The sequence below is a fragment of the Sturnira hondurensis genome, unplaced genomic scaffold, assembly GCF_014824575.4.
Source record: "Sturnira hondurensis isolate 20B ecotype Veracruz unplaced genomic scaffold, ASM1482457v3 Scaffold0002840, whole genome shotgun sequence".
NCBI classification, from domain to species: domain Eukaryota; kingdom Metazoa; phylum Chordata; class Mammalia; order Chiroptera; family Phyllostomidae; genus Sturnira; species Sturnira hondurensis.
Window position 1 is genome coordinate 18672673 of NW_028075471.1, and position 72089 is coordinate 18744761.

The following is a 72089-nucleotide window of genomic DNA, read 5'->3' on the forward strand; positions in this document are numbered from 1 at the left end:
ATTTCATGAGAAAATAAACTGATGTACATTTTTAGCTACTATTATCCAAGTGCTATCCTAACCAAAATGCCCTCCAAATGGATTTCTCTTTTCTGTCAATAAATATTTACAGACCTGCCTGATCAGCCACTGCCCCTAGTCGCTTAGGGGTGCTAAGTCGGATTGCTATTGGCTGTCACCTACGTTTCTGCAAAATGTCCACTCTGTTCTTGAGGTTCTTGCTATTCAAAGCATGGCCTATGGACTAGCAACATTAGTGTCACTGAGGAATTAGTTAGAAACGAAGAAATCTCTGTCCCCATTCCACACCTACAGAACCAGAATCTGCATTTCCAGGTAGTGATTTCTGTGCACTTTGAAGCTGGCAACTCTAGACTACACTTTCGGGCTCTGCTGTCATTCCTCTTGAAGAGTACTGCCAAGATGATCTTACTGTAGCACAGCCCTAATCACGTCACTCTCCTCAAAAATCCTTCAGGACTCCTATCTACAGACTAAAGTTTAGACTTCTTAAGCCTGGTGACCCAGGCCTTCTATGATCTTGTGTTGTCCTGGAAATGCCCATCAAAGTGCTGGCCCTGCAAATAGTAGGTAGACAATAAATACTGTTCTAGCCCTTAATTCTGGCTTTACTATGCTAGGAATTTGGGATACAATGGTACCAAAAAAAAAAAAAAAAAAAAAAAAGACATGGTCCCTTGCCTTCATGGAGCTTGGAGACTAGTTGAAAGAATATGTTTAAAAACAATCAAAATGTGTGATGGTAAATTGTAAGTGCTATGAAGAAAATGAATGGGCAGTGCTACATTCTGGTCAGAATGGCTCATAGGACAGGAGCTGTGGGGCTGGACCAGGCAGAGGGAGCCACACCTGCAGAGATTTAAGGGAACTTGGTTTGTCTAAGGCCCAGAATAAGGGCTGCCCTTTGAGGCTTACCCAGAAAACAGATACCTCGGGAGGAAGCTGTCATGGGGTTCACTTTCCAAGTCACTTAGGAGAAAAGGCTGAATTTTTTCCCCCCTGACTCAAGTCTTCACTGGGACCACAGGTGAGGAAGAGATCTTGGCCTGCTGCACAGTCATTGTGAGTCCAGCCCTGGAAATGAGACCTAGTGAATTAATCCTAGCTCCAGCGCTCACTGGTTCTCAACTCCCTTGACCTCCAAGCTTCTGCTTCCTCAGTACAAAGTGGGGTTAAGATTAGAACCAACTTTGTAGTTACGTGAACACTGAGCAAGTCGACGCCGATAAAGCTCCCAGAACACTGCCACATACATCAAGGCTCACCTGAACATTAGCGGTTATATGACTATGATTAGTACTACTGTTAATTATTTCGGGCAGAAAGCTCATCCCAGGTATTCCTGCCTCGCTGCGGCCTCCCGACCCCGCCATTCCAAGCAGCAGCCCCTTGCCCCGCGTGACCCCACAGCGCGGGCGCCGAACGCTGCCGCAGGACCCCCGTTACCTAGGGCCAAACACGGCTTATCATCACCTCGCGTCCCGAGCCCTGCCTCCCTACCGGATGCGCAGGTTCCGCGGCGGCATCCGCAGCCTAGCCTGGCCAGGGTGGCGGCCACGCGGCGCGCTCCGGCGGAGGGGAGGGGGCTCCACGGCGGCGGCGGCGGCGGCGGCGGCGGCGGCGGGGGGCAGAGCCAAGAGGCGCGCTGCAGCAGCGGAGGAGGAGGAAAAGGATGCTGGGGACTGCGGGCAGCCGGGCGGCGGGGAGGCCCTGCTCATAGAGAAGCCCACGGCGCCCTAGGTACAGGGAGTGGCCCTCGCCTCCTGTTCGCATTATTCCCGAGATGGCGGCGGCGGCGGCGGCTGCGGGGCTTTGGCACGGGGAGCCCCAGAGGCACCAACCCGGCGCAGGCTGAGCCGCGCCGGCCCGGGAGCTCGCGCACGTCCCACGCCGCGGTGGAGCCTAGGCCAGGCGGCCTGCGGAGCGGCGAGGCCGGGAGCGGCCCCTGAACGGAGCGTCGGGCTGGGGAGGCCACGATGGCTAACGCCAGCGAGCCGGGCGGTGGTGGCGGAGAGGCGGCCGCCCTGGGCATTAAGCTGGCTACGCTAAGCCTGCTGCTGTGCGTGAGCCTGGCGGGCAACGTGCTGTTCGCGCTGCTCATAGTGCGGGAGCGCAGCCTGCACCGCGCCCCGTACTACCTGCTGCTCGACCTGTGCCTGGCCGACGGGTTGCGCGCGCTCGCCTGCCTCCCGGCCGTAATGCTAGCGGCGCGGCGCGCGGCGGCCGCGGCCGGAACCCCGCCGGGCGCGCTGGGCTGCAAGCTGCTAGCCTTTCTGGCCGCGCTCTTCTGCTTCCACGCCGCCTTCCTGCTGCTCGGCGTGGGCGTCACCCGCTACCTGGCCATCGCGCACCACCGCTTCTATGCCGAGCGCCTGGCCGGCTGGCCGTGCGCCGCCATGCTGGTGTGTGCCGCCTGGGCGCTGGCGCTAGCTGCGGCCTTCCCGCCGGTGCTGGACGGCGGCGGCGGCGAGGAGGAAGACGCGCCTTGCGCCCTAGAGCAACGGCCCGACGGCGCCCCCGGCGCGCTCGGCTTTCTTCTGCTCCTGGCCGCGGTCGTTGGCGCCACGCACCTGGTCTACCTCCGCCTGCTCTTTTTCATCCACGACCGCCGCAAGATGAGGCCCGCGCGCCTCGTCCCGGCAGTCAGCCACGACTGGACTTTCCACGGCCCCGGCGCCACTGGCCAGGCGGCCGCCAACTGGACGGCTGGCTTTGGCCGCGGCCCCACGCCTCCTGCACTCGTGGGCATCCGGCCCGCGGGGCCCGGCCGCGGCGCGCGCCGTCTACTCGTGCTCGAGGAGTTCAAGACAGAGAAGAGGCTGTGCAAGATGTTCTACGCCATCACGCTTCTCTTCCTGCTGCTCTGGGGGCCCTACGTCGTCGCCAGTTACCTGCGGGTCTTAGTGCGGCCCGGCGCCGTACCCCAGGCCTACCTGACGGCTTCCGTGTGGCTGACCTTCGCACAGGCCGGCATCAACCCTGTAGTGTGCTTCCTCTTCAACAGGGAGCTGAGAGACTGCTTCAGGGCCCAGTTCCCCTGCTGCCAGAGCCCCCAGGCCACCCAGGCCACTCTCCCTTGCGACTTGAAAGGCATTGGTTTGTAAGGGCTCTCCCGCCGTGTACACCCCAATCCAGCCTTTCCCTTTGGCTTGGACACTGACGTTGTTTCTTCCCCTCTGCCCCTCTTTTAATGGTCTAAGCTGCCTTCAAAATGACTCATAATGGATTAGCACTTGAATTGTACAGACTCCCTTTAGGGAGGGGAGAGGGGTTTCCAGTTCCATCCCCACCCGAACTCCAGGCATTGTCTTCTTAAATATATTTTCATCCCGAAAATAGGTCCTGGAGTCTTTGTATTGGTACTGCTGTCTTTTATTCCATGTTATTACTTTTGAAAATAAAGACTGAACTACTTTTCTTCATGCAACGTTTCCTAAAGACTATGGCCAATTTTCTACAGAAGCTATTTTTGACAACCTCAAGTGGCATTACATTTTGCAGTGAAATAGAGGAACCCCGGGAGACCTCACAAGTTTGATTTCTTGACAGTGGTCTTCGGTTGGAAGCAGGAGAAAGGGGAAGGGAGGATTTTCTCAACTTCCCTCTGAATTGCCAGCCGTGGGGTCGGTTGTGCTGCTCCCCTTCTTCGAAAGTGTTGAACACTTCGCTCAGTTTTGAGATTGAATTTAAAGAGCAACTAGTGAGGCAGTCGATTTTTTTAAGCAGCAACAGGATTTGTTTCCTATGTTACTTTAACACTGCTACGTAATACAGGTCAGTGACAACTGCTGTCTGCATTATACCAATCTTGACTGGAAACATTTCTATAAAACTGTAACTTAAAAGCTAAAAGGTGTTTTGGTTGTTAATGGTGTGGAGGAAATACAGTATTGCATGTTTTTGTATGTACTGATTGCTGTTCACTGATTGGGAGGTCTCTGGAAATCAGAGTACTAAATCAAAATTGTTTAGCTGTTTTTTTGCCAACAAAAATTAAAATAACTTTATGGAGACAGCTTGTCCTTTGAGGAGCCCAGTTATATTCTGGCTCATGAAACTAACTTCCACTTTGAAATTGTTCTTTTGTTTATGGTATTAGTGAATGGCAAATAATGATACTCTACTTCTAGGAGACAAAGCGTTTCCTTAAAATGTTTGCTAGTTTAAGCTGTGCTGTTCTATGATGGTTATTTTAAATTAATGAGAACTGTAATTTTAAATAATGTTTCTTTGTTAGACACATTGTAATCTTACATTGAAAGACTAAATTCTGCAAGTACTGTGTAATTTTTGCTTATAATGCTACATTTTTATTAATGTACCTTCTGTTTTGAGGATTTATATCTGTATTTCTCTTTGCATTATACAAATATACCAGTATTTTCGCTCTGGAGTATTTTATTATTGTTGTTGTGTGAGGCAGTCAGTGATTGGTTCCAGTAGGCACCTAACTATGGTCCTCATGTCCTGTTAGCCTTTAAATGTGTGTTCTTTAGTTGACCATCAGCACATCTAAGGCATTCACAGGCTTGACAACTTAAAATCCAGGATAAAACTCTTCAAATCACTTTAAGGGGAAGGCTGCATTAAAACTGGTTTTTGTGAACATATAAACACAAAGTAATCATTTTCTTTAAGACAATTAAAAGTAGGTATAGTAAATATGTTGAAATTTATTTTAGTTGAGCATCATATAAACTATTAATAATGTGCAGTCCAAGAGGAATGTTAGAAGAGGGTATAGCCAATTTATATTTTTTAATTTTTAATTAAATTTTATTTTTTTATTGTTGTTCAAGTACAATTGCCTTCATTTTTCCCCTATCATTCCCACCCACTCCAGCCATCCCCACCTCCCAACCTTGATCCTGCCCCTCTTTGACTTTGTCCGTGTTCCCTTTGTCCATGTTCCTTGACGACCCTTCCCCATTCTCCCCGTTATCCCCCCCCCCCAACTACTCTCTGGTCACTGTCAGTTCCCTCTTTATTCATTGTCTCTGGTTGTATTTTGTTTGCTTGTTTTGGGGGGGTTTTTTTTCATTAGGATCCACTTATAGGTGAGATCATATGGTATTTATCTTTTGCCAACTGGCTTATTTCACTTAGCATAATGCTCTCCAGATTCACCCACGCTGTTGGGAATTCACCCTTCTTTCTTTCTGCTGCATAGAATTCCATTGTGTAAATGTACCATAGCTTTTTGATCCACTCATTATTGATGGGCACTTAGGTTGCTTCCAACACTTGGCTATTGTGAATTGTGCTGCTATGAACATTGGGATGCATAGGTTCTTTTGAAGTTCTGTTTAATGACTCTTAGGGTATAATCTCAGCAGTGAAATAGCCGGGTCAAAAGGCAGTGCCATTTTTAGTTTTGTGAGGAAATTCTATACTGTTTTCCACAGTGGCTGCACCAGTCTGCATTCCCACCAAGAGTGTACTAGGGTCCCCTTTTCTCCACAACCTTGCCAGCACTTGTTGATTTGTATATGATGGCCATACTCCATGGTGTGAAGTGGTATCTCATTGTGGTTTTAATTTGCATCTCTCTGATGGCTAGTGATGCTGAAAGAGTTCTGTATGCCGTCCTTGGAGAAGTGTCCAGGTCCTTAGCCCATTTTTTGACTGGATTAGTTGTCTTCCTGGAGTGGAGTTGTGTGAGTTCTTTATATATTTTAGAGCTCAAACCTTTGTCCAAGGTATCATTGGCAAATATATTTTCCCATATGGTTTGTTCTCTTTTCATTTTACTGCTGTTTTCTTTAGCCGTTCAGAAGCTTTTTATTTTGATGAGGTCCCATTTGTTTACTCTTTCCTTTATGTCTCTTGCTCTAGGGGACATATTTTGGTGAAAATGTTGCTGCATGGAATATCTGAGGTTTTCCTGCCTATGTTATCCTCTAGATATTTAAGTCTTTTACCCACTTTGAATTTATTTTTGTGTATGGTGTAAGTAGGTAATGGAGTTTCATTTCTTGGCATGTAGCTGTCCAGATCTCCCAACAGCATTTGTTGAAGAGGCTATTTTTACCCCATTTTATGTTTCTGCCCCCTTCATTGAATAATAATTGACCCTAAAGACTTGTATTTATTTCTGGGTGCTTTACTCTGTTCCATTGATCCATGTGTCTGTTCCTATGCCAGTACCACACTGTTCTGATTACTGTGGTCTTGAAAGATTGTTCCATATCAGGTATTGTGATCCCTCCTACTTTGTTCTTCTTTCTCAAAATTGCTGCAGGTATTCCAGGTCATATATGGTTCCATATAAATTTCTGAAATGTTTGTTCTATATCTGTGAAATATGTCATGGGTACTTTAACAGAGATTGCGTTGAATCTATACATTACTTGGGGTATTATGGACATTTTGATGATGTTAATTCTTCCAGTGCATGAACACAGTATATTCTTCTATTTGTGTCTTTCTTAATTCCTTTCTTCAGTGTTGTATAGTTTTCTAAGTATAGGTCTTTTACCTCCTTGGTTAGGTTTATCTCTAGGTACTTTATTTTTCATGTTGCTATAGCAAATGGAATTTTTTTCCTGATTTTTGTTTCTGATATTTCATTGTTGGTGTACAAAAATGCCTTTGGTTTCTGAATATTGTATTGTATCCACTGTTGTGCCAAAATCATTTGTTAGGTCGAGTAGGTTTTTGGTGGAGTCTATAGGATTTTCTGTATACACTATCGTGTTATCTGCAAACAGTGACAGTTTTGCTTCCTTCAGTTTGTATCCCTTTTATTCCTTTTTGTCTGCAGCTGTTTCTAGGACTTACAATACTGTGTTGAATAGAAGTGGTGAAAGAGGACACACTTGTCTTGATCCTAATCTTAGTGGGAAAGTTTTAGTTTTTGTCTGAGTATATGCTGGCTGTAGGTTTCTCATATATGCCCTTTATTATGTTGAGGAATGCACCCTCTATTCCCACTTTACTGAGCGTTTTTGTCGTAAATTGGTGCTGTACATTATCAAAAGATTTCTCTGAATCTATTGATATGATCATGTGATTTTTTGTGTTTTGTTTATGTGATGTATTAGGTTTATTGATTTGCAAATATTGTACCATCCTTGCATCTTTGGAGTGAATCCCACTTGATCATGGTGTATGATCTTTTTAATCTATTGCTAGATGCGGTTTGCCAATATTTTGTTGAGAATTTTAGCGTCTATGTTTATTAGTGATATTCGCCTCTAGTTTTCTTTCTTTGTTGTGTCTTTATCTGGTTTTTGGATTAGGATGATGCTGGCTTCATAACAGGTGTTTAGGGGTCTTCCATCTTCTTGCATTTTTTGCAATAGCCTGTGAAGGGTAGAGGTTAGCTCTTTCTTAAATGCTGTGTGAAATTCTCCTGTGAAACTGTCCAGTCCAGAGCTTTTATGTGCTGGGAGTTTTTTAATTACTCCTTCATTTTTGTCAGCTGTTATTGGTGTGTTCAGCGTTTCTGCTTCTTCATTCCATTTTAGGAGATTGTATTTTTCTAGAAATTTGTCAATTTCACCCAGATTTTCAAATTTCTTAGCATATCATTCTTATAGTAATTTCTTAGAATCCTTTGTATTTCAGTGGTATCGGTTGTAATCTGTCCCCTTTCATTTCTGATTTTGTTTATCTTTTCAGAGAGCCAGCTTCTGGATTTATTGATAATTAGAATTGTTCTTTTACTCTCTCCATAGTTTAATTCTGCTCTGATCTTGGTTATCTCCTTCCATCTACTCACTCTGGGCTTTGTTTTGTTGTTCCTCTAGTTCTTCTAGATGTAGGATTAGGTTGTTTATTTGAAATATTTCTCTTTTTAGGTAGGCCTATATTGATATAACTTCTACCCCAGGAGTGCCTTCACTGTGTCCCCTAAGTTTTGGACTTTTGTAAGTTCATCTTTATTTGTTTCCAGAAACTTTATTTCTTCCTTGATCTCATTCTTAACTCATTCATTATTTAATAGCATGCTATTCAATCTCCATGAATTTGAGCATTTTTGAGTTTTTTCCTTGATGTTGAGATTGGTTTCTAGCTTCAGGCCCTTGGGATCCAAGAAAATGCTTAATTATATATCACTTTTCTTGATTTTGTGGAGGCTTGTTTTGTATCTTGTCATGTGGTCTATCTTTGAAGATGTTCCATGTGCATTTGAAAAGAATGTGTATTTTACTTCTTTGGGATGAAAGGCTCTCTATATATATTAGTTAAGTCCATTTGAACTAGGACATTGTTCAATGCTGCAATATCCTTGTTGACATTTTGTTTGGAAGATCTATCCATTTCTGACAGTGGGGTGTTAAAATCCTCCAGTTTAAGTATGTTGATGTCTATATCTTCCTTGAAGTCCTCCAAGATTTTACTTATATATTTGGGTGCTCATATATTTAGTTATATATGTTGTGTGCATATGTGTGTTTATAATGTTTATGTTTTCATAATGAATTCTTCCCTTGAGCATTATGAAGTGTCCTTCTGGGTCTCTTTTTATGGCCTTTGTCTTGAAATCTGTTTTGTCTGTTTTAAGTATTGCTTCCCTGGCTTTTTCCCCCCTTTCCCTTAGCTTGGAATATTTGTTTCTAGCCCTTCATTTTCAGTCCATGTAGGTCTTTTGTTCTGAGGTGGATCTCTCATAGGCAGCAACACGTATGGGTCATGATTCCTTATCCATTCAACAATCCTATCTCTTTTGATTAGAGCAATTAATCCACTTACATTTAAGGTTATTCTTGATAAGCACTTATTCATTGCCACATTACTTCCTTCATACCTGTGTTTTTCTCTCTTACTCTTTTTCTTCCTTAAAGCAGACACTTTAGCATCTCTTGTACCGCTGGTTTGGAGGAGATATATTCTTCGAGGCTTCTTTTTTCTAGGAAGCTCCTTACTTTGCCTTCCATTTTAGTTGAGAGCTTTGTTGGTAAAGTAGTCTTGTTTGCAGGCCTTTGATTTTCATTATTTGCAATATCCCTTGCCATTCCCTTCTGGCTTGTAGCATTTCCATTGAGAAGTCAGCTGCTAGTCTTATTGGGGTCCCTTTGTATGTTACTTTCAGTTTTTCCCTTGCTGCCTTTAAGATTCTTTGTCTTGAAATTTTGCCATTTTCATTATGATGTGTCTTGAAGTGGGCCTCTTTGGGCTCCTCTTGATTGGGACTCTGTGTTTTGTGGCTTTGTGTGACTTTTTCTCTCATCAAATTAGGGAAGTTTTCTATCATTACTTTTTCAAACAGGTTTTCTATCCCTTGCTCTTCTTCTGCTTCTGGTACCCCTATTATATGGATACTGTTATGTTTCACGTTGTCCTGCCATTCCCTTAACACCTCTTTGTTCTTCCTGAGTCTCTTTTCCATTTTGTGCTCTTTCTGGGTGTTTTTTTCTACCTTGTCCTTTAGCTAGCTGATCCGATCCTCTGCTTCATCTAGCCTGCTTTTTATTCCTTCTACTGTGTTCTTCAATTCAGAAACTGTATTCTTCATTTCCTGTTGTCTCTTGTTAATTGTTTCTGTCATTTTTCATGCTGGTGTAATTTGCAGTAAGTTCTTGTAGCTTCCCTGTATTTTTTGGTAATTCTCAGTGAGCTCCTTGAGCTTCCTTATAACCATTGCTTTGAACTCAGTATCCGATAGTTAACTTGCTTCTGTTTCATTTACCATTGTTTCTGAGGATTCCTCCTCTGATTCTTAAACTGATCTGTTCTGACTCTCTGTTTTTTAGGGTGTGAACTACTGTGGTAGGAGACCTGTGAGATTCAGTGGTGCAATCTCCTTGATCTCCTGAATTTGTTGCTCTTGGGCTGTCGTTTATATTGGCTCTCTGGATGTTTTTGGGTTTTGATTGTCGTTGGGTCTTTCTTTGGTGGGTCCTTCCATCCAACTGGTTGACTGAAGGTCACTCCACCCACCATGTCTTGTGTGCTGTTGTGCAGGTGCTGCAAGAACAAAACCACGAAGTCCAAAAGACAAGCCCACATCCACAAAATATCTCTCCCGCCACAATCCCACTATCAACATGAAATTAACCAGTATTAGTAAGGGTGTAAAGAGATTAAGACTATTTTTTAAAAGGAGGGAAATAGACTATAGTGTAAATTCTAGTAACTTAATATGCACAAACTTGATGGACAAGAAATGAATGTTAAAAAACTATGCCAGAAAGAAAATATCACTAATCATGGAGAAAACCACAGTGGATTTTGTCTCAGTAGCTTCTAGTATTTACTGCTGTTTTTCCTTTCTGGATCCACCTCTGGCAATGTCAGATGTTGACCCAGTCTGACCTTAGGCTACCTGCTGCCAGATTGCTGGGGATCTACTCTCTGTGGCTGTCACCTTCAGTTATTAAGTTAGGCACTCTGCTCTCAGCAGTCAGGCTTCATAGGCTTAGCAGATAGGGTGGGGCAGAATCACTCCTGGCATTGCGGCTATTGTTTCTCTTCAGGCTGATGCCTCTTGTAGGGGAGTGGTCTGCCTGAGCAGGATAGCTGCTGCGGTATGGGGGAAGACTCGGCACCTGGATCCCAGCTGCTACCTATTCTCTCAGCTCTTTCCCTAAAGCTTCCTTCTCCAGCCTACTCTGCCCCTGTCTTTGCCGGTGCCCTGAGCAAATGGCTGCAAATGAAAATGTGTGTTGGCCCTTTAAATGTCTCTTTGTGACTCCAGCCATCTTTGGCAGAACTAGACCCTGCCACTTTTTGCTGCCTGTTTTCAGTGTGCTGTTTGGAGTCTGGTACTCTAGGCTGGGGATAGGGTTTAGACCCCATACTTCTCAGGGGGATCCAACCAGTTGCTTAATTATCCCTCTGGCACTGCCACCTAATGGGCACTCAGCCAGCCCTCTTGAGTCTCCACCGCACTCATCAGTCAGTTAGTGCTGGAGATGATTGTTCTGTCTGTCCGAGGTTATAAGGCTTCTCTTTTGCTGTTGTTCAGTTGTTTGTTCTGGGTGATTCCTCTGCAATTTAGTTGTCATTCCAGACTGGTCCTGGGAGGAGGTTAGTGTGGCTTCCATTTACTCCTCTGCTATCTTGCCTCTCTTAGCCAATTTAATTTACCTCTGGTAAAGGGTCAGTATTATTTTACTTTTTAAAAGTCAATCAGTCTGTTCAGACAGTCTCATATTTGGAAAATAGGAATAACAATTACCCTATTTCTCCCAGGGTCATAGGACAGGTAGATGTTAATTATTCAAGAGCCATTCATCAGAAGTCTCAGCTAATCTAGAAAAAGAGGTACAGGATGTAAATCATCATCTAACACCCACACCTCCCCCCCACACACACCTCCCCCCAAGTGAGCCAACTTCAGAAACTAGAAGTCAGTCAGCCCATGTGGTATGCAGGATATTTAGTACCTGGCCTGGTATAGGAAACAAGCCACCAGGGCCTAGTTCTGACAACTCCAGCCTTAAGCAACAGCTTGGTGGCCCAGAGACAGCCTGTTGGCTGTATGTGGCCTTAAGTTCATGGGTATATTTTCAGAGGAGACTCCATAAGCCAGTGAGTCTCAAATTTTAACAGTATTACCTTATGTGCTCATGAGGTTGAGAGATTCTTATTAGGAAGTATTAGGGTGGAACCTAGGAAAGAGCATTTTTAACAGGCTCCCCAGATGGTTGGAGGTATACCTCCAGGTCTTTGTTCAGACATAATTTACTTCAGACAGCATGTGAACACACTTGGTTATCTGGTTTTGTTTTGTTTTGTTTTATTGTGATTAGATGGGCAATTTCTAATGAGGGTTGAGTTGAAGAGTAATGAGAAATGAGTCAACTGTGAAGGAAAAGGAGAGAAGAACCATGAGAGGCAAAGGAAATGAGCTATCGAGGGGTAAAAAAACCCTCACATCTTAACAGCTTCTTGAATCAATGAATCTATTAACATACTTTGATTGTTAATTATATTTTTTCTTTTTTCTGTCTTTTTTTATGGTGCCAATTTAAATAGTTTATTTAAGACATTGCATTTTCTACTTTACAATACAGACAGACAATACAGTGCTTATAAAGTGCATTATTTGCCTGTGCACATAGTCCATGTTCAAGTATCAAGAATGCTGTTTTATTATACAGCTTCTCAACTTTTAAAACTGTCATGGAATTCGCTACAAATTTGGGTCCTTCAATATTTTATGTGGAACAATGCTAAATCTATGCAAGAGGTTGGCTTAATCAACCTCTTCAATGGTGGGCCAGGAGGAGGCACCCCCAGGTGGAGGGGCTCCGCACCCAGGGAAGCCCCCAGGCATTCCTCCTGGCATGCCACCTGCACTCTGGTACAGCTTGGTGGTGATTAGGTTGCAGGCTTTTTCCAGCTCTTTCTGTTGATATTCAAATTCTTCCTTTTCTGCAGTTTGATTCTTATCAAGCCAGTTGATGATTTCATTGCACTTGTCAAGGATCTTCTGTTTGTCTTCATCATTGATCTCGCCTTGAAGTTCTTCATCTTCAACAGTTGCTTTCATGTTGAATGCATAGGATTCAAGTGAGTTCTTGGAAGACACCTTGTCCCGTTGTTTCTTGTCTTCCGCTTTGTACTTCTCAGCCTCCTGGACCACGCGCGCAATGTCTTCCTTGCTCAGATGACCTTTGTCATTGGTGATGGTGATTTTGTTCTCTTTTCCCATGCTCTTATCCATAGCAGACACGTTCAGGATGCCACTGGCATCGTTGTCAAAAGTGATTGTTAATTATATTGATAAAAACCATCAGGAAAAGATTAGTTGTGTTTCGGAATACTCTATCCATTGGACCAGGATAAATATAATTTTCATGTGGAAGATTTCCATTAAAAGAGTTTTTTGTTTATTAAAGGAGTTAATTAGCATTCCTCCACATCTAACCAGGGTGAAAAAAGTCACTCTCCTTGAGGCAATTAAAGTAGATTTTTTGCATATCAATTCATGCATGTCCTGCAATGAAACTATTGGATCTAAAATGAGCATTTTGGGATCTTTTGATATTTTACATTAAATATTTTTTCAAAAACATCATATCTGTATACATTTCCACCTGACCATGTTTATTTTTTTAGAAAACAAATAGCTCAAGCTAAGTGGGGAAGCACATAACAAATCAGTAACCATATGATAAGTAAGATCTTTGTACCCACTATTCAGGCCTGCCAAATCTTGTCATTTTGTCATACTGGTTTATACTTTTCCCCTTTCTCATTTTTTCTTTTCTTTTTTTCTTAGCTCTCTCTTCTATTCTCTCCCTTCTTTACTGTCCTTTCTTCGTTCCTTCCCCACCCCCTTTTTTTCCCTTAAAAAAAAGAAATAAAAGTTATGAATCTTGGTGCATGCCATGGGCTCCTGGCTCCCTCTCTAATCTTACTTTCTCCCACTCCCTTCTAAACCCTGTGCTCTAGCCACTCCCAGTCAATGGAGGTTCCCTGAACAGGTTATACCGTGGCGCCCAAACATACCTTTGCATTTATTGTTTCATGTGCTCCAAGTTTTCACTCCCTTTTTCCCAGCTCAACTGCAGTTAAGATTTCAGGGAGCGAACTCCTAGACAAAAAAGGTGAACTAGCCCCTACAGATAAGGGAAGATTTTTCCAGGGCAGTCCCTGTAAAATTTTTAAGGCTTGAAATTTAGTCATTAAGTTCGAGCGCCATGGTGGACGGAGTAGCAGGTGGACTGTTTTTGTGGTTTTTTTAAGTTGTCTGTGCACTGAAGTGGCTAGGGTTATCATGCAGTGGATCCAAAATAGTGTTCTTTATTCACCATGAATGAAACTCTGTGTCACTCTGTGTTACCTGCCTCAAGATGAGTGGCCTTCAGGACCCCCTCTGTGAGGGGCACAGCAGGTAACCTACCCACCTTTTACGCCCATATCAATCTCCTGTGCATAGTAATATTAGCTGCTTCTGGAGTAAATAGAAGTAAAAGCAAACTTGTTCTGAGTCCAATGGGTTCTTTATGCTTTTTTCCCCAACCTGGTCAAGATGTTTGCGGTCTAACCCAGTCCATGAAGAAAGCCCTTTTGCCTTGCCTCTTCCTTCCTTTGGGGATGTTTTTGGTGAGGATGTGGTTCTTGGAATCACATTAGCTGTCTTGCAACTATGAGAAGAGATACTGTCAATACAGTAAAGATAGCAGGCAAGAAAGATGAGAGAACAGACATCTATTTTCATTAACATTATTGAACTGTTTAATCAAGCAGGCAAGCCCATATCTTTAGGCTTCTGGTTTTAAAATAAAAACGACTATTGCTTCAGGAACTAATATTCAGGGAACCTGTCATTGGAAGCAACAATTAACCACACACTACTTAAAACTATCCCATCCCCTCCATTCCTTCGCTAGGTATGCTTGATATTCCAGAACTGTATTCACAGATTTTTAAAAATTAGACTTCATTTGCTTTTTCCACCTATCAGATCGTTCAGCCTGCCATTACCCATTAAATTAACCTGACTCTAGAAACATAGGATAGATATGACTTGATTTCTTAGATTGAACTAAATTTAGAAGATTAAAAAGATTACCATTACTAGGCCAGTACTATTTAAGTAATCATACTGAATAAAACTTCTTACATCATAAATCTAGTTATAGTATTCAGGAAATCTGTTACCAAGCAGAGGTCCAAGGGGGAGGCAATATTTGGCCCACTGAGGGATGCCAAAAACTGTTACAGAAAACAGGGGCCCCTCCCAAGGACGGTACACTAATACCTACTGGGCTCATCTGTCCACTGCCAGAGGAAAGACATCTCTCAATGTCAGAGATTTGTGAAAAGGAAAGCAAAGATTTAAAGCTGTACAGACTTAAAGTAGTGACCCGATGTCCCCATAAAAATATCAAAGTACTTTAGGATAACCACAGATGCCCACAGCGCTTCCTCCCCCGCCCGCCCCCCTCCCCCCGGCCCCGAATTCAGAGTACCATATCTTAGGAAAAGAATCACACATCTGTTGTTTCGGGCTGCTGGCACCGTCAGCTGTGTCGCTGTCCAGGCAGGATCTCCTGTTAATCCAAAGTCATGTGGCAACTTCTCATGGTCCACTGGCAAGAGTTCTCCTGCTTTAAGTACCCATTTTTCCAGGCAAAGTCTCTCCTGCTTCCCAGACCATGCAGCCAAGGGGAGCACCCCAAACCCTCGTGGGCCTCTTCTACCAAAGCTGGAGGGGTCAGCACTCTGACCAAAAGTGTGTGGCTTTCTTCTTCACCTGGCTGCAGGGATCTCCATTCTGGCAAAGCCGCGTGCCTCTCTCTTTCATGGCTGCCAAGTCTCCATTTAAATCCCTGCACCAGTCCTCCTTTGCAGCCCCATTTCCAACTCCTCCTACAATCAGTTACACCTGCCAGGACTCCCACATTATTACAAGTTTACTGGGCTGCCATAGTGAGTCTGGGCAAGTGTGGCCCCGTGGTGTGGAGCCAATCGACTCCAATCTCTCATGCAGGTGCTGTAACTCAGGGGATCTGCCCCCCAGTTACATCCTGGGTAGAAGCCACTCCCTTCTCCCTGGCTCTAAGCATGGCCACAGCTATTTAACATGTCTATGAAACCAGTTAAATGTTAGAGATATGTTAAATGACCATGTCAGAGGTTAGCTGCAAAACTGTTGCTATGCAAAACAGCTCTCAATGGCCCTGCTTCATTTGTCCCTTCCCCCAACTGACACCTGGGGGTGGGGTGGGTGAGGACATCTTAATATTTCCTGGGAACCTCGAGTTCTGGACCCCATTCCAAATCCTTTTCTGGGTACCCCCCTCTTGGCTGTGCCCTTTTATAATCCCTTCTTTCAGATTTACAACCCCTTTATGATCATATAAGGGACAATGGACAAAGGTCTCATCTTCTTGTAACTACTTATGGCTAGACAAGGACATCATCCTACCTACCCCTGGGTCAGGGGTACCCTGAAAGGGGGGATGTCTGCAGCATGGAGGAAGTCCTTCCTGTGAAGGGAAGGACATTATGGGATCCTGGTCAGTTGGCTGTCACCAAGAAGTTGCAGGCTTGGTGTCCAAAGGCTGGCATTACTGGACCATTGGCATTCTGGTCAAGTCATCTTCTGGAGGTGACAGATTGGGCAAGAAATTGGAAGCACAATTAAATTGTAACTATTAAATGACAATGGCAGGGACTTCAGTAAAGAATGGCTTATCTGGAGGAAGGTGTACAAGGCATGCTACACCTATCCAAGACTCTTGTGACCTGCTATACTTCACTCGGGCTTAGGGGAATACATTAGATTTCCCTCCTTTCATATTTCTGAGCCCTTTCTGTCCAAGCCATCAAGACAGAAAAGGGAAAATCAGTTATAAAGTAAAGCCCACAGACTGCCCAAGCCCTTCACCTAACCCAACTACTTAGTTCAGTCAAACCGTTGAATCTCAGGGGGGTGGTGATGAAGATGGGCTCCTTAAGTGAGGCCTGTATTGCAACCAATCACCCATAGGCATAGGTAGGTCATAGTCATATGCCCTATGAAAACAGAAGAACACACAGGTTAATTCACACAACAATTCCCAAACCAGTCTCTGCGCCTGTGAGACTGTCTTTTGGGAAGACATTCCTTTGCAAGGTCCTTCCTGCAATGACATTTAACAGTGGCAATTTGATAGGTCCTTTGCATTTGTAAATCATACATTTTTTGGTGACATCGCAAACCTGGTTTCAACTCTTTAATGAAAACACACTTTTAAGACAGTTAGCTGTGCCATTCTGATGTCCAATACTGAGCATTGTGATTTTCTTTGAACCACAATTTTTCTCCTTAGATCACCCTCACTGTTAATACAGGGACTACTTTGGGTCCCACTTTTGATTTTGACTGTTTATTTGCATAAACACGCCAAGAGCAGCCTGGATCACTTATGATCTTTAAGTCCGCTTTGCTGGAACTCACACAGGGAACCCTCTGATTGACTTCTCAGTCTGCCCCTTAGGGCACAGAAGCAGAGCCACACATCCGCCATCTGGCTTCACCTGTACCAGTCGTTTCACTCAAATCCTTGATCCTCCATTGTGCCTACAGGTTCCTTTTTAGCCATCTTTCAGGAAAGTAACTTTTGTTCTTTCCCTGGGAAGGCTGGCATGAACCACACAACTGACCAAAGTACTAGGCTTTTCTTGTGGGCTTTCACTAGCTTCATGAGTCAATCCTAGTTCCTCAGGGCTTTTTGGTAACAACCAGAACCCATACATGCCTCCTTCAGGCATGACTTCCAGTCAAAGTCTCGGTTAACAAAACCACTATTAAAGACTGGTTTTATTGGTTTTATGCAAGGAAACCTTATGTCATCACTCATTTCTTCAGAATGCCAAATTCTGGAGGGATCAGATAGGGAGAAAAATATAAAGTGGAATGGAAAATCATTTTTCTTGTTTACTTTCTTGCAGAGTATGAAGTTTCAACCTTTTATGGAATCCTCAATTTCCTTTTCAGAGCAGATACAGAGCAAAATCCAAAACACAGAGTTCCAAAACAATACACAGGTAGAGGCATTCTCTTGCACCAGTGCATCCACTGGTGCCTCGCAGAGACATGCTCCTTCAGGCCCGGTCTCATGCAGAGACCTGCTGCATTGCCTCAGGCTGAAACACTTATCAGCCCCAAATGACCCTTCCTGGGTCCCGGGTGACAAAAGCATTCTCCCCAACAGGCTAAGGTGACCTTTCCTAGGTTTTCAGACATGTACGGCTTCTTTCTTTTTCTTATATATTTTTAATTTAATTATTTTTCAAGTATAGATGGTTTCTGATCAGAAGCAGAACCAATGGCCGGGACTTGCTCTCTTCCAATCCGGTCTCATGGCAAAGACATGCTCTTTGCCTCAGGCTGAAACACTCGTCAGCCCAAAATGACCCTTCCTGAGTCCCGGGTGGTAAAGGTATCCTCCCCAACCAGCTACAGTGACCTTCACCAGGTCTTACAATACAGGTTTCTGATTAGAAAAACAACCACATGTGAGAAATTTGCTCTTTTCTCACGAAACCAGAAAACAAATAGTTGAAGTTTCCTTTACTCTAGTTTTAAAACTTTCACATCCTTTATACATATTTCTACTCATCTAGATTTACCCATCATTCTCTTTTACTCTTGATTCCTTTTTCACACTGGGAAGGACTATACTTAAACTCAGTATGTGGCAGCCAAAAGTCCCTAGCACTACAGGTACCTTCCACTAAAAGTCCCTAGATTCACAGGGACATTTTGCACCTTTCTGAAGCTTAGACCTTGCAAACACCCTATAAATCAGATGGTCACCCTTGGACCTCAGTTTATTACCTTCAAAACCAGAGCCATTACTGCCAGAACCAGTTATACAGAGAACCTGACTGCTGCAGTGCCCACACAGCAGCAGCATGCAGCCCATAATCTGAACAGAAGCCTTGTCCAGTTCCAAGATTGTGGTGCCCATGCACATAGGATCATCCAACATGGCGGCACCCATTCATGTGGGGTCATCCAAGATGGCAATGCCCATGCAGGCTCTGTCCTCCATGGTGGAGCACTCATGTGGCTCATCCATTTATCCAAAATGGCAGCACCTCCACTCCAGTTCCGCCCACCTGCGAAGGTCCCAGGACTCTGGTTTCAGGAGCCCCGGGAGCCCCCAAGGCATCTTCCACCCATGGGCATGGGGGCACCACAGAGCTGCCCTCCACCCATTGAGGGTGGTGTGCTGAAGCTGCAGTCACCAATGCAGGTGGAGAGCAGGTTCTTCCCTCCTGTGAAGGTGGGGACCCTGTGGCTCTGTTTTCGGGAGTCAAAGAGGCCCCTGGCAACCCCCGGTGGGATGGATGGGCAGAGCCCACTTGCAGAGGCTGTGAATCCATGGTGAAGACTTCTCCCACTTGCAGGGCAGGAGAAGCTGTAGTGGGCCTCACCTCCCCAGAAGGCAATGTCACCATCGAAGTTCCCATTCTCTGGGGTCCCCCATTCTGTGGGTTCAGAGCATTAATGAAGTTTCTTTCCTCATCATCTTTCTCCTCCTGTGATCTACTGTCAGGGAGGGGTTCTAAGACCCCTTTCTCCTTCTGGATCATTACACGTTTCTCTGTCTCTGGCACAAGGCTGTCATGCAATATTATAAATATTGTAACTCTTCAGAGAGTTCACACTGCTGGCAATACTGTTTCAATCTAGTAATGATGCAGTAACTCAAAGAACAATTCACAGGCCATCTCAGCTCATCACTCAAAATGTAAGTAGGCCACACCTTGTTACAATAGTAAATCATTAACTGCTTAGTCAAGGGGTTCCTGTATGTTGACTTAGCACGGTAGCCCTCCCAATCTCTTAGGATTCTACCCAGTGGACTCCACTTAGGCACCAGCTCAGAACTACTCACACAGTTCCAACAAAACAAACAAAGGTTCAGAGCAAAAAGAATACAGATGGCGTATTTCCCCTGCTATCGCCCACAATTCTAGCTTCATTATTGCAAAAGAGCAATCAGAAACCAAGTTTTCAACTCAAAACACTTTCACATCTCTGCTCCCTCTCTGTGTCATTTCCTTAACACCTTTCTGGGTGTGACCAGGCGGCCTATGCCCTCAAGAGTGCAGAGAAATCCTCAATGACTGGGAAAATTCTGAAGCCTCACTCTCTCACACCTAAGCGGGTTGGTCTGCCACAGACAATTATTGTCCCATCTGGGTCACCAAAAATTGTTACCAAGCAGAGGTCCAAGGGGGAGGCAATATTTGGCCCACTGAGGGATGCCAAAAACTGTTACAGAAAACAGGGGCCCCTCCCAAGGACGGTACACTAATACCTACTGGGCTCATCTGTCCACTGCCAGAGGAAAGACATCTCTCAATGTCAGAGATTTGTGAAAAGGAAAGCAAAGATTTAAAGCTGTACAGACTTAAAGTAGTGACCCGATGTCCCCATAAAAATATCAAAGTACTTTAGGATAACCACAGATGCCCACAGCGCTTCCTCCCCCGCCCGCCCCCCTCCCCCCGGCCCCGAATTCAGAGTACCATATCTTAGGAAAAGAATCACACATCTGTTGTTTCAGGCTGCTGGCACCGTCAGCTGTGTCGCTGTCCAGGCAGGATCTCCTGTTAATCCAAAGTCATGTGGCAACTTCTCATGGTCCACTGGCAAGAGTTCTCCTGCTTTAAGTACCCATTTTTCCAGGCAAAGTCTCTCCTGCTTCCCAGACCATGCAGCCAAGGGGAGCACCCCAAACCCTCGTGGGCCTCTTCTACCAAAGCTGGAGGGGTCAGCACTCTGACCAAAAGTGTGTGGCTTTCTTCTTCACCTGGCTGCAGGGATCTCCATTCTGGCAAAGCCGCGTGCCTCTCTCTTTCATGGCTTCCAAGTTTCCGTTTAAATCCCTGCACCAGTCCTCCTTTGCAGCCCCATTTCCAACTCCTCCTACAATCAGTTACACCTGCCAGGACTCCCACATTATTACAAGTTTACTGGGCTGCCATAGTGAGTCTGGGCAAGTGTGGCCCCGTGGTGTGGAGCCAATCGACTCCAATCTCTCATGCAGGTGCTGTAACTCAGGGGATCTGCCCCCCAGTTACATCCTGGGTAGAAGCCACTCCCTTCTCCCTGGCTCTAAGCATGGCCACAGCTATTTAACATGTCTATGAAACCAGTTAAATGTTAGAGATATGTTAAATGACCATGTCAGAGGTTAGCTGCAAAACTGTTGCTATGCAAAACAGCTCTCAATGGCCCTGCTTCATTTGTCCCTTCCCCCAACTGACACCTGGGGGTGGGGTGGGTGAGGACATCTTAATATTTCCTGGGAACCTCGAGTTCTGGACCCCATTCCAAATTATTTTTTGAGCACCCCCCCCCTCCTGGCTGTACCCTGTTACAAAACTACTTGAAGGAATCCATCCATTTAATAGGTATTATAAGCTAAGAAGCAGTCAGTGTCTCTATTGAGCAGTGCAGGGAGACACAGCAATAAGGAAGATTCAGTTATCTTGCTAATAAGTTAGCAAGCTACTTGGAGAAACTTGGCAAATGTGCCCCAAACTGTAAAGCGATGCAGACGTGGCAAATGATAGGAAAAGGAGCTGCATAAACAGCTGGGAACAGTGAGATCAGACATCACAACGGATAGTCTGAAAAGTGTCTCACCTTTGCTCCGATGACCCACCTGACTTGAGAGAAGCAGGAGAAACCAAAAGACCAAAACTGGTCTCCCTCCTGCTTCTCATGTCTCTTTCTGACTCCCCTGATCTCCCCATTCTAGAGTCTGTTTTTTAAATGAACTCCTCTAAGTGCAATAAAAAGCTCACATTTTTCTATACAAAGTTTTCCGTTCCATTTCTATCTGAGTGTTCAAGTGTCAGCAACGAATGTGTTCATGTGTTTAATGGAGGAAATTTGTTACACAAAGTCTTGTTCAAAAAGAGCCAGCAAAGATGCTGTTGATTAGAAATGTCAGAACATCATAGAAATCAAACAGGTAGCCTTCAAGAAAAGCACTCCTCTCTTTTACCCTCCCCCAAAAAGGCAGTGTCATTTTCTGATGCTGCAGAAAATGGTATTTTGTGCTTTAGGTGAAGGGAAAAGAGGGGGGACAGTCTTAGTAGGTACTCAACCCACCCTGTACCCTTGATTGTAGGCATTTAAGATAAATAAACAGCTTGAAATTTATATCCAAAAGCCTGAAGTCATGAAGTTACTTCTAATGACACAGGGACAACATGAAAAAATGTTTTAAATTGCAATGTCAAGGCATAAGAGCAATCCCCTTATTTTCCAGTAGCATTAAAGAAACAGGTAAAGTTATTACTACAATACTTGGATTCTAGGAGGAATAATTTACTCATTTCTGAATTAAGTTCTAAGTGGTCAGCCTTCTCTACATGGAACACATGTAAATTGTTGGATATATTTAAAAGCGTCCCCAGTGCATTTATGTTATCTGAAGTATGCCAACATGAGTAGGTTTCTAGGATGAAAATCTTTTCTCCCAGGATGTGATATCTGAGAAGCATACATTATTTTTGGTTAGAACTTATATTGGAACCAGGAGAGTACAATAAATAGTTTTATTATCATTTTCTTGATAATATAGAGGTGCTGTAAATTCAAAAGGCCTTGAAAATGTATTAACATTCAAATGCTGACTTAATACCTGCCTTATTAAAATATTCTCTAGAGATCACAAAATTTAAAATGCACAAGATGAAAATTTTCCTTGTCTTTTTCCTTTAACATATTTTCCTTTTATTTCTTCATATATTTTCTCGATATATTTCTAGAGAATTGACCAATTTGTGTGGCAATGTGCTTGACAGAATGAGATGGAGAAGAGAGAGGGGAGAACCTCTGTCAAAAGTATTCATTCTGCAGTGTGACGTAAAGAGTATAACTGTACAGTGTGTAATTCTTTTAACCTATACTCATGATCAATTTACTTTGCATATTTGTCTTAAGGAATTATGGGATATACTGAGCTATTTCTAGAATTTGATTTGCATAACTATTTTAATCCTTTATGAATATGGTGGCAGGTGGTCTAACAAAAGATTTTTTTAAATTTGTAAGTTACCTTGTAAGTTTTATGAGAATGTTAGAATTAAACGCCTTTAGAAATATATTTAAAACATGTCTCTATTGAAAGGAACACAATTATACAAAGGCATGATTTGTCTTTTGGTAATGGCACAGTACTTTACTTTTTGCTAGTCTGAAAAGCACCTTTGTTCACTGAAAGTTTGTCATTGAAAGTTTTTTTTTCTCTTTTTTTAGTTTCTCTTGGTGAGATTAAAATTCATTTAATCAGGTTCTGGCCAAGATTGAGGCGTAGGTAGAAACACTTACTTCCTTGAACAACCAGAAGGATACAACTAATCTAAAAACAATAAACAACCAGAAGTGCCAGAAAACCAAACTGCATGGAACTCCCACAACCCAGGCATTAAAGAAACATTCATCCAGGCTGGTAGGAGGGTAAGAGGGGGGCGGAGGTGAGCAGCCAAGCGCAAAGGACACACGGAAATGCAGCGGACTTTGGGGGTTGGGGGAGGCGGGGGCTGGCTGAACAGGAAACTAAAGACTCAAGCTAGCTATAACTACTGTGGGGGTTGCCACAGTGGGAGAAACTCCCAGTCTCACACAAGAGAAGTTCATTGGAAAGTGAGGCTAGAGAGGAGCAAGCAAGCCCTATTGTTCTCTCTCTGACCCCTCCTCCACAGACAGTGCCACAGCACATCAAAGGGGGTTGCCTGCTCTGGGTTAATACCTAAGGCCTCGCACCCCCACAACATGACAGGTGTGCTGAGACAAAGAAATGTGACTCAAGTAAAAGAACGAGTCAAAACTCCAGAAAAAGAGCTAAGTGACAAGGAGATAGCTAACCTATTTGATGCAGAGTTCAAACTCTGGTAATCATGATGCTCACAGAACTGATTGAGCTTGGTCCCAAAATGAAGGAACAAATGAAGTCTACCCAAAGTTAAATAAAGCAAAATATACAGGCAAGCAACAGTGAAGGGAAGGAAACTGAGACTCAAATCAATGATTTGGAGTAAAAGGAAGAAATAAATATCTAACCAGAACAGAATGAAGAAACAAGAATTTTAAAACATGAGGAGAGGCTTAGGAAACTCTGGGACAATTTTAATTGCTCTAACATAAGAATTAATAGGGGTGCCAGAAGGAGAAGAAGAAGCACAAGAAGGCAAAAACTTATTTGAACAAATAATGAAGGAAAAATTCCCTAATCTGGCCAAGGAAATAGATTTCTAGGAAGTCCAGGAGGCCCAGAGATTCCCAAAGAAGTTGGACCCAAAGAGGAACACACCAAGGCATATCATCATTAAGTTACCCAAGATTAAAGATAAAGAGAGAATCTTAAAAGCAGTAAGAGGAAAGGAGAAATTTACCTACAGAGGAGTGCCCATAAGACAGTCATCTGATTTTTCAAAAGAAACCTTGCAGGCAAGAAAGGGCTGGAAAGATGTATTTGAAGTCATGAAAGGCAAGGACCTACATCCAAGATGACTCTATCCAGCAAAGCTATCATTTAGAATGGAAGGGCAGATAAAGTGCTTCCCAGATAAGGTCAAGTTAAAGGAGTTCATCATCACTAAGCCTTTATTATATGAAATGTTGAAGGGACTTATCTAAGGAATAGAAGAAGATAAACTATTAACAGTAAAATGACAACAAACTCACAGCTACTGACAATTGAACCTAAAAAAACCCCAGAAACTAAGCAAACAACTAGAACAGGAACAGAATTAGAAAAATGTACATCACATGGGGGATTTTCAGTGGGAAGGGGGAGGGGAAGAATGGGAAGGGAAAGTTACAGGATAAGAAGCATAATTGGTAGGCATAAAATAGATGGGGAGAGGTTGAGAATGGTATAGGAAACAGAATTTGTAGAACTTATATGTACAACCATGGACATGAACTAAGGGAGGAGGATGCTGGAGGGTTAGGGGTGCAGGGCAGAGGGATGATAAGGGAGGGAACTGTGAAAACTGTAATAGCATAATCAATAAAATATACTTAAAAATAAATAAAAATTTCATTGAATCATTATAAATGTCATAAGAGAAATTTACCATTGTAATGGGTCTCAGTGACCTTTCTGTCTCCAAAACTTCTTAATCTGTGGGTGGGTGACGTTTTTCAGATTTTGAAACACTGGCAGCAAGACGTGGATTTAAACATTTTCTTAGTATTTGGAACACTAATGCTCTCGTGATGAAAGTTGAACCATTCTTTTTTCCAGATTATATTTTCCTCCATTTTGTTATCAGTTTCTCATGAAGACCTTACTTCAGGACTGTGACAAAAAGGAAAACTCCACTTTGGATGTTGGAACACTGATAGCTCTCAAGCCTCACCTCGCCTTTCCTTTTTGCCCCACACCTGGGCTAGCCAGCCCCAGCAACTAGGAATTCTCAACCAAGGCCCTGCTTCCTGGCCACAAAAACGCTAAAACCAATCAAAATGCCTTATTATTGGCACTTACACTTACTTGTATCTGCTCTGTTCTTGTCAGAAAATCTGATGATGTGACTAATCATTTTTGTCATATCCTCTTGGTGTGTGTGGTATTGTCAGCCCCAATATCCAAACAAATTTCAGGTGGGGGTATGATCTCACCCTTTGCAAAACCAATGACTAAACAAGAACACAAAAACAATGTTTTAAAGATGTAAGAATGAAGTACAAAGTATAACAAAATGATGTACATTTGAAAATAAGCATTTTGTTTTCATTGGTTAGGGTAGAGCTGGAAGTCCTTTAACAGAGACCCAAAATGAGAGTGGCTTGTTTCTCTAGGGTTTTAGGTGACTGCTTCAGGGGACCATCAAGAGCAACTCAGCTGGTAAATCAGCTCCATAGTCTTTCCCAAGTGCCTTTATGCTATGGGTGTAAAGTAGCCAGATTCGTTGTTGCATCTCCCCATTGGAGAGGAAGTGGAGTGCAATTTTCTTTTTTTTAAATTATTTTATTGTTTTTCAGTTACAGTTGTCTGTGTTTACCCCTACCAACCCCAGCCAAGCCCACCTCCCTCCCTTGCTTCCACCCTCCTTGGTTTTGTCCATGTGTTCTTTATAGCTGTTCCTTGGACTGCAATTTTCTTTTTAGCAAGTGGGGCAGATCACTTCTGATCACACTCCATTGCTAAAAAGTTACTTGCTTGGCCATACACAGACAAGAGCTTCTGGCAAATGCAGTGTCCAGATATCTAGATGGGTGGCCATGTGCCCCGCTAAACTACTGAGAGAGATGGAGGAGGAGGAGGGGTGGGGGAAGAATATGAGAATGTGAGTGAATGAATTGTGAAAAATGATTGAAGTCCACTAGCCATTTCTTCCCCTCAATGACTTTCTCTCTCCTAACTGAATCCAGCAAAATCAATAGAGAATATTAATAGTTGTTGCCCAAAGGTCTGATGGTTGCAGGCAACATGCAGCTCCCCAGAAACCAGTCACAATATCATAGTTTAACAACATTCTTCTGTATTTTATTTTGAGTAGCAAATATTTTCTTTTAAAAATTTATACAGGAGCAAACATTCAGTCATACGAACATTCAGGGCCTGCAATGCTTTGCTTCTCCATTCAAACCCATCTTGAGATTTCAAAAATATATCTTAAGAATAAATGTTTAAGAATTCAGGTTGATCAGTGAAAAGACCAGGGTAACATCTAAGCAGGGAGCCATCATTGAAAGGAAAAGGGGGTTGACGTCATTGCTCACAAAAAAGAATGCGGCTGTCTTTCTCAGAGTGGATAGTGATTAGTGGACGCTATCTGGAAGAGACCAAACTGATTTGCTTCAAGATGATAACACAATATACCAGTGATGTATCATAGAATTGTACACCTGAAACCTATAAAATTTTATTAACCAATGCCATCCCAATAAATTCAATAAAATTAAAAAAGACAATAAGGAGAGGGAAGGTTGGGGTGGAACTGTAATTTGGTAGAGGTGCAGTGAGACTGGCACTGAGTCAATAACTGTTGATAAGATACTGGATGATGAGTATATGAGGTTTCTTGTACTACTTCACTTTTATGTTTAAAATTTTTCATTATAAAAGATTTATTGTTTTGCTTTATAAAAGAATGAACCAAATAGGCTCATGCTAGCATCAAGCTTGTCTATAGGGAATAGGTCTGTTCTCAGACACACCGACAAAACTCAATTTGTGAAACTTCTCAACAGTTATTAAAATTTAACTTAATGAAACACATTATCTCTAACTTTTCCTGTAAAGCATTTCAGTTACTGCAATAAAAATATTTTTATTTATCATATTTTAATTAACATGATGAAAATTTGGATTTAAATAATGTGAAAATTTTTCCAGAAATACACTCTAAAAATGTGGAATCTTTCATTCATGATTGAAGTTATTTTATATGAGCCTTTTTTCCCCCAAGTTTTAAAGAGTGACTTAATATATTTTTTTTCCTTGAAAGACAGTAAACTACAGAGCTGATGTATAACTCATATTTCTTTGATTGACCATAGAAGGTTTACCATCAAATGTTTACCTGGCAACTACTTCAGATGCAAAATGATAGTTTAAATTTTTTTTTTCATTTTTAGGATACTAATTTTCTAAAATCTCAGTTGGATTCTTTTTTAAATCCTGTCACTTCAAATTTTGTTTGATACTGAAAAAATGTATCATTAAATAATGTAAGCAGGCACAAAATGTCTTTAGGCTAAACCAATGGTTCTCACAGGGGTATAATTTACCTTCATTTGTACCCCCAAGGGACATTTGGCAGTTTCTAGAGACATTTCTGGTGTCACAACTTGGGGGAAATTCTTGAATCTACTGGATAGGGTCAGCAGGTATTTTGCTAAACATCCTCTAATGCATAATGCAGTGCCCCACGCCCAACACAATTATCCAGAAAATCAGCAGTGTTGAGATTAAGAAAGTCTGGACCACAGGGAGAGATTGCCTGGAGATAGTCACCACGCCACAGTTACCATTCCATGGAGCAGGCCATCCATTTCCTTGCTCAGCCAGCACAGCCACACTTGTGAGGAAAGCCCACATGGACACCAGGATGTCCACTCAGGATGTACATAGCAGAAGTTAGCCTGTGCATTTTACTGACAGAAATCATGCTCCATCATGATATTCTTCTTTCTTGCTTTCCATCTTTTGTGACATACACATATTTTATTGAAATGCTTGCCACTCTGAGTTATTCAATTTTAATCTGCTGTAGTATTGGGTTTTCTGAAGTATTCTGATGATTTGTGAGCCCAGTATAGCAGAATGCAATTCTGAGGTGTAGGGAAAAGAGGAATTGGGAAAGGGGAGCATTTACCTGGATGTTTGGAAGAGGAGTCACCTGGCAGGAGGCACTTAGAGGACGTGAGAGGTCGTGGAACAAGAACCCACTCATCCTTGAATAGGCTCCTCGCCTGAGCACGTAACTGCCACTAAAATTCTCAGGTGGGACTCTTCTGTGGGCTTCCACCTAGGAATAGTGGTGAGACAAAGAGAAAGCATTCATTTATGCTTGAGGGTCATAGGAACTTTTGAGAGTGGCAAGAAAAGAAAGGCATTTAGCTGCTCTCTTGACTTCTCATTTAATCAGAAAGGTGTTTTATAATTTCACAAGAAGAAGGTAGCCTGTCAGTGGCTCTCAGCTGTGTGCACCTTGTGACTTTAAAAAGCCCCAACACCCAGGCTTCACCCCGGGCAAGTCATGTCAGAACCTCTGAGGGCAGGAGATGGTGGAGAAATGGAGACAAGATTTAAGAACAGCATATTAATGGCATCTTTAAATGTGGGAAATGTGTACACTGAAAGTACCCTAACTTTCTTTGGGGGTGGGCAGTACAGGATACTAAACTTTATTTAAGGATTATGTTGTTAAGGACTGTCATCTCTGGGTTATGTTAAAAATACTAGAATACAGTTCTCTTTAATGTAGGGAGTACTGAGGATTAACAAATTAGGGGGAAGATATCAGAATGTAAAAGAAATATTTATTCTGAGGATATTACCTGAAATACACGGTATCATGTTGAAACAGAAAAATCATAAAATGTTGCCAGGGAATTTTAGACAGTGACCCCCATTGTAACAGTGAAAAATTGTAACCATGGGAAATTATAACCCACCCCACCATTCTTTTGACACTGTATGTTTGTTTGTTTTGACTTCAGATAAGTGCTGACTCTGATATGTAGCTTGTAGGTGAACAACACGTTTGTATAAGAATCCTAGGAACTAACTTCAAAAGGCCCAAAGTCTGACCATCAGGCACCCCAGCTCCAGGAGATCTGCCGACCTTCAGTGGTGGAGTCAGGATGACATAAAACAAGGACGACGTGAATCCGAGACGACGAAACCAGGGTGATGCACACTGGATGATGATACACATCATTTGCCTTCTCTTGATGTGCTCACCTGCACATCGAGAACTTTTCAACCCCGTTCCTTGAGCTCTCTCTTCCTTGTTCTGTTTCCCTCTTCCTCCTTATAAAAACCCCTGCCTCCACTGAGAGGTAGAGATAGACTTTGTGACAAGAGTACCCCCTCTTCCCAGAAGATGGGGCTTTGAGATGTGAGTCCCTCCCATCTTCATAGGACATGGGCTTTGAGACGTGTACCCCCCACCATCTTCCAGATGGCTGGCATCTGAATAAACCACTTTCCTTTGGTCCAACACTTGCCTCTTGAGTATTCGCTTTTGTAGCAGCAGGCAGACAGACCCGCTTTCGGGTATGTCACTGAATACCAAAAATGTCCTTTTTAAAATCAAAATTGTCCCAAATTTCAATCTTCTAAGAAATAAAGTTAGAAACAAGTGGATGAGATTTCTGATATTAAGACCAATAAAGAAAACTGGTTTATGTGTTTGATCTATCCCTGGACTTTGTCATCTTCCAACAAGACAATTATATTGAAATGTTAGGAAGGATGAAGGTCTTCAGTTACATAGAGAGGCACAAACTTTCCTATGGCTTAAATATATTTTTTTTAATTTTTAAAGAAGGTTGGAGTCAGAAATGACAGCTTTCATGAGTCAATGTTTGCAATGAAATCTAAAAGTGGACTTGAGTTTGGTCAGTAGCTTCTGGCATAAGATTCATTTCTATATTAAAATGGATTCTACCCTTTCTCAATACTATATCAAAGTACATTGTTGCTTTAGTTTTTCTTGTGTAAATTCTTGTTTTGTCTTATCTTGTAGAAATTCTGGCCTATGAAGTCCCAACCTCAGTGAGAGACCATCCTAGGGTTTAGGGGAAAGAGCCTGGCATAGAATTATTTTAAAGAATCTCCATGAAGTAAAATTACAATTTTTAAAAAAGATTTTATTTTTAGAGAGAAGAACAGGGAGGGAGGAAAGACAGCGAGAGAAACATCAATGTGAGAGAGAAACATGGATCAGTTGCCTCTTATATGTGCCCAGACTGGGAACAGGACCCACAACCTAGGCATGTGCCCAGACCAGAAATTAAATGAATGACATTTCTTTTATTGGGTGACACCCAACCTACTGAGACACACTGGTAAGGGCTGGATACAAGTTTTTTTTTGGAAACATTTGAAAGGTGCTAACTTTGGTAAGAGGTTAAAATAATAGCCACAGAACTATACAATAAAAAGGGAATATTGTTCTTTAATAAAAATAATAACCAAGGGGAGAGGTAACAAATGACAAAGTTCTGTTTTTCTTTGCATGGTAGTGAATCAGTAGGTACCAGTGCTAAGTTTTCTACACAAACTTCACCTCATTCTTTTAACTATGTACATTCAGTCTACCACTTTAAAAAATTGAGATGGTATTTGTAAAAGCAAAGTTTTTAAAAAAGGTGATTACATGTTTTTAAGTTAGATGAAAAAGGATGATTGATCCAATTAAGTTTTGAACACTTATTAAAAAGGATGTATTGAACATTATGTGAAAACAACATTTAGCAAAATTGCTGAAATACCTGATCCTTTGCAGATAATTCCACTTGCTAAAGTCTAATATTTTTTCCAACAACCTAGCAGGGGTGTCCAAACTTTAAGTGCCTCTGGGCCATGCTGGAAGAAGAAGGGTTGTCTTGGGCCACATTTTAAATACACAAACATTAATGAAAACTGATGAGCAAAAAAAATTAAAAGGTTTTAAGTAAATTTACGATTTTGCATTGGGCCACATTCATAGCCACCCTGTGCCACGTGCAGCCCGTTGTGGGCTGCGGGTTGAATGCTAAGGAATGCTTCTTGAACACAGACTAAGCTGAACCAAAAATACTTCTGTGACCAGGTATGGTAATCAGTAGAGCAAAATTCCATACATTATGAGCATGTTAGCCTCAGGGGTGAAGTTGTATATTGTACACACAATATACAACTGTAAGTCCTGGCTAAGTAAATAAATACAAAACGAACACCTTTTAAAAAACAGTTCATAGATTAGCATGGTCATAGTTAGTCAGTGAAACAAAGTTCATAAATTGTTTATTTGTGATGCTGACTCCATTTACAATACTTGGGGGGTTATTCAAGGTCAGGCTACATTAGCATCACTGTATGGCTAGCACCCAGCACCTTGCCTATGCACCCATGATGAACACTCCATCACTGTTGGCTGAATCAAACAGTGAAATCTCATGAGTCCATTTCTGACTGTAATCAGTTTTGCATGTCATAATTTCCCTTCGTGTTCCAAAACTTTACTGATTTACACAGTTTTTTTGTACTACCTCAAAATTCATGCAAACAGAACTTTCCTATATGTAAAATAAAAGTGCACCACACTACTAGTGCTATTTTACTAACTCAAGAGTCTTTGCCAGTTGTGGGCTATATAAAAATATGTTTGTAATAAAAACTGAAGACAACAGTGACAAAAATAAGGGTATAATGTTAAAATCAAATGATATACAATACTGTCATTATTCTGATATGGAATTTTTACACAGCAATATTGATACAGGTACAAATGGCAGGATGTTAGGCAATCCATTACAACAGAACTTTGGTTACAAATGAAGTTTAAATTCAACTTAATACCAATTTAAAAGTGATAACTAGTGTTATGCCAGGTTAAAATCAATATTTCCTCTCCAGGTGACATTTTAGGGAACATCTCTAGCTCTGAGACTTTTCTAACAAAATTAACTTCATGAAAAGAAGTAAATGTAATACTGTATTGTGGAGATTTCTAACCTTTTTAATCTCATGGCACACATAAAGTACTAAAATTCTGCAGCATGCCAAAAATATATATATTTTTTGCTGATCTGACAAAAATAGATATAATTTTGATTCGTTCACACAAGATAGCTATTGTTGTGTTGGCTGTTGTCATTTTTTTATTTGACAATCTAAGGGAAAAGAAGTCAGTGTCCTTGACTCAATTGCTAGGTATTGCATATTTTTAAAATTCTTACAGCACACTGGTTGAACATCGCTACTGTACTGGAAACTCTTTAAAAAAACTCAAGTCTACAAATCTGGACTAAATTAATTTGACTTTCCATTACTTCTGTCCTCATATAGTCGGACAGCAGACCTGAGGCCCCCTTTGCATAGACTGGTTCAGTGGAAGTTTAGCAGCACACCAGCCTCCACTCCATGTAAATTCGGAGTGTCTAGTTCAACTATACACTCTTCACTGTTTAAGTATCAGTAAAAAAAAAACAACCTGATTCTCATCAGTGATTCTGCCAGCAAGCTAAAGGATATGGACAACACCCCCACCCCTTCTCACGTATATATATTTTAAATGCCGGAAGGTCAGGGAGAGAAATGGCAAAGAATAAACTCAGGTCCTTAAAATTCTTTGATGAGTGAGAGACAAGGGACTAAAGGGTGAACAAGGATGTGTGTATGTGTGGTGGGGCAGGGATGGGAAAAGGAGAGCTTTTAAAAAAATGTTTCTGTAACAAGATACCAAATTCTTATTCTCCTCATTTTTGTGAAAATAGATTATTGGCATTTTAAAAAGCAAAACCAAATCAAAACAAACAGGGGAATGAAAACCAATTCTATAACACCTTGCATGTTACATTTCTATCCAAAATTAAAATTTTTTCAATAAAACGAGGTCCTTTAAAAATCAAAGCTAGAGGGGGGTGGGCTGGGCTGGGAGTAAAGACAGAAAACTGTACTTGAACAACAATTAAAATAAGCTAAAAATAAAAAAAATAAAAGCAAAAAATAAAGGAGAATAATCTTCTGCAAAAAAAAAGTCAAAGCTAGAAAGGTTACTTGAAAAGTTGAGGAAGTAATAGCATTTCTTTCTGGCATATTTTTTGATACAATCACAAAAAAATAGACTTTACATAAATCATGTGGCTGTTTACATTTAAACTTTCTACTCTAAATTGATTACTTTTGGGCTAAACAGACAAATCGGTTGAATGAAGCCCGTAAACAGGTTAAGCCAGGCATACATGGACACATGTGATGCATTCTCCGCCCCAAATATGGAACCTAAAATAGAAAAGAAAACTGAGTCAGAGCAGAAAACATTAAAAAAAATGCCAAACTATTCTTGAGAAATCTCTTTTACTAACATTTATTGAGTGCTAATGATTCACCAGGTAATATGCTTAGCACTTTTATGTATTATCCTTTTCCATCCTTACAAACTCTTTGAAGATGGCAACTAATTATTCCCATTTATAGATGAGAGACTGAGACACGGAGACATTAGTAACTTGCCTAAGGTCATATATCCAGAACTCGAAGCTTTGCTGGCAGCTGGACCAGAGGCTAAGCTTTTAACCATCAAGCTATACTGTCTTTGACTTTTTCTCATTTAATTCTTTTTATAATGTCCTGCTACTGAAGCTCCTTAGGAAGAGCATTACACTATGGCATGACTACATCTGTATAATTTGCTTATTATAAAGCAAACATAAATTCACTGACAATGAGCAATATATAACTTCACATGTTTGCACATGCTGTCAGATGAATCAAAATTCTGGGGGTGGGGGGAAGGAGGAGGAACAAGAGGGAAGTTAGAGAAGGAGGAAAGCTCCATTTGCTGAAATGGAACCAACTAAAGCCTGCCTAGGGACAGCCTGCACTAAAAGCCTGGCTTCAACCCAAGACTCATTTAACTAATGTTCTAAGAGCCCTGTCCATGTCACCAATGAAGCTGGTTGAGAAGGGTCAACCAGCAACTGGTGTGATGGTTTTCTGTGCTAGGAGCAAGTGGAGCACACTCCAAATACGGATGCTTTCTAGAGACAGAGTGCAAAAGTTATCCTTCCTCCTCTAGGAATGGTGCCTCATGGGAATCTGCCTGCTTTGCAAGTTATACGAAGAAAATTTAACATCAGGCTTAGAACAGGTGAATCAATGAATTGGGATGGCAAATTAATCAGATTCAGGCTAAAGTGAGAGAGGCAAGCTAGTAGAGACTCATGCCTCAGTTCTATAGTTTACACATGGCAGGAAAATGCATCCTTCCTGTTTTCCAACTCAAATGCTTTATTTGGTGCAATGCTAGTGTATTTTTTATTGTGTTTCACCAAAAGGCCATCTTGCACCAATTATATGTCCTTATGAGAAATCTGAGATGCATTTTCCTGATGCCTCCTAAATGATTTTATATATAAAAAGAAAAGAAAAGAAAGAACAACTGTCTGTAGACAGTGGCAGAACCATTCTAACTTTATTTTGGGGTTGAACTGATAGAACAGATCCAACAAGGGTCAAGGCTAATTATTCTGAGTGTTAACTTTGAGTTGTACCATGCTCCTGGTCTTCTTACCTCTGTTTTCCTTTTTCTTCTCTTCTTGTTTCTTCTTTCCTGCCTCCCATTTCCAAAATGGTTCTGGAAGGGCCAGGGAGATGACTGAGATCAATATATACAAAGGAAATCAGGAAGCGGGCAGAGTATGAATGTGATGGACAGGCAGAGACATTTACGTGCCTCTGTCTTTTTGAAAGGGCATTGCTTTCAAGGCTCTAAATGCATTGTATACACATGGGTACCATGGCCATCAGCACCATGCAGGCTTATGCTCAGAATGGTTCTGTCACTGTGTGTAAAAAGATACACAGATGGTTAGCTCATTTGTTGCCACTGAGATTATGTCAGAGAAGGTGGGCGGAGATAGATTAGCGTGGACAATTATAGGATAGTATGAGAAGTTATACTCCATGAACTTTATGATCCCTTCTGAGACTTTGAGAGCTTCTTTTTGTCAAGACTAAAGCTACTGCTTGGGCTAGTGGTTCTCTGTTGAGGGTGATACTTCCCCCACCGCCTTCACCAGAGGATGTAGGTATCCACAGAACATTTTTGTTTGCCACAATTGAGAGAGTAGTACTATTGACATTTAGTGGGTAGAGGCCAAGGATGTTGACAAACATTGTAAACATTGTAAACATAGTTCACTGGACAGTCCACTGGACAGTCCTCATAGCAAAGAAATATCTAGTCCAAAATGTCAATAGTGCTGAGGTTGAGAAAAATTAACATAGGCAGCAATCTGCAAGGAAAAGCAGCCTGAAATAAGTGAACTAAAGTTATAATGAGCAAATCAAACTCCTGTACCTAGAAAATGCTAAGCATATTTCTTTTATTCATTCATTCATTCATCCAACAGACATTTACTTGGTGTGACCAATATGTTAGGCTCTACTTCAGGTGCTGCAGATACAGCAATGAACAAAACCAGAAAAGCCCTTGTTCATCACAGAGATCACATTTTAATGATGAAAGATAAGTAAGATAGTTTCAGCTACTAATAGGTTCCCTCACAATGCTTACAGTCCTGTGCATTACAACACTATGATCACTCTTTGGCTTGTAACATGGGCTGTCAGTGCCAATAGCAAACAGAAAAGGAAAATAACAGTGTCAGCCTGACATGGGCCAGGCCTTGTAAGGCATTGTGTATAAATGTCAAATAAGGCCCGTGTGCCAGTCCTCATTTTGACAGGAGCTAAGTGGCTTCCTCTTGAGGTGAAGTAATGTCCCTGACAGAGGTCACACCCAGCTAGAAAAGGAAAGTGTCATAGTCAAATCCAGTCCCACTTTCTTCTACATTGTTCTCTGTCCTCAAATACCACCATGCCTGGACTTAGGCTCTTTGAAGAAGGGACAAGTCTATGTTATTTATGAGTACATAGCACTTAGAAGACACTTAAGACAGTATTTGTTAAATGTCTATCTCCCTCCTCCACCCCGGCCACCATCATAATCCATGACTTCCCTGAAAGCAAAGGGATAACTATCGCTGGTCCTATGACCTATCCTCACCCCACACACCAACTCCCACATGGAACAGGCCAATGTAACAAAGACCACAATTTCCAACTTGACATACTCAGCGATCCTTGCCAATTTCTTGACTGGCCCCCTCACTTCTAGATCTATATATGTGTACATTGTGTGACAAACCAATAGGTGTCTGATGGTCAACAATGTATAAGCAAGTGCTTACGAAAGATGCATATTCAGATGCACAAATATAGTTCAGGGCTAATCATTCAGCCCACACTTGATGATATACTTTATAAACAACTATGTACTCAATCCATTGTTTCTAGTGGAACTCTAAACAGCAAATTTTAGAAGACACCAAGGGAGAACACGCAGCTTGTTGGTGAAGGCATGATCCATTTGCAGCACCTTTTAAAAAAGGAAATAGCACTGAGACATAACAAAGGGTTTTTTTTTTCTGTGATTCCTCTCAAAACAGAGACAATTTTGTTACAGAAGAAAGTATAACGAAACACAGGAAGAAAAGTCTAGTCATGTGACATAAAAAAACTGGTCCTATTGTAATTTTATTTAAAATAAAACCAGTTTTGTTACAATATTTGTAATAAAGGTACATAGCTTTAAAAAAGCAAATGGCAGAATAGTGCATCAAATGAAAATTGAAAGTCTCAGCTCCCACAATTTCTGCTTTTAATTATTATGAAGATCACTGTGTATCTTAATTTTGTAAAGTTTTACATTGTTTCTTCAATTCTTTTGAATATGTATACATTCATTTAACACTAAATAATGCAATCATTTTTCTATCTCTCTCTTGTGAGTAGAGAGGTAATGTGGGCCTGGGAGACTGGAGGCCGCCTTGACCTTGGCCTTCCACTGCACTGTCTCCTCAGCAAGTGTGACTGAAAACAGAAATGGTGTGTTGGCCCCACTGGTGGTGTGGGACTTGGGTTAGGGGAGCTGTTGATATGCACGCCTGGGACCTCTTAGGCTACAGGGTCATAAAAGATTTGCAAAAAAGGTAGTAGTTTCTGTGGATCAAGGGGACCTTCCACATAACCTGGCCCTCATCTTTGGCAGCCACAAGCACCCCATGTTGAGCGGTCAAAAGAAGCTGTGTGCTTGAGTAGCTGTTGAAGCTCCCAATGAAATGAGGGTACTTCATCTTCTATACTGTGCCCTGTAGGCTAGATGTATTATTGGACAAGTGGTACTCAATGATGGTGATTCTAATACCCAACCCCACCCTCCAAATGCCCCCAAAACCTGCCAGGGGACTTTTGTTATAGTCTAGAGACATTTTGGTTGTCACAACTAGATAGTGGATGGTGGCTAGGGATGCTATTAAACACCTCACAATGCACAGGAAAGCCCCCTACAACATGGAATTATCTGACCCAGATATTGGTAGTGTCCAGGTTGAAAAACTCTGTATTAGACCAAAACATTTATTTCTTGAGCATCTCTCGGCCAATGGCCAAGGAACCTGTAATCACAGCTACAATCCCTTCCCAAGAATCAAAAGTAGACAGGGGTTCTTGATATCCATGATATGAAAGATGAGGCAATTAGCATATTATACTTTCTTTCAGCTGTCTTTTGCTACATTTTGTAGTCATCTAAGTTACATTTTAGTTGCCAATTAAAAAATTTTATACTCTACCCTGAAATTACAACCATGCTTACTTACAATGTTTTATCACAGGCTGAGGCTATAATAGAAACAGTTAATAATTTGTTTAATCTTCCATTTTTTCACATAAACAAAAGACCCATGATCTAATTTGAAATTTTTCCTTCAGAAATAAAAAATGTATTTGTCAAGTTTTACAGTACAGCTAAACACAAAAAGCAAACCTTTAGGAATGAGGAAGATGGTAGCAAAATAGGTGGGAGCAGAGTCCATTTTCCCCAGTGCACAGGTGGAACACCTAGCCAATCTTGTGAGGAACAAAGTGAACAACCAATGGTATCCTGCCATATATGAAGGTTGGAAACCAAAAATTGTAGAGGACATTGAAAAATCAGACGGTAAGGAGATTGCTTTGGGACAATAAGGTCCCTGAGACCAGTATGGGGACCAGAGTCACTGCAGCCCCAGGCCCAATACCAACTTGGTATGCCACAGGATTCTTGGCAGAGAGCCAGGTAAATGGCTCCCTCCCCTGCCAGATGGGGAGGTTTGAGCAGCATCAGAACAGACCTGGATGCTTGAAGTCGCTGAGGGGAATAAGGACAAAGTAGCAAATACACAGGGGCAGTGTGCACCCGCTGAGAATATGGATAGCTGGGAAGAGTTGGGCAGTGATGGATCCTGACCTGGTAGTTTCTGGTCTGGTTGGACAGTTGGGCTATGTGAAAGAGAGGCCAGGTGCTTGTTAGGAGCAGCAAGCTTGAACAGGAGGAATTTTTTCAAAAAAGGGTGGTGGGGAAGAGGCACTCAGTGGCTGTTGAGGGAATTCTCCCGCAGGACCCTGGCTGTACTCCTACCCTACCCCTAACCTCAGCAGCACAGGGTGCCCAACTGCACCCTCGACCACAGTGCTGTGCTACTGACCCAGCTGCCCCCACACCCTCTGTGGCTGCCACCACAGCAGTGGAGGCCAGCGCACACCTGACCCCACTGCCCTGGCTGCAGCAGTAGAGGAGGCTCTCACCTGCATCCACCACTACCACCACTGGGGTGCCCCTACCCAACAGGGTGACTGGTGCTAAGAAGAAGGTGGAGACTCCCACAGAGAGGAGAGTAGCAAGGCTCAGGGAGTCAGCAATTCCGAGTAGTACTTAACTCAGTGGGGGAGCCGAGCTACCTTGAAGAGACTCTGAGAGTCCCTAGCATTTAAGACAGCAAAGAGCAAGAAGGTGGTATGTGAGTTGCCCTTGATTGCTGCACCTCAAGGGACAGCACAGTGGGTGGACTGGAGGCACAGAAGGGCACTGGAGGCCTGGCAGCAAACTGAGGAACTGGGCAACTGCGAAGAAGGTGGCTCAGACCTGGCCCCCATCCCCACAAAACCACAGGAAGCAAGAAAAGTGAAAGCATTCTCCCCTCAGCTTGCTGCTGCTAGGAAGACCAGCAGAACTGGCTTGGCCAGTTTAAAGGCAGCAGGAGGCTGTTTCTTTTCTTCTTCTTTCTAGCTTTCTTTCTTTTCTTTTTTTTTTAATTCCTGCAAGTGGGACAATAAAACACGAAGCTGTGAAAGGACCAGAGTTAACCCCAAAGAGGGGTCATCCCAATAACCGAGACAGTGAGACTAATACTACTTTGCTATTCCACAGAACTTGCAACTAATTGTATATTTATATTATTATTTTTCATTATTTTACATATTTTATTTTATTAGTATGTTTTTACTTCTTTCTGTTTAGTCTTCTTTGCTTTGTTTGTTAAATTGCATTGTTTGACTGATTTTCCAGGTTCTCTCCTTTACACTTTACTTGTGTCCCAATAGCACACTACTCTGGGTCATGAACTTACTATTCTTGTTACTCAGATCTCATAGATTCTATCATATGATTGTTGCTCCATTACTGTTGTAAATAATTGTTGTTCCATACAATTGTAAATACTACACAGCGCCCCTCCCAGATCTTAGTTCACTTCACTGTTTCCAGAACTTTATTACTGTGTGGTTAACTCTATTCTCTCACACACTACATCTATTTACTATCCTTTACTCTCAATTTACCTCATATTATGACCTCCAACAAGCTCACTGCTTTCTAGATCCAACTCAAAATCCCTCCCTCCCCAACAAAAGTCTTATCTTTTTTCCACACTTTTTAAAAAGTTGCTGGTTGGCTGAAATATGATGATTAGCATTACATATAGCCAAAGGATCTCCTATCTCTTGTCTTCGGGTTGGTACTCTAAATCCCACTGAATACACTACTGCTGTCTTAATTCATTTAGCCTTCCCCCTCCAACTGATCACAAAAAAGAGTTGGTGGGAGCTGTGAACACCAGGATACCTGCTGGAAGAGGAAGCCCACCAACAAAGGAACCACCAACAGATAACAACAGAAGAAAGTGAAGGAGGGAGTGGAAACCACACTAACCTCCACCCAGGACCAATCTAGAAATACAACTAAATGGTGGAGAAATTACCCAGAACAAACAACTGAACAAGAGTGAGAGAGAAGACTCAAAACCTATTACACACAGAAGAACCAGCTTCAACACAACCTGCCTACGCTGGCAAAACAGAATACAGGATGTGGTGGAGGGACTAACCCTCAGTTAACCAATTGGAAGAAAGGACCCACCAAAGAAAGACCCAACAACAATCAAAACCCAAAGACATACACAGAGCCAACATAAACAACAGCCCTAGACCAGTGAACTAAGGAGATCAAGGAGACTTAACTACTGAATCTCACAGGCCTTATTCCATAGAAGTTCACACCATAAACCCAGGGAATCAAAATGGATCAATTTAAGAAGCAGAGGCTAACAAGAAGAGTCTCATAATGGGAAGACAAAGAAACAATCCCCAAATGAAAGGAAAAGAGGAAGCCTGAGAAAGAATGCTAAATGAAATAGGGGCAAGTCAACTATCAGATATTGAGTTCAAAGCAATGGTTATAAGGAAACTCAATGAGCTCACTGAGAATTACCAAAAACTGCAGGAAAACTATGACGAATCACTGCAAACTATATCAACATGAAAAAGGAAATAGAATCTATCAACAAGGTTCTTTCCACCAAGGGAAAATGAAGAATACAATTTCTGAATTGAAGAACACAGTAGAAGGAATCGAAAGCAGGCTAGATGAAGCAGAGGATCGGATCAGCTAGCTAAAGGACAAAGTAGAAAAAAACCACCCAGAAAGAGCACAAAATGGAAAACAGACTCAGAAAGAATGAAGAGATGGTAAGGGAGCTGCAAGACAACATGAAACATAATAATATCTGCATAATAGGGATACCAGAAGGAGAAGAAGAAGAGCAAGGGATACAAAACCTGTTTGAAAAAGTAATAATGAAAAACTTCCCTAATTTGATGGGAGAAAAAAAAAACACAGAAATCCAGGAAACATGGAGTCCCAATCAAGAGGAACCCAAAGAAGTCCACTTCAAGAAACATCATAATGAAAATGGCAAAATTCCAAGACAAAGAGAGAATCTTAAAGGCAGCAAGGGAGAAACAAGAAGTAACATTCAAGGGAGCCCCAATAAAAGTAACGGCTGACTTCTCAATGGAAACACTCTAAGCCAGACAAGAATGGCAAGGGATATTGCAAATAATAAAAATCAAAGGCCTGCAACCAAGACTACTTTATTCAGCAAGACGTGCAATTAAAATGGAAAGCCAAATAAGGAGCTTCCAAGAAAAAAGCTTGAAAGAATATACCTCTTCCAAACTAGCTCTGTAAGAGATGGGTCTCCTTTAAAACAGGAAGAAAAACAGTGACAGAAAGAGGAACACAGGTACAAAAAATGGCAATGAATAACTACCTGTCAATAATAACCATAAATGTAAATGGATTAAATGCTCCAATCAAAAGACATATAATAGCTGAATGGATAAGAAATCATGGCCCACACATATGCTGCTTACAGGAGAACTACCTCAGAACAAAAGACCTACACAGACTGAAAGTGAAGGGCTGGAAAAAAGTATTCCAAGCAAACAGACAAGGAAAAAAAAGCTGGTAGCAATATTCACATCAGATAAAATAGACTTCAAAACAAGAGCCATAAAAAGAGACCCAAAACGTCACTTCATAATACTCAGGGGAAGAATCCATCATGAAAACATAAATATATATGCACCCAACATAGGAGTACCCGAATACATAAAGAAAATCTTGGAGGACTTCATCAAAGATATTGACAGCAATACAATTATTGGAGATTTTAACAGCCCACTGTCAAAAATGGACAACATAGATATTGTGCAATTGAACAATGCCCTAGATCAAATGGACTTAATTGATATATATAAAGCCTTTCATCCCAAAAGAGCAAAATACACATTCTTTTCAAGTGCACATGGAACATTTTCAAAGATAGACCACATGATAGGACACAAGCCTCAACAAATTCAAGGAAATTGAAATCATACCAAGCATTTTCTCTGACCACAAGGGACAGAAACTACAAACCAACCTCAAGAAAAACAAAACAAAACAAAACACTCAAACTCGTGGAGATTGAATAGCATGCTATTAAACAGTGAATGGGTCAAGAATGAGATAAGAAATCCAAAAGTGTCTGGAAACAAATGAAAATGAATTCACAACAATCCATAACTTCTGGGACACAGCAAAGACAGTCCTGAGAGTCTGAGAGGGAAGTTCATAGCAATACAGGCCTACCTAAAAAAGATAGAAATATTTCGAATGAACAACCTAACCCTACACCTACAAGAACTCAAAAAACAACAAAGACAGCCCAGAGCAAGTAGAAAAAAGAAAATGGCCAAGAGGACAGCAAAATTAAATGACATAGAGACTAAAAACACAATTCTAAGGATCAATAAATCCAGAAGCTGGTTCTTTGAAAAGATAAACAAAATCAACAAGCCTTTAAGCAGACTCATCAAGAGAAAGGACCCAAATAAGCACAGTAAGAAATTAAATAAGACAGCTTACAACTGATACCATGGAAATACAAAGGACTGTAAAAAATTACTACAAAGAACTAACTATATGCCAAGAAATTTGAAAATCTAGGTGAAATGGACAAATTTCTAGAAAAATATAATCTTCTAAAATTCAGTGAAGAAGAAGCAGAAAGCCTGAACAGACCAATAACAGATGATGAAATTGAAGCAGTAATCAAAAAGCTCCCGACGCACAAAAGCCCTGGACCAGAAGGTAGCACAGGAAAATTTTACAAAGCATTTAAGGAAGAGCTAACCCCTATCCTTCACAGACTACTCCAAAAAATTCAAGAAGATGAAAGACTACCAAACTCTTTTTATGAAGCCACTATCATCCTAATCCTAAAAGCAGATAAAGACATAGCAAAGAAAGAAAACCTCAGGCCAATATTGCTGATGAACATAGATGCTAAAATGCTCCACAAAATATTGGCAAACCACATTCAGCAATATGTTAAAAAGACCATATACACCATGATCAAGTGGGATTCATGCAAGGGATGCAAGGATAGTAAAATATTTGCAAATCAGTAAATGTAATACATCACAAAAACAAATGAAAGAAAGAAATCCCATGATCATATCAATAGATGTGAAAAAAGCATGTGGTATGGTGCAAAACCCATTTATAATAAAAAACATTTAGCAGAGTGGGAATAGAGGAAGCATTCCTCAACATAACAAAGGCTATATATGAGAGACCTACAGCCAACATCATCCTCAATGGGCAAAAACTTAGAGCCTTCCCACTAAGTTCAGGAACAAGACAAGGATGCCTGCTTTCACCACACCTATTTAGGATAGTATTGGAAGTCCTAGCAACAGCAATCAGACAAGAAAAGGAAATAAAAGGCATCAAAATTGGAAAGGAGGAAGCAAAACTGTCATTGTTTGCAGATGACATGATAGTGTACACAGAAAATCCTATAGAATCCACTAAAAAAAAACTACTCACCCTAATAAGAGATTTTGGCAAAATAGCAGGATACAAAATCAATATTCAGAAATCAAATGCATTTTTGAATACAAACAATAAAATATCAGAAACAGAAATCAGGAAAAAGGTCATATTTGATCTAGCAACCAAAAAAAAAATAAAGTACCTAGGAATAAACCTAAGCAAGGAGATAAAAGACCTGTACCTAGAAAACTATACAACACAGAAGAAAGAGATTAAGGAAGACACAAACAAATGGGAACGTGTACTATGCTCATGGATTGGAAGAATTAACATCATCAAAATGCCCATACTACCCAAAGTGATTTATACATTCAATGCAATCCTTATTAAAATACCAATGACATATTACAGAAGAGAACAAACATTTCAGAAGCTTATATGGAACCATAAATAACTCTGAATAGCTGCAGCAAGTTTGAGAAAGAAGATCAAAGTAGGAGAGATCACAATACATGATATCAAACTGTGTTACAAGGCCACTCTTATCAAAACAGCCTGGTTCTGGCACAAGAACAGACATACAGACCAATGGAACAGGACAGAGAGCCCAGAAATAAAGCCAAGTGTCTATGGTCAATTAATATTTGACCAAGGGGGCAGAAGCATAAAATGAAGTAAAAACAGCCTCTTCAACAAATGGCATTGGGAGACCTGGACAGCTACATGCAAAAAAATTAAACTTGATCACCAACTTACAGCATAAACAAAAATAAATTCAAGGTGGATAAAAGACTTAAATATAAGTAGTGACACTATAAAAGTCCTGGAGGAAAACATCAGACAGAAAATCTCAGATATTCCAGGCAGCAACATCTTCACTGACATGTCCCCTAGAGCAAGGGACATAAAGGAAAGAATAAACAAATGGGACAGCATCAAATTAAAAAGCTGCTGCATGGCTAAAAAAAAAAACCAGCATTAAAAAGAAAAGAGAACCAACCATATGGGTAAACATATTTGCCAATGATACTTCAGACAAGGGTTTGATCTCTAAAATATATAAAGAAGTCACACAACTCCACTCCAGTAAGACAAAAAAAATTTTTAAATGGGCACAGGTTTTGAACAGACACTTATTCAAGGAGGACATACAGAGAGCCCAGAGACATGAAAATATACTCAACATCACTAGCCATCAGGGAGATGCAAATGAAAACCCCAATGAGATACCACTTCACAGCAGTCAGAATGGCTATCATAAACAAGTCAACAAACAAGTGTTGGAGAGGATGTAGAAAAAGGGAACCCTAGTGCACTGCTGGTGGGATTGTAGACTGGTGCAGCCACTGTGGAAAACATTATGGAATTTCCTCAGAAAACTAAAAATGGATTTGCCTTTTGACTCAGCAATTCCACTGCTATGATTATATCCTAAGAACCCTGAAACACCAATCCAAAAGAACCCAAGCACCCCAGTGTTCATAGCAGCACAATTTACAATAGCCAAGTGCTGGAACCTATGTAAGTGCCCATCAGTAAATGAGTGGATCAAAAAACTATGGTACTTTAGAGCCCTGGCTGGCATAGCTCAGTGGATTCAGCACAGGTCTGTGAACCAGAGGATCGCAGTTCGATTCCCAGTCAGGGCACATGCCTGGGTTGCAGGCCAGTTCCCTGCAGGCCAGCTCCCAGCAGGGGACGCACGAAAGGCAACCATACATTGATGTCTCTCTCCCTCTCTCCTTCCCCTCTAAAGATAAATAAATAAATAATTTTTTAAAAAGATTTTATTTATTTATTTTTAGAAGGGAAGGAGAGAGGGAGAGAAACATCAATGTATGGTTGCCTTTCGTGCGTCCCCTGCTTGGAGTTGGCCTGCAGGGAACTGACCTGCAACCCAGGCATGTGCCCTGACTGGGAATCGAACCGCCATCCTCTGGTTTGCAGGCCAGTGCTCAATCCACTGAGCTACACCAGCCAGGGCAAATAAATAAAATTTTTAAAAAAACCTATGGTACTTTTACACAATGGAATACTATGCAACAGAGAGAAAGAAGGAGCTCCTACCCTTTGGAACAAACAGCATGAATGGAACTGGAGAGCATTATGCTAAGTGAAATAAATCAGGCATTGAGGGACAAGTACTACATGATCTCACTCTTAGCTGGAACATAATCAACAAAACAAAAAAGCAAGCAAAATATGATCAGAGACATGGAAATCAAGAACCGTCTTACAGTAACCAGGGGGGATAATGGGGGGAAGAGTTTTCAGGAACAAGTATAAAGGACATATGGACAAAACGAAAGGGTTCAAGGAAACTAGGGAGGGAGGTGAGTTTGGCTGGGGTGGGAGGCAGTCATAGGGGAAAACTGTAGACAACTGTAAATGAACAACAATAAAATATCTTTAAAAAGAAAAAAGCAACATTTAAATTTCTTTAAATGTTGAAATTAAAAAATAGAGCAAAATATAAAAAGATTAAATTTTGAGAGGAAATATGGTTAACTTGGAAATTTTTATGAAATAATAAGCAACACAAAGTATTAATCACATAGTTATAAACTCCAAAGCTACCAGGTAAACAGAAAATGGAATAGAATTTGCTACTCTTTGTAAATTCTGAAAAATATAGATATTAGCAGGCATTAAAATAATGACCTTTTAAAAATAGCAAGTATTTCCTGTTGTCACATGATTCAATAACTTATTCTTAAGTGTTAAAATTTACTGTTAAAAATGAACTCATGTTTAAACTATTACTTATTTGCCAAAAATGTGGTTAGAAAATATATTCTCTTTAGATGGAGTTATATTTCACCCTATTTTTGAATTTTCAAATGTAAAGTTAATTCTATACAATTATAAAAGTGCAGACTAGCAGTTAGTGACTGCAAACTTTACCAGTTAAGTGACATGTGTGAAATAAAATAGTAAACTGAATTCAGGGGCTATCAGTTCCTATCTACAGTTCTCGATTTCATTCATCAACTATTGTTCACTTTATCAAAATGAACAGACATTTGTGGCTGATGACTAGCCAGAAAGGGAAGTTTAAAATTTAAACAGGGGCAGTCTTCACCTATTCAGAGTCTTGTGTTTTTAGATCACCAATTCTGGTGACCACAACCGGTTAACCCATTTTTTTCTTTAAAAAAATGGGGGGCATAATCAGCACATCACATTAAAACTGAATTTTCTATACTGTGTCTCCATTCTTTACCATCTACTAATGAGTCACTAAACTTCAGAGTAGAGTTTCACCAGAATATACATACGAATTTTTCTGAGTTGTTTTGAATAAAATATAATTGAGAGATATTCTGGGACAATCTTGATTTTTACTAAGATAATTAGGTTAATTTCAATCAGAAGAAGTAACAACTGTGGAACTAAAAATAGGTTATTGAAATGACAAAAAATGTATTTTTAAGACAGAAAAATAACCAATATGAAAAATTGTAACATTGAGTTCTAGAAACAAATTTCAAGTGGGCACCTGAATAGGGCAAATGATCAGATGTGACATAAAATGTTATTTTTAAAAATACTTCATTTCTGTCCTGGCTGGTGTAGCTCAGTGGATTGAGCCCAGGCCTGTGACCCAGAGGATCATGGTTCGATTCCTAGTCAGAGCACATGCCTGGGATGCAGGCGAGTCCCCAGCAGGGGACACAAAAGAGGCAACCATACATTGATATTTCTCTCCCTCTCTCCTTCCCTTCCCCCCTAAAAATAAATAAATAAAATTTTTAAAAAACCAAACACTTCAAGCCCTGGCTGGCTTAGCTTAGTGGATTGAGCGTAGGCCTGCGAATCACATGATCGCGGTTTGATTCTCAGTCACGGCACATGCCTGGGTTGCAGGCCAGTTCCCAGCAGGGGACTCACGAGAGGCAGCCATACATTGATACTTCTCCTCTTCTTCCCTTCCCCTCTAAAGATAAATAAAATCTTATTAAAAAAACCCACTTCATTTCTTGTTCCTTAATTCTACTATGAAAGCCATAATCTATCATTAGAGACTTCATTATTAAAACTGTGATAAAAACAAAAGCATAGAGACATACCCAGATTTATGAGAGAATGATTTTGTTTACTTTCAGAATTGGCCTTACATGAAACCTGAACTAGAAGCTATATGGGGACCAGAGAAACAATTTGGTTCTCTTTTTAAAGTATCTCAGATTTGGAAAAGGCATCAGAACTACAGTATGAGACAAAATTCCCACTTTGAACTGTTAACTCTCATCCCAGTGAACCTCTGACCCACACAAATCAGTTTGGGTTAATTGGACTAAAAAATGTTGAAATTATACACAACAACAGCTTTCACAGAGAAAGAAAAGTATAGCGGTTAAGACCACAGACAAGAAATGAAATCTGGTGTCTGCCCTCTGACCTGTTACCTTGTGGTATCTACTAGTTACTGATGCCACCAGAAGCTTAACCTTGCTGTGTGGAGACTGATAAAACCACCCTACTCCATAGACTTGTTGTGAGCATTAATTAAGAAACACATATGCAACATTTACTATAGGATATCTGTCCCATATAGCATTCAGCAAGTGGCAACTATTAATGTTAATACAAAAATGATTCCACAGTATATGACACTCTTCACTTGTTTCAGCAAACAGTGATCTTTACCTAGGGCATGTGAGGTGATGCTAACACTGTACAGAAACAAGATAGTTCTTAAAGGTGAAGACTAAGTTAGGAGTAAGCTTTTCAGTGACAGCAGCTCAAATGTACCAAAGATGTACCAAAATGTACCAAAGATTCAGTAAGGAAGGGAACCCGACTGAGATCAATGCCAAAGGTGGCTGAGCCAACTTTACCTCCTCATGGGGAGTTTGGCATTGAGACAGATGACTAACAGTTTAAAACCTTTTCTGCTCTAAAATAGCCAAGAGTAAAAGGGGCATAATATGTTTAAAAATGGCAGTACAGCCTCAAGTGATCAAACCCCTTGGGAGGAATGGTCTAAATGTTACAGGAAGTATTTCTCAAGGAAACCACAGGAAAGCCACACTCAGTCTTTAGATAGGTCCAAACAACCAGAGTCCCTGTTACATACAGCTCATAGAAATAAACCTAAGCCAATTTATCCCATTACATTTAGTCCAAGGAAGTCAAAATATTAAGTTACCCATGACTGTGGAGTGCAGGGAAGATGTCTGATTTTACTAGTTTTAAACTCTATGCACATGTGATAAAAAGTGGAGGAGAAATTCAGTTTGGTTTGATAAAGTGTAGAGAGAACACTGCAGAGACTGAAGTCTGCCTCCAATAAGCTACTTGGCCTGGGGCATGTCTTTCTGTGCCTTTGGACTTCACCTCACTGCTGGGTAAGAAGAGGACATGAGACTAGGAGAGCAAGTCACTGCAACCTAGCATCCCTGGAGGACTTTGCTGAGATCATACTGTGCTTAAAAAGTTTTTAATCTGAAGTGCAAAAACTTTCCAAGCTCCCCACCTTCCCAGTTCCCTCTTGCCTCCCATCTACCCCTTCCAGAAGCAGTGTAAACATGTTTGGCACCTGAGGAGTAAGAATCTGCAACGTAACCTCCAGAGTCCTACCCAACCCTGCTATCCTATGATTATAACTCTTACTGCCAATAACTCTTTGAAAGTGTGTTTTAGGTCACTCTGATATTAAACTATTAGATAAGACACATTAGAAAATTAACTGTCACCTCTAGGATTGTGAACAATCTATCCAGTAGATAGAGTCAATTACTTTTGTATCTTGAATTCAGATACAAAACTAATTGTATTATTGATAATTTTTTGAAAAACAAAACTGTCTCCCACCTTTGCGCATAGGAATCCAAATCCTTAAGCTCTTAACCCAGAAACTAACAACTCAGCACATGCCTCCACAACACACAACTTCCTTACTTCTGCCTTATCAGTAGGCCTGATATTAAAAGTCTTTTCAAGAACTTCTACACTCTGATTTCTGCAAAGAAGCATACAATGGTATAATGTCTATGTATATGTAATGTATATGTAATAACATGTATGTATTACTAAATGATTTTAAGCAAATTCATGTGTTTGAAATGATGAAATGTCTCTAATGTCATGAGAATAGTGACATGCAAATGATCACTAGAATAAGAATGTTACTGGACATAATTCTTTCAAATAGAAGGGGAGAGGGAAGAGCAGGTGGTTTTCTGCTATCATCATCTCTAACTTCCAGTTTCAAGTACACTACCCTGGGCTTCCCATCACACAGACTTTCCTCAAAGTTCGGGTACTACAACATAAGAGAACTACCGTGAATGCAAGCATACATACTAACTTTACGAGTCAGTGGATGGCAGCTGTCTCCCACTTTGCCCATAGGTGTGCAAATCCTTATGCTCTTAACCCAGATACTAACAGCACAGCACATGCCTTCACCACACTGGGTGTCCTTGTCACAAGCCTGAAATGAAATAAGCAAATAGATAAATACAGATAGCAGAAAAGACTCAGGTTTTTTAAAGAAAATCTAAAATTAGCAATAAAAATTCATTTTAAATACCCAACTGCTGCTCTATTAATAATCATATATATTAAAACTATAATATTCATATGCTTGTACAGATTTACCATAACATATTATTAGAAGAGATTTTCCCAGTTTTTAAAAATAGACTAAAAGTGGCTCCCACATTATGAAAATCTTAAAAACAATTTTAAAAAAAAACAGCTCTCTTTTTCTAGTGTTTTCTTGAATTTACTTTGGACTTGAACAAAATGAATCCATATTAGTCTTATAGCATACACGTCCATTAGGAAACACATAAATTAAGTCATAAGATTTTATGACTATTAACTGTAGAATACATTGGGCCAAGCTTCCAAAAGGGGGTTAAATGGCTTCTAAATCTACCATGAACTGCTCCAGACCCAGAAAGGCACTGATTTAAATTTTAGAAGTGCTCATTTTCCCTTTCAAATATTTGCATTTTAGTTCATGAGACTTGATGTTTCTCATACCACTGACTTGATTGTTACCATTTTCCTTTTAAAGAAATAAATCTCATAGGTTGAGAATGGACAGACCAAGGCTTTCCCTTATGCTACTCTTTTTTCACACACATCCCCAGTGAGTAACCTGCAAAAAAGAAAATTATTGGTTTAGGATATACATGCGTGCACATACAAAATCAATTGAACTATACTATCAGAGCCATCAGATGAGAAAATACAATTATCCACTACAGCGATTACTCAAGGCACCTGTTCCCAATATAAAAATTGTGAAATATATATAATTAAAGAATCAGCGATGGAGGAATTTTCATACTCTATTAAATCAAAATAAATAATGAAGTCTAAACTTATATGCATGAAAATAGACCTGAAGAACTATTGTTCTTTCCTAGAATCAATAAAAAAATAGTATGCTTTGTTTGAATGGTGTGCAGTAATTTGTTTTGCTAACAAATTACACATAAGATTAAAACATTATGAGCTATACGGTATGTAAGAGATTAAAAAGTTTATCATTTAAGCACAAGTTTAAATGCACAACTATTCGGAACAACTAAAACATGCCTTCAAAGTTCATAGTTTTGAGGGCCGACATAACTTCTCAAAATACAAACATGTGTACATGGGCACACTCTTACTCATTACTTTTCACTAAAAGTGATCTTGCTTTACAGTTGATTTATTTCCCCCACCAGAATTTTCTCTCAGCCTACTTAAAATAAGTATTTGGATAGATAAAAACCTATAATTTCCACATTGGGGTGTTTGGATATTTATAGGAAAATATTTAACATTCCCATTGTCCAAATTTTATCTGTACGCCAGGTACCATGTATACATGGCCAGTTCATTCCATAAATGAGATGTTCAGCACAAGAGCTTTTCAAGTATGCTTTTAACGAGTTGATATAACATATAAATCATTTTTAAAAAGACTGCACATATTACAAAATAAATATTTAAAGTGAAGGTTTCAGGCAGTATTTTATTTCAACAGATGTTCGAGACATTGAATTCTGAAACTCCACCAACTCTTTTCATAACAGTCAAAATCCAGCCAAAAATCTTTTAAAATTCAATCAATCACTTGGATTTTAACATCCTATAGACAATATATCTAGATAAGTTACTTAGATTTTCATTTGACTCCAGATGGTTCCTGTGATGGAGACATAACTACGTTTCTTTGTTACCATATAGCTTCAGAGGATTTTAAAGGAATTCTTCTTGTAACACTGAGTTAAAATGACAGTGAGGAAACAGCCCCTGTAACTATATAACAAGCTTTAATCTCTATAGGTAAACATCCAATGTGATAAAAATTTCATTTTGTAACAAGAAGCGTCAGTTCTTGGAAATATTTACAAAGAACTGCATAGGTTTATATATTTTTAATTAGACAGCTGTTTCCTATTGCCCTTCATCCTTAACCCATTGCACATCTATTCAAACTCTGTTGTCCCGCGAATGGAACAAAAAGATACTTACATTGCAAAAGAATTTTGGGCTCAGAGGATTAGGAGAAATTTAAAATGAGCCAGCAGGAGAAGGGGGGAGAAAACTATCATGTTCCAGTCCTCATGTACTAGAAAGACCCATAATCACTTTTTTTCAACCACATCAGCTGGTTACTGACAAAACTATTCAAATACATTTCATAAAAAACAAAAACAACCCCCTCGCCCCAAACTCTAAACTACTCTAATAAATATCACAATGCCATTAACTAAGTATCTCCTGGATAGAACCAAATATTGTTGGGCTTAACATATGCCCTAAGCCTACTAATTAACATGGGTACAATAGAGCTTTATGTTCTCAAGGCATTGACATTTCCCTTAATCTTAAATTTTATTTCATTATCTATGTATCATCATTTCAAACACAGAGGTTTGTTTTATTTAAATCCTATAATGTGCACTTAGATATTCGAAGAAATTTAATGGAGATGTAAAATAATTTCAGACTTGAGAAAAGGGAGTAAAGCAGTCGCACCAGGAAATGATAGCGGTTTTGTGTTGTTGATGTAAAGTAGATTAGACTTTTTAATTCTGTGCTGTAAATGCATCCTTTGGATTCATACAAAAAAACTGGTGAGAGTGGGAAAAAAGTGAATTAGTTCTTACCTTCAAATGAAGACGTCTTCTCTAAGCTAAAACATTTACATGACCACCTACTCCACAATTATGCCAGAGCACTGGAGATGCTTTATCAGGAATTGGAAATGGAAACTTTTATAGGGAGAACCTCAATACGGTGGGAAAAAAAAGCCTTGGGACCCAGAAGAAAGCGAGCTCATTGCTGTTTCAAGCGGACATACGGCCTGGGACCAAGTTATTTCAAAGGGTTTCTGCGGAGGACGCCTGGGGAGTCCTCAATTACAGTAGGATTAAGACTCAGGACGTGGGGTGTTCACCCTGCCCCTTTGCATTTCAGGAAGGGCCCTTCAAATTTCAAGATTACAGGCTGGAATGTCTTGAAAAAGTGCTTGAGAAGACTTTGAAAAATGTCTTTCATCTGAACAGAAAAAATAGACCCACCAGGAGGAGAGGGGTTGTGGGGATAAAGAAGAAGCAGGCAGGGGGGAAAAGTGGTGATAAAGGTGGGAGAGTGGTACTTTGGTGACTTTTCTTCCAAGGCACACCCAGTGTCCCGCGCCGTCAGCTGCTTCCTGAGCAGGTCACTTTTCTAAGTGTGCCACGGGGCGTCCGGGACAGGTGTTCCCTCCCGGGCGACCCTCCCCGTGCCCCTGGCCTCCCCTTCTCTATCCCCTTCCCCAGCCTCCTTGGCCCCTCCAGCAGACAGGTGCGCTGGGGTGCTTACCCCGGTGATGACGGCGGCGTCCCCCGCGGGGGGCGTGAGCAGCAGCGGCGACAGCAGCAGCAGGAGCAGCAGAGGGGCGCAGCATCGGGTCCTCATGGCGCCCTTGGAACTGGAGGCGTTTGGCGACCTTTGGGAGCGTGGGGCTGGGCGCTCTTGTGGGAGCGTGGAGCTGCGGGCTGCCGGGCGGCTTCCGCGAGTCTCCAAGGGTTTATAAAGGCGAGCGCGGCCGTGACTCAGCCCGCGCCCGCCCCGCAGCCCGCGGGCACTCCTGGGGCACACCCCTCCCCAGCTCACACACGAACCCTCCGGCCTGCGCCTGAGATGACACGTGCCGGCGCCCTGCTCCCCGCCTAGGACGCCACGCAGGCAGCCCCCGCGTGGTGCCCCGCGCCCAGCGGCTGTCTCCTCGTGAGACTCGTGAGACTCGCAGCCGCCGTCTTTAGCACGCGAGGAATCGCTGTGCTGAGACACTCTGCTGTCCTCGTTTCTAAAGTGTCGTTGCTCAGCACCGACTTCTTGCAGCTCGTTTGTTCTACAGATGTTTAGGGAGCGCCTACTATGTGCCAGGCGCTGTGAACAAATTGGGGGATGGGTTGGGTGTAGGGGGACAGGAACCTCTAAACGTGTTTCAGCAGGTCTGCACAGAGCGCGCGCTGTGTGCCAGGTACTACCCAGGTCTTTTCTCGTGGTCCAACTACAGAAAAGGCCAACATCAAACAAATGAACGGGAAACGAGGAAGATGGGGGAAGAACAAAGGGAGAGCAAAACCACTCCTACTACCACAGCCTTGATGCCATTAGAGGGGTTTGTCCTTCCAGCTGTGCGAGTCCAATGTATTTCTTTCATTTCAAATGCTTTCCCTTTGTGTTCACATCTGTTCAGACCCTCTCTCTCCGACTTTTCTCACGAGCATTTCCTCTCTCTTTAGATCCTGCCAGAGTCGGCAGAGCAGTTTTGGATACTGCCAAAAGGAAATGAGTACTCCTGGCTTGGTATGCCAACCCCTGGAGCCCAGTGAGGCAGCTCTGTCTTTTCCAGCCCAGGAAAACCATCCTTCAGCCTTACAAGATGCCACACAGTGTTGCTGTGTGTCATTCCTTCATCTGGGCCTCCTGGGCTCTAGGCTGCCAGTTGCAGGAACAGTGACAAGTTTGCCCTCCATCTTCCACCCATGCCCAGCTAGGAATCCCAGTCTGTTTTCCCTCATGGAATATGACTTTAAGAACATGTGACCACACCAAACTTGCTTGCGCCAAAATTTTGGGATACCCAATTTTCTTCCTAAATCTTCAGAACCGCAGGCTTTCCCTGATCCCTTAAGCACCACAAACTATTGAAAAGCAGATGTGTCTTTCCGCCTCTTTAATAAATACAGTGAGGAGAGTTGGGGCAAAGTTACTTTCAGACTGTGGAGCTCCCTCATGCTAAAGCATTTAAACTAAATGTGTGTGTGTGTGGGGGGGGCGGTTGGGGGAGCAGGCAATTATCTGAATATTAAACGGCTGACTATTTAGAAAACTAAAATCTTTGACTGATTTTTAAAACCTTTTCACCCTGTTTTCATGTTTCAGAATGTGCTCATAGAAACAAAAGAATCGAACTTATTTAAGTTTTTAAAAAATAGTTAGAATTGGAGTCAGTAAAATAAGTGGAAACAGTAGCAAGTGACAGATTGGTGGAAAATTTTCTTTTCCAATCTCCATGCCAACGCTAGCAAGGAATGCTGCTGGGTAAATGTAAAAACCAGTCAATATGGATTTTAACATTCCTACAACTTTTAAAAATTGGTCTATTTCATATTTGCTACTATGGAATGCCAGTCTGGGTATTCCCTGCTTCTACAAGCATAGAAAACAGGATATGTCTACATAAGAAAATCAGGTTTCACAAGTGGATGGCTTCAGACATGGCAGTTTGGAAAATACTCTCTGAAGGCTGTTTTGAAACAAGGTTGGAAACACTTAAAAACAGGGTTGGTTTGGTTTCATGTTTCTTTTTGATCATGTTGTTTCTTTTAATTGTTTTAGGGCTCTAGGGAAGAAATGAAGGCCCCTGATATGACAAACCTCTGCATCGTGGCCAAGTTAGAAAATGAAGTCTAAAAGTTAGTTTCATTTTATGAAGGAAAGATGAGGGTTGAATTTGGATTAGTTCACAAAAAATAAGTGGCATCTGAAGACCAGCCTACCAACGTTGACAAAGAAATTAAAGAGTAGCTTTTTTGTCCTGTTCTATTCTTTACTGCAGCCTGTTCATATGGCCTCATGATCAATTCAGCTCAGGGATGACTGTGTGAGGAGAACCCATCTTTGTTTATTTAGTTCAGAGCAGACAACCAGTTCCTAGCAGACCATCAGGGTTCAGCTGAATGGAAGGGGCAGGACAAGAAAAGTCCATAGGATCCCACATTTGTGAATCTGACTGACCTGAATTGGAATTCTGAATGGCCTTTGGACAAGTCACTTAACCTTGTTAAGCCTGTTTTCTCACCTATAACATGAACTTAAATCCAACTTCAATGGTTACAACTTCCATGGGCTTTAAAGAGTATAACCCCTGCAAAGTGGTCAGCATAGTGCCTAGGACAGACTGGGAGCCCTATTAGAGTGAACGCTTATCGAGTCTTATTATTGGGCGTCCTCTACAAGTTCAGCTGATACTGATATAGTTATTTTTGTCTTCCCCACATAATCTGATAATATACTCCTTAGAATTTTTGTCTTTAGCTTCCCACACGTCCCTCTTGGCACATAGCACAATGACAGGCATATTAGCAGGCACTCTCAGTAAATGACGATCAGCAGGAAGATATCCTTTAGAGGACAGTCAGGAGTCAGGTCACAAGCAAATGACATATCATGTAGGCACATTTAATTTATGTGAATTGATTAAATGTAGTCACCAAAAAGCTAGAAGGATAGATTCTTTATCTGGTGCAGGTGATTTAGCCTGTCATTCTACTCAATGGACATGGGACTGAAATGACATGAACTGGGAGACACAAACCTGTCTTATTACCAAATGCAATGAGACATGCTGGGACCCAGGCCGGTGAAGGATCCATCTCAACATGTGCTTTGTGGTTGCCTGCATAGGGTGGTGTAGTGGATTAAATTGCATCTTCCCCCAAAGTTAGTTTTAAGTCCCAACCCCAAGTACATGTAAATGTGACCTTATTTGGTAGAAGGGTCTTTGCAGATGTAATCAGTTTTAGATGATGCGTACCAGATTAGGGTGGGCCTTAACTATAATGACTGGCATAGTTATAAAAGAAGGGAGAGGGAGATTTGGACACAGAAACACAAAGGAGATACACACACAGGAGTGCACCATGCGCAGATGGAGGCAGAGACGGGGTAATACGTTTAAAAGCTGAGGAATGCCAAGGACTGCCAGCAACCACCAGAGTTGGAAGAGGCAAGGAAGATCTTCCTCTAGAGCCTTCAGTGGAAACATAGCCTTGTTGACACCTTGATCTCAAACTTCTACCCTCTAGAACTGTGGGAGAATGCATGTCTGTTGTTTCAAACCACCCATTGTGGTAATTTTTTATGGCAGCCACAGGAGAGTAACCCAGGGTGGAGCTGCAGGGTTGCACATGAGCCTTCAAAGGCCTCTGCCTGGAACTGATGCACATCACTTCTGCTCACACTGTAGTGGCCAAAGAAGCACGTGACTGGTCTATCTCCAAGGGGATGGACTTCGCAAGTCTGCAGTACACTCTGATTTCTGAGAACAAGAGATGTGAACAGTGCCACATTTTGTAGGAAAGCGATCAGTCATGGCTTAGACTCCTTAATGAACATAATGAACTTTGTATGATATTAGTAATTATTATAAATAATAATGTAGTATTTCCTTTGAGTGTTTTTTAGTTTAGTATTCCTTATACTAGAGTTATCCAAGGACTCTGAAAGACAGCAAATGTTTAAACTGATATATATATATATATATATATACATTTTTTTTTTCTTATATATTTTAGGCGAGTAGTAAACCATCATTCATTCATTCATTCATTCATTTAACTAAGAACGTCCTATGACCAAATGTTGTAGGAGGTACTGGAGGGAGGTACAATGGTGAGCAAACAGACACGAAGCCAGCCCCCTGGAAATGGACATGAGTCAATTAATCATACAATAATGTAATTATAGGACTCCTGCTTTAGATGATAAAGGAGTCTAGAGTTTCTCTACTGCTCCTTGGGTCAAATTTGTTATCACCAAATATATTATGGGATGTACTTTTGATGTCCTGTCTCATTTACCAGTGTAACTCACCTGCTACCTGATGGACCCCCTAGCATGTTCACTTTGTTATACATGCTTTCTTTTCAATTGCTTGTTACATAGTAGTAGCTCAACAAATACATTTCAGTGGAATTTGAGAAAGAAGGGCAATACATGAATGTTTGGTCTGTCACCTTTGCCAGAAGCCTGAAACATTTTCTCTATAAACTACATAAATGAAAAGAACTTTTATTGTTCTTGTATATGAAGTTCTAGTTTTAAAAGTGATGTTAGCTTGCTTGAGGATTACTTTTTTTATGTGTGTCTTCATAGGACTTCTATTATTGCATAATAGCTGGGCCTAGTAATCTTATACCTGGGTCCCATTTGTCTTTTTGTAAATGATTTTCATTTAGATGGGTTCAAAAAAAGTAAAATAGATATTCTTTGATTTTTTTTTACCTTTCATTTTTATCACTGTACTATTACATGGTGGCTTTTCTTCTTAGCAAACCCATAATATCAGTTTGAAATACATTTTTAAAATAATAACCATGCTTTAAATGTGACATACAAAAATGAAACTGCTTTTGTAACTCTAAATAAGACATCTATTTTAATCTATTTCAATGCTGAAGATTTCTCTTTCTTTTTAAAAATAAATCATCATGCTTCAATTTGAAAGCCAATTATCTATAAAAGCACTAAAACTATTTAGTCTATTCAAGTGATAATGCACAATAAAGTTTACCTGTTTTTAATAGTTGAAACATTAATCTAGGAGAAAGAATTTTCTTAAAACGGTTAGTATAAAATGCATTTGAAATAATATGCGAGGTTGGGATGAAGACTGGGTTCTGAAAGATTTAGGTTTTATTGATTGTAATGCTGAATGTTTTGTATTTATTTTTTGGCATTGCAAATGGGCCTTACAGCTAAGGCTTAGTATGTCATGTACTTCACTAAAAGAAAGGTTGTTATACAAATCTGTGGCATATTTAGTAACTTTCTAGAGAGAAAGTCTAATAAAGTAAAGAATTTTATTAAACTAAAAACCAGGGGTATGGGTTTTTATTCTTTTAGATCAACATGTATTACTTATCCCCTACAAGTAAATTTCATTTAGCAATTTGTTTTTGTCTCCTAAATTTGGATCATATTTGTTTTTCTACAAAGGGAAAGGACTTGAAATAATAAGGCATCTGGGTATAGAATTTATAGGCACAAATCACTTAACAGAGCCTCAATTTCTGAACGTAAAGACTGGTTCTGTGTGTGCTTTGTACATGGCAAGTGCTCAATAAATCTCAATATATCTTTTTTAATATTCTTTTTAAGTATTTTTTGTGATTACACTATTACAATTTTCCCCCCTTTATCTCCCCTCCACCCTGCCCCCACAAGCCTCCAGCAGTCCAGCCTGCTTAGTTCATGCCCATGGGTTGTACATATAAGTTCTCTGAGTCCTCTCTTTCCTATACAATTTTTTATCTCCCCCTGCCTGTTTTATGCCTACTACTTGTGCTTCTTCTTCCCTGTACCTTTCCCCCTATTCCTCCCTTCCCCCTCCCCACTGAAATCCCTTTCTGTGATGTCTATTCTTCTGATTCTGCTCCTGTTCTGGTTGTTTGCTTAGTTTTTTTTTTGTTTGTTTGTTTTTCTTTTAGGTTCATTTATTAATAGTTGTGACTTAGTTATCATTTTACTGTTCATATTTTTGTCTTCTTTTTCTTAGATAAGTCCCTTTAACATTTCAGGTAATGAGGGCTTGATGATGATGAACTCCTTGAACTTGACCCTATCTGGGAGCCACTTTATCTTCCCTTCCATTTTAAATGAAAGCTTTGTTGACCACAGTAGCCTTGGATGTAGGTTCTTGCCTTTCATGACTTTGAATATTTCTTTTCAGCACCTTCTTGCCTGCAAGGTTTCTTTTGAAAAATCAGCTGATAACCTTATGGGAACTCCTTTGTAGGTAACTGTCGTCCTTTTTCTAGCTTCTTTTAGGATTCTCTCCTTATCTTTAATCTTAGGTAACTTAATGATGATGTGCCTTGGTGTGTTCCTCTTTGGGTCCAACTTCTTTGGTACTCTCTGGACTTCCTGAAAATCTATTTCCTTTGACAGTTTGGGGAAGTTTTCCTTCATTATTTCTTCAAATAAGTTTTCAATTTCTTGCTATTGTTCTTCTTCTGGCACCCCTATAATTCAGATATTGGAATATTTCAGGTTGTCCCAGAGATTTGTAAGATTCTCTCCACTTTTTAAAATTCTTGTTTCTTCATTTTGTTTCGGATGGGTGTTTGTTTTTTTCCTTTTGTTCCAAATCATTGCTTTGAGTTCTGGTTTCCTTTCTGTCACTGTTGGCTCCCTGAATATTATGCTTTATTTCACTTTGGGTATCCTTCATTCACATTTTCATTTCTTCACCAAGCTCAGTCAAATCTGTGAGCATTTTGATTACCTGGGCTTTAAATTCTCCATCAGATAGGTTGGTGATCTTCTCCTCACTTAGTTCTCTTTCTGAGGCTTTGCTCTGTTCTTTCATTTGGGCCATATTTCTTTGTCTTGGCACTTCTGGTAAGTTGTAAGGGGGCAGGGCCTTAGGTATTCACCTGGGCAGGGCAACCCTCTTTGCTGCACTTCGGCACTGCCTGTGGGGGAGGGGTCAGAGAGGGAATAGTACAGCCTTCCTGCTCATCTCTAGCACATTTTCCAAAAACTCTCTTGTGAGACTGGCAGTTTCTCCCACCACAGCAACTGCCATAGTCCACAGCCACCTCAGTCAGCTCTGCCTGTGCAGCCTGCCACCTCACAGCAGCCGACCCCACCCACCTGGTCCACTACCTCCCCATGGTTTTTCTGAGTTGGCCTGCACAGTCTGCAGCCTTACCAGTATGTTTGTTCTAGTTGATTTTTTTTCTTTAATTCCTTGGTTGTCAGAGTTCTATGCAGTTTGATTTTTTGGCACTTTTGGTTATTTATTGATTTTAAATTGGTCATTATCCTCTTTTCGGTTATTCAAGGAAGTGAAGGGTTTCTACCTATGCCTCCATCTTGGCTGGGACTCTATATTTCTTGTACAATACCCCCAGTTACCCTATAAGGTAACAACTATCACAATCCCCATTCTACAGGTGAGAAAAGTGAGGTTTGGAGAGATCAACTATGTTACGCAATATGAATTATGTAACTATGGATTATAGTAACTTCTATGTAACAGAGCTGGGTGTCACCCTGGGTCAGTTCAATGCCAAATACTAAAGTGTACAGCTTCCTTCTTATTTATATGTTTTACTTAAACATTGCCATAGGAAATTTAGGTAGTCAATAACCAGAAGCAAGAAACAATGACTATGATGCGGATTTTCCTCAAATTCATCTTAAAACCTCCTCTCTCTCTCTCTCTCTCTCTCTCTCATATATCTACCTATCTCCATCTTACTAACTCAGAGATCAAGACTTAAAATGGCAAAGAATATGCACAATTCTACACATGTGCCTTTTTGTTTGGGGAGATATTTTTTTCCCAGAGAGATTCTCTGAATAACAGGTTCAGAGGAGCTATTATATTTTTTCTAAAAGAAATAGGCAATGGACATTACTATTCTGAAGGTTAATTTGTCAGAGTTCTAAGAGAAGGTTGATAGATAAGTAGCCTCTTGAAGAAGGCAGAAGTAGCCTGCTTGCCCATTTAGGCAGAAGGGTCAGAAGGAGGTTGATAATTCTAGGACAACATCTGCTAAAGAGTGTTTCTCCTTAGAAAATATTGAATTTATGACCAAATAATTTTGAAGACCATTTAAGGAGTCATAATTTGTATCAACACAGTAAAGGCCCTGAAAAGTGCTGCAAGAAGAAACCAGCCAACTTGGTGCAACCGAGATTTCTAAAACATTTGGTCACAGAGCTCTTGTTGCGTGTGTCAGGGATACAATTTTAGGCAAATTGAAATCCCTTATCTTGACCAGATGCAAGCCCTAACAAAAATTCCACTAAATTTAGATTACATTTTGAATATGTAGCAGCCAGACTTGGATGGACTCAATTAAATACAAGGAATGCCAAGATATTCTAATTCATCAAACTTGCTTTACAGATGAGGAAATTGAGAATTTAGAAGATTTTATTTCAATAGGAAGTGATGGATCTCTTGCCACCTAGGTTAAGGGTTTTTTTCCCCTATATGTGTACCTCTTTGAGGTATGGTTACCATCTACAAAACAGTTATAAATACATTTCCCCAAAACAGGAGACTAGTTCATGGAGATTCCTACTCTATAGGTTGAGTCATTGTAATTGCTGGTTCTACTGCTACTGCGGTGGGAGGTGGCCACCAACTTGTGCATCTGATGTTAAAGCAACACGGGTCACTATCCACTGGTGTCATTTGCCCTTCACATAGTTTGGCAGAGTTTGGGTTTGTTAAATGTATACAGGAGTGTTATCAAACTTTGGCCCATGGAGTAGCAAAAAGGATAGCATAGACTTGAGGGGGAAGAGTTGGAAAATTAGTTTTGGTGGGATAAACTCTCACTTTTGAGACTAGTTGGTAAAATGCTAACTCTTGGTTTTTTTACTTCTAAAATATTTTCAAGCTGATATATGGAATTCACCTTGATGAAAATATTTCTAAGCCCTAGCCAATGATCCAATCCATAGTAATTGTGCTTTTTTAATCTTATTATAGCATTCTCTCCTCCATTTTCCCTCATGGTTGTCTGTTTGATAATAGATCTCCATCACAATAGTTAGAAATTGAGACCTAAGGAAAGGGAGGAGGGTCAAGACATGAGTTTACTGGGGTGCTTAGAGCAGAAGTGTTTTCCTTAGTGGATGGGGCTCCAGAATCCTATCTTGACTAAGGGGCTCATGGTCTTCCTTAAATATGATAAAACTCCTCAAATCCTATCCAAATGATTCCAGTATTCGATTAATCTAAAATTAAATAATTTCCAGTCTAATTTATAAGTTGATATCTCATACATTCAGTTTGTGTAAACCAATAGATTTTAAATGTTTTTTTCCCCTAGTGGATTACTGAAGTTTGATAATCCTGCCAGATAATTTTTTTTCTAATTTTCTTTTTCTTCTTTTTCTTTTTTTTTCTTCCATCCCACCCCCAATTCTTTAATATAAAGGTAGGACAGGGAGAGCTATGAAGAAAGAGCACCAGAGACTCTAGAGTATGCTGTGTGCCTGTACTTGAAAAGTGCTGTCTACACTGAAGGTGGCTACCAAATGGTTATTTTCAGAGCAACAGTTTCTTTTCTTTTTCTTTCTTTTCTCAGTTACCAAAAATTTATTACTACTAAGAACAGACCCAAATTTGGCAAAGAATGATACAGGCTCCCAAGATCCCAAAGTACTGGTTTCTCTTAATGTTTTCTCTTCAATGTCTTTAGCAGCTTTCTTTTAAAAAATCACTATTCATATGACATTTATCATTTTATGCAGGTTATAAAAGTTACACATGCTGTATGTGACAGTTTGAAAAATACAAGAAAGAATAAAGAATAAAACTACCATCATTTTTATTACCCAGAAATACTCTAAATATGTCTAATATTCCACTGTGTTGAATTTTATTTTTTTCTTATGTGCATGTCTACATAATATATTTGGCTTTGTTATTATAAAGTTTGAGTTATACTATACATATAGTTTTAATAATCTCCTTTTTCTCCTTAGGAATATCATGTAACTGATCTCTATGTCAACAAATACAGATCTACACTGTTTTATAGCTAGCCATTAATGGTACTTGATGCATAGCACTCCATCATATAAGACTATTATGAGTTAAAATAACTAAGCCCCATTTATTGGATATTAAAATAATCTCCCACTTTTCTACCCTTAAAATAACAATGTTTATGAATAATCCAACCTGATTAAAATAGCCATTTTGTAAAACTTTCTATGGGAATGTGTAATGGTCAGACTTATGTGTGTTTAGATGAAAATATTGAAATGCAATCTTTTTAAAAAAAACCTAAGTGTCCATCATTAAATGAATGAATAAAAAAATTATGGTACATTTACACAATGCAATTCTATGCAGCAGAAAGAAAGAAGGAGCTCCTACTTTTTGCGACAGCATGGATGGATCTGGAGAGCATTATGCTAGGTAAAATAAGCCAGGCAGTAAAGGACAGATACCACACGATCTCACCTGTAAGTGGAACCTAATCAATAAAACAAACAAGCAAGCAAAATATAACTAGACATATTAAAATAAAGAACAAACTGACAGTAACCAGACGGGAGGTCACGGGGCAGGTATTGGAGGAAAAAGGGGGAGAGTTTCCAGGAACATGTATAAAGGACTCATGGACAAAACCAGAGAGGGGTAGGGTCAAGGTTGGGGAGTGGGGATGGCCGTGGTGGGGGTAACAGTGGGGAGAAGACAGAGACCACTGTACTTGAACAACAATACAAAAATATTTTAAAAAACAAATTACTTTTTGAAAATGATAACACTTTGTGAAGAAGTTAGGATAACAAAAACATTGGATACCCTTATATCCAAATGAAGTATTCTTAAAATAAAACAATGTAATATGAGTAACGGCAATAGGCATCAAGTGTGTGATAGAATATTTCACAACGGGCCTAGCTGGTGTAGCTCAGTGGATTGAGCATGGGCTGTGAACCAAAGGGTCACTGGTTCAATTCCTAGTCAGGGCACATGACTGGTTTGCAGGCCAGATCCCCAGTAGGGGGCTCGTGAGAGGCACCCAAACACTGATATTTCTCTTTCTCCTTGCTTTTCCCTCTCTCTAAAAATAAATAAAAACTAGATAAATAAAACTAAAATAAATAAAAATATTCTTTAAAAATATTTCATAAAGTTACATTTATTTAGCTAAAACAACAGTTTCACCATTATCATGTTCAAAATATTAAACTGATTTCCAAAACTGATAGCTCATCTCATCATCTAGACCCCTCTGAAAAGCAAAGTTCTCTGTCATTTGAAACCAGTCACCCTACTCAGTAGTCTCACTTTTGAGTTCTAATCAGGCAGGTGCCTTTCCTGACATCACACAGCCGTGAGCAAGCACCCTGTTACTGCCTTCAAGCTTGCAGGATTCTCCCTCTCCTGTCTCATTACTCATTCACTCTTCAAGGCCAAAGCTGTGTATTGCCTTCTCTCCAAATAACTGCAGTCCACATTTAACTTTCTTTTCTAAAATCTGAGAGCATTTAGAATGTAGCTTCAATCACTCAAGAGACACATCCGGATTCAAATCAGGATTCCTTCACCTGCTACCTGTTATTAAATGTCCCAGAGCCTGTTCTCTCATCTGTAAAATGGAGACTATGGTTCCATATTCAAAGGGTTGTTATGAGAACTAAGTGAAATAATATATGTGAAAATTAAATGAAATAACAGATGCATGATTTATAAACTGCACCATTGTAACAGCTCAATAAATGTACATGCTGTAAGTAGATGCTATTATTTGCCTTTTTTGAACATTACAATACATTTACTAAATGTTTGAGCAAATTTTGGGTTTAGTGACATATTGTCAGATTTGGGGGCTGTTTTCCACTGCTCCCCCTCCTTCTTATTGGGCAAAAGCAGATCTAACAGACACGGAATCAATTCATAGACATAGGATGTTGCTCTGGACTCAGGATTGGAGTCCATCCCAGCTCCTCCACTTAGGACCTGCCTAGCCTTGGGAAAGATATTTAAGTTCTCAGAGCTTTGGTCCTCTGATCAATATAATGGAGCTAATGATAATAATACATGGAGTACAAGGTTATTACGAGAATTAAATGACAATATGCCTTATGTGATGTAAGGACCCAATAAAGCATTTGCCATTGTCAAAAAAGGGTATTGTGCCAATGCCAGTGTCCTAGATGTGAGAATGTACGCTGGTTATGTAAGTTGCTATCCTTGGGGCAAGTTGGGTGAAGGGTATTTGGAACTCTCTGTTTTATTTTTGCACTGTCTTGTGAGTCTAAATTTATTTCAGAATAAACATTGAAAGAAAGAAAGAAAGAAAGAAAGAAAGAAAGAAAGAAAGAAAGAAAGAAAGAAAAAGGGGACTCCTGATATACAATTCAGCAATACTGACCACCATCAGGCCAGAGGGGTTTCAGCCCAAGGATGTGCCTGTCTGGCTTTGGTGACAGGCCCCTTTGAACTTGAAGAATACCACATTCAGACCATGTGACCACTACCCTTAATCTGATTCTGGCACTTGGAGTTCCAATGGGCCTGCCTGCAGGGAGAGGCCTTGGGAGCCCAAGGGCCTGAGCCCTGGTCCTGGGCAGTGAGGGTCTTCATCATTAATCAACAGATTGGCATTCTGATTTTATGCCCAAACCTATTTATTACAAGTTCCCCTTCTGTGGGTATAGGCAAGTCAGACTCTGAGTTTGCAATGCCTAGAGAAACCCCGTACTATTATCACTGGATCAAGGTGGGGTTACCTTGTGACCCCTTTTGGGAAGCCAGGAAGCCTTCCCCAGAAAGTGCATCCCCTCCCAGCCTTACCAAAGAAAAGTCTATGCCTTTCCAGTTCTGGTTTGAATCACCCCCAGTGTATCACAGTGCAATCCAGTAGAACTTCCCACAGTTACAACAGTGCAATGAGTCACACATGTCACAGAGCAGTTGAGGTGTGCCTAATGCAACTGAAGAACAAAGTTTGTAATTATGTTTAAGTTTACATAGTCACATATGGCTAGTGGCTACAGGTACAGCACAGGTACAAATTAAAAATTCTACACTGCTGTGAAGAGTCTTAAAACATAAGGTTGGAAAAGAACGCAAAAGATGTACCAGTATTCATATCTGCTTCTGTGGAAGATAATGTTGGCCAGGAAAACATATTAACCAGTACTGATAAAAAGTGATAGCAAACATTAAAACAAGCACTTATTAGATGCCAGTAACTATGGTGTTTCATATGCATTATTTTCTATAATGCTCCCAATATCCCAAAATGTTATGATCAGAACATCTAACATCTACCAAGCATTTGCTGTGTGTCTGACATGGTGCTAAAACCTTACATGCTTTGCCTCATTTAATCCTCACAACACTGAGAGATAAGTACTAATATTACCCCATTATAAGCCCTGTGATCTTGTGCAAGTTTATTAACCTCTGAAAAATTGAAATATATAACCTTTATATAAAAGTATAAAATATATTGCCCTGGCTGGTGCAGTTCAGTGGATTGAGTGTGGGCCTGTAAACCAAAGTGTTACCGGTTCGATTCCCAGTCAGGGCACATGCCTGGGTTGTGGGCCAGGTTCCCAGTGTGGAGTGTGTGAGAGGCAATCACACATTGATGTTTCTCTCCCTCTCTTTCTCTTTTCCTTCCTCTCTCTCTAAAAATAAGTAAATAAAATCTTTAAAAAATATATGTGTAAACTCAAAAAACAATAAAATAAGTGCCTGTGTGGCCAATGCAGCTTCTAAACATCCAGTAGTTTTGAAACCCTGTGTGTGTCCCTCCCCAAGTGATACCCTCCTTGTTTTGTTGGTGAAGCATTTTCTAACTGTGTTTTGCAGTTTTGTCAGCTATGTACAGATTCCTATGCAAATATTCCCACACAAACTTCTTCTACTCCATTCTATAAGCAGAAATCTGAGCCAAAGTCTTCAGGAATCCTTCAGTTGCCAAGTGGTGAAATCTAACTGACTTAATCTAATGACTTAAATGAGAAGAAAGAATTCTTGTCCTCTAGAAACTGAGAAGCTGGCATTAAGTTCAGGGTGGTCTCAATTGCAGTTTGGGGTAGCTGGCCTCCTTCTGCCAGGCCCTCCTAGTGAAGTGGCTTCAGCAGCTTCAGGTTCACATTCTATTTCTCATTCATAAAAGGGGGCTCCCCTTCTCCTCCTCCATAATTCCAGCAGATATCCCAGGACTAATCTTAGCAGACCATTGTGGGGTAGGTGTTCATCTCTGAACCAGTCCCTATGGCCACAGGGATGGACTGTGTTGTTGGACAGGCTTGTGATTTGGGGCTGGGATGAGGAGATGCGCATGGGGGTCATCCTACCCAGGCCACTGGAACGGACGATGAAAGGGGCGATTCTCCTAAGGAACTGAAGATCTGTTAAGAAAGGAAGAGAGGAAGGATAGCACAGAGGTGAGAGGTGTGTTCCCCTTTGACACTGCTCACATCTCAGCCATGATGAGCTGCATACACACTTCCTGCATGTAAAGAGCCACAGAACACCTATGAGGACATTTCTTATCTCTTAGGAAAACAGAGAACACCTCAAAAATTATCTATTTTACTTCACAAGGAAAACATTACTGAGGACTTTACCTTTGGGTTTTTATTTTTATACACCATACTCTTTGACTCTAAAAATGTACTTTATATGTTTAAATTGGATCATTATGGCTCAAACTTTCTACTCGATGACTACATATATATTTTCTCTAAGCCAGAATGAGGTAAATGAAAAAGAAATTAGTGGGTTCTATTTCAGACATGTGTAGCACAGAGATAAGCATAAAAAGTCAGAAGAAAAACAAAAAAGCAACCCATAATTACTCATATTAAAGATAACCACCGAACAATGAGACTTTATGGGGCTAAAATTATGAAGTATTTATAGACCAGTTCATTTTGTTTGCTTCTGCCAACTAGTTTCCATTCTTCACATTTCTCTCCTTGATTCTATCAGCAGCCATGGAAACAGCCTCCTCCCCTTTTTCCTGTGTAAATTGATTTACCTCAGCATTTATTGATGTTTTTATGGCATATTCCTTTTGACTGTAGCCATGTCAGTTGTAAAAGAATGCAAAGAACCCAATAATGAATGCTTTCTGAAGATAATAATGTGAAAATCTGACCTTTAATCAATGTTATAATTACTTCATAGAATACACACACACACACACACACACATACACACAGTCTGTCCATAAAGAGTCCAACCACTGTTAATATAACAAGAGCAGTTTGTGCAATATCGATATAGCCTAGCAGCCAAAGAGAGTGGACTGGAATGTGAATGTCTGAACAATGATGACTTCACTGTACTAGCCAGTGGGGGCAGTAGATGCCCTTGAACGAGCATGTGTACTGTGTGGCTGTAACATTCAAAATGACTGAGCAGGTAGACCAACGAATCTCCATCAAACTTTGTGTTAAGCTTAAACATTCCTCCACAGAAACTATTCAGATGATTCAGAAGGCTGCCACTGTGGGCAACTGGTGACTGGCAGATCATCATGACAATGTGCCTACTCATGCATCAAGTCTCGTGCAGTTTTTGTTTTGGTGAAACATCAAAACACCCAGGTGATTCAGCTGTACTACATCCCAGATCTGGTGCCCTGCAACTTCTGGCTTTTCCAAAAACTAAAATCCCCTTTGAAAGGAAAAAGATTTTATACTGTTGATGAGATTCTGGAAAATACAATGGGGCAGCTAATGGCAATTGGGAGAAATGTGTGAGGTTCCAAGATGTCTACTTCGAAGGGGACTGAGGTGTCATTGTTCTATGTACAATGTTTCTTGTATCTTGTGTCTTCTTCAATAAATGTCTTGTTTTCATGGTACATGGCTGTATACTTTCCAGACAGACTTTATATATAGCAATGACAATTGTTCTACCTTACAATAATTATATTTCTCAACAAGAGTTTTGGAAGGAAAAATAGTATGCCTCATTCCACAGACCTATTTTTTTTTTGTAAAGTGAACCATCATGTAACTCCAAGGTAACTAAAATGCTTTTTCAGTGAATCATAAAATAATTTTAATTTTAAAGAAGAAAATACTTTGGAGCTATCTTATGTAAGTTTCACCATTTATAGATGTGGGAATTGAGATCATAGTGAGAAATAATTCACCCTAAGTACACTTACAGCGAGTTTCTTTTACAGTTTGTATTAATACCTTTTTCCAAAAAAGTACAGAGTTTGTTTTTAATGTTTACTTCAAAGAAGTCAGGCCTATAGGATCAAAAGAAGATTAGTTTCTTCATAGCTCTCTTGCAGTTTGAATATAATTTATCATTAACTGTAAAGTTTTTAGATAATTAAGATAAAACTTACAGTTTAAAAAAAATAGCTTTCTGAAAGACAAAGGCCACAAGTTAAACCAGTGGTTTGCAACTGGGGAAGATTTTGCCCCATGTCCCTGAGGACATTTGGCCATGTCTGAAGATGTTTTTGTTTGTCGCAGTTAGGGGCGGGAAGGTCCTGTTGGGATAAACACCCTACAGTGCCCAATAAAAGAATGACTGAAGTGCATATGGAAGTGCCAGTGTTGAGGAACCCTGGGTTAAGTGAACCCATTACTCAGGTGAAGATTCTCACAAAGATAAGAAACCCTGTCTTTCAGGTATTCTGTTGAGTGCTGCTCTATTAAAGTGTTGTGATATCCCTGTAGCTCTATTAAGAAGCTAGTTTGAGAAGCCTTCCTACCTGCTTTTGTGCTTACCCTCTGCTTCTTCCTTCCTATCAAACTGAACTTCTCTTCTAAGTTCAACTCTCTTCTAAGGCTTGGGAGCTGCTTAGGACAAAATTCAGCTGCATGCAACAAAGAACCCAACTTCTTCTGGCTTTACCAACCAGGATTTTGTTTTCCTTATGTAAAGGAAGTCCAAAAGTGGCTGACCAGGGCTGGTGCACTGGCTCAATGATGCCATCAGAGATGGGGACTTCTTTCACTCTTCAACCCAGTCATCCTTAAACTTTGGTCCTCACGTACGTTGCCTCCTGGTGGCATGATGATTGCTCCATTATCAGCGTGGAGTTAAGGTGGGGGGAGGCAGGTTGAGAGTGCCTGCCCTGGTGACCATTCCCACTGGATATTCACCTGTTAATCTCTAAAATCACACTCTGTTCTTTGCCTGTGTGCACTTATCATAGTTCATAATGGCATATTTACCTGTTTTCTGGCTACTGCTCTTTAGGCAGGATAGAAAGACGTTAGGGCAAAATTCCAACAGGTGGAAGGAGGAAGAAGGAGTGGACATCACAGGCTGATAGGCCATTACATCCTCTCACCAGAGCCCCTACCTCCACCAGTGATCAAAGTGAAACCGTTGATGGCAGGAAATCCCTGTAGTGATCACAGAGGTCAATGCCAATGATGGCTAAAACCAGATCAATCCCAGATGGAGGAAAGATTGACCAGAGATCCCATGCCAAAGCTCATTATACCATCATTATAATGAAAATGACACCATAAATAGAAAGGGGCTACAACTGCAGGGGCAGGGGTGTTGGGCAAAGACCATGGCATTTCAGGAATAACTATGTTAGGGACAGGGCCCCTCAGAACCAGAAGTTCAGAGACAGAATTTAGCCCCACAAAGTTGAAAAACTTGGAATATGTAAAACCCCAGGAATAGACTGGCCATATGGACAACTCCCTGGCAAGTTCCTGGTGAGTTCACTGGGTCCACTTGGATATGCACTTTTACTTCTTCCATAGCAGTGTCTGTGAGACCTGCAACTCAACCTCTGATCCTGTCTCTCAGAGCCAACATCCCAACCTCTTTCTTCTATACCTGAGGAAAACTTGCTTTTGTCTTCACTTTGATTTGATCTTGAATCCTTTCCAGAGTGAGTTGAGAGCCTGCAGGTCCAAGACTGTGCTCGGGCAGAACTGTGACTGTGCTCAGAACTGAACTGTGCTCAGTTCCCAAAACAATAGCTTTTTACATGAATTCATTTCTAAGGTTATTAACTATCACCTAAAACTAAAATTTTTCAACTCTTGAGTTCCCCTGTCACTTTTAGAGAGAGAGGAAGGGAAAGTGGACGGTAGAGAGGAATGGAGAGAAAGAAACATCAATGTGAGCAAGAAGCATTGGTTTGCTATCTCCTGTATGCACCTAGACCAGTGATCATACATGCCCACACCTATGACAGAACCTGCCACCTAGGTATGTGCCCTGACCAAATATTGAACCCACAAATTTTTGGTTTCAAGGACAATGTTCCAACCTACTTAGCCATACCAGTCAGGGCTAAATAACCAGTTTTAATGAAAAGAGAGATTTACTGTAGTTTGCTGTGCATAATACACACTTTTTTTTTGCCCAGATTTTTGAGGGAAAAATAAGAGTATGCATTATGCGTAGTACCTGAAATACCTTGTATCTGTTCTTGTGTTTTATAATTATTTGTTACAGAAATTTTTTATACCATAATATGTTCAATACTAAATGCTGAAGTTCCTTTATAATACAAAAAACAAGTATCTAAGAACAAATAAATACAAAATTGAATTAAAAAATTATAACAAAAGATTTTTTTCCTGAAAGTTGGGCCAAAAATGTGGATGCACATTATACATGGCAAAATACGGTAAATTCAGTCAAGTTTATATGATTCAGTAAAACTTCAGTAACTAATTCTCTGTATAAGTCTGATTCAGTCTGGTGAAACCCAATTTCAAAACCAGCTGGCCAAAGCTGGGTATCAAATTTTCACTAAAATTTGAGGTTATGTATCAAAACAGGGTATGGTGAAAGTGGGTTTACAATTGTTCATATGGAAAACAATATAATAATTAATAAATAATAATGTAAGACTGAACTGCTTTATGTAATCACAGCTGTACACCTACTTTTGCCACACTCTGTATGAGAGGGACTAGAGTTTAAAAATGTGTATCATTTTTCAGTTAGCTTAGGTTTCTACTCAACAGTCTGGGAGTCTCCCCACTAAACACTACAAAACCCTCTTTTTGCAAGTGGTTGACTACACTGATGTCTTAGAAGCAGTGATACGGTGGTGCTACCTGGAATTATTACAGATGAGAGCTCAAGGTACACACGGAGGATGCATTCCTACCAGGAGCCTCTGTGTCTTGTGCAGGGCTCTTCTGGGGCCTCAGGGCTCAGAGAGTGTTCTTATGACACCCTTGATTCAGGTAGACAC

The 72089-nt window shown here is 40.5% G+C and overlaps 3 protein-coding genes across 5 annotated transcripts; 1 reads left to right on the top strand and 2 right to left on the bottom strand.

Annotated features, from left to right (window-relative positions):
• Window positions 1–1663: 1663 nt before the first annotated feature.
• GPR27 (G protein-coupled receptor 27) lies at window positions 1664–4404 on the top strand. The gene has a single exon (XM_037040963.1). The coding sequence runs from the start codon at window positions 1998–2000 to the stop codon at window positions 3123–3125; it is 1128 nt and encodes a 375-aa protein (XP_036896858.1). The 5' UTR covers window positions 1664–1997; the 3' UTR covers window positions 3126–4404.
• Window positions 4405–12102: 7698 nt separating this feature from the next.
• Window positions 12103–12685, bottom strand: LOC118983641 (heat shock cognate 71 kDa protein-like; the record flags this gene model as incomplete). Its single annotated transcript, XM_037041292.1, has 1 exon — window positions 12103–12685. A coding segment is annotated over one exon (519 nt), but the record flags the coding sequence as incomplete, so codon positions are not given.
• A 20033-nt stretch (window positions 12686–32718) lies between these two features.
• Window positions 32719–53252, bottom strand: PROK2 (prokineticin 2). 3 transcript variants are annotated; one of them, XM_037040965.1, is made up of 4 exons: window positions 52966–53252; window positions 49463–49588; window positions 34180–34263; window positions 32719–32888 (listed from the first exon to the last, which is right to left on the bottom strand). In XM_037040965.1, exons 1-4 carry the CDS (start codon window positions 53059–53061, stop codon window positions 32784–32786), a joined length of 411 nt encoding a protein of 136 aa, XP_036896860.1. In that variant the 5' UTR covers window positions 53062–53252; the 3' UTR covers window positions 32719–32783. The 3 variants fall into 3 exon arrangements, with proteins under 3 accessions (XP_036896860.1, XP_036896861.1, XP_036896862.1); XM_037040966.1 differs by having other exon boundaries at window positions 34180–34242; window positions 52966–53249; XM_037040967.1 differs by lacking the exon at window positions 34180–34263 and having other exon boundaries at window positions 52966–53241.
• Window positions 53253–72089: the final 18837 nt, after the last annotated feature.

Coding starts and splice junctions, on each gene's coding strand:
- GPR27 (XM_037040963.1), top strand. CDS start 1,998: ATGGCTAACGCCAGCGAGCCGGGCGGTGGTGGCGGAGAGGCGGCCGCC.
- PROK2 (XM_037040965.1), bottom strand. CDS start 53,061: ATGAGGACCCGATGCTGCGCCCCTCTGCTGCTCCTGCTGCTGCTGTCG. Junction 49,589..52,965: donor ACGCCGCCGTCATCACCGGG/GTAAGCACCCCA, acceptor ATTTCATTTCAG/GCTTGTGACAAGGACACCCA. Junction 34,264..49,462: donor GCCATCCACTGACTCGTAAA/GTTAGTATGTAT, acceptor TATTGATCTCAG/TCATCTCCCTGGCCCTTCCA.